The 70,573-nt window shown below is 45.6% G+C and overlaps 6 protein-coding genes across 6 annotated transcripts in view; 3 read left to right on the top strand and 3 right to left on the bottom strand.

The window, feature by feature from the left end:
- Positions 1 to 6,061, top strand: part of LOC131209224 (E3 ubiquitin-protein ligase TRIM9) — a 62,632-nt gene extending 56,571 nt beyond the window's left edge. Inside the window, exons 7-9 of the mRNA XM_058202235.1 lie at positions 94 to 232; positions 5,360 to 5,593; positions 5,698 to 6,061. Of these exons, the coding sequence (XP_058058218.1) occupies positions 94 to 232; positions 5,360 to 5,593; positions 5,698 to 5,987 (663 nt within the window). The 3' untranslated portion in view covers positions 5,988 to 6,061. The remainder of the gene's footprint in view (positions 1 to 93; positions 233 to 5,359; positions 5,594 to 5,697) is intronic.
- Positions 6,062 to 34,923: 28,862 nt separating this feature from the next.
- On the bottom strand, positions 34,924 to 40,727 carry LOC131212917 (ER degradation-enhancing alpha-mannosidase-like protein 3). Its single transcript, XM_058207004.1, has 12 exons — positions 40,262 to 40,727; positions 40,034 to 40,180; positions 39,235 to 39,387; positions 39,011 to 39,164; positions 38,387 to 38,950; positions 38,226 to 38,315; positions 37,896 to 38,148; positions 37,565 to 37,830; positions 37,257 to 37,491; positions 37,082 to 37,177; positions 36,809 to 36,981; positions 34,924 to 36,744 (listed from the first exon to the last, which is right to left on the bottom strand). Exons 1-12 carry the CDS (start codon positions 40,411 to 40,413, stop codon positions 36,640 to 36,642), a joined length of 2,388 nt encoding a protein of 795 aa, XP_058062987.1. The 5' UTR covers positions 40,414 to 40,727; the 3' UTR covers positions 34,924 to 36,639.
- Positions 40,728 to 41,099: 372 nt separating this feature from the next.
- Positions 41,100 to 44,341, top strand: LOC131207724 (DNA repair and recombination protein RAD54-like). Its single transcript, XM_058200349.1, has 4 exons — positions 41,100 to 41,120; positions 41,783 to 42,291; positions 42,349 to 42,844; positions 42,916 to 44,341. Exons 1-4 carry the CDS (start codon positions 41,100 to 41,102, stop codon positions 44,269 to 44,271), a joined length of 2,382 nt encoding a protein of 793 aa, XP_058056332.1. The 3' UTR covers positions 44,272 to 44,341.
- LOC131210711 (nuclear pore complex protein Nup50) lies at positions 44,284 to 46,690 on the bottom strand. Its single transcript, XM_058203993.1, has one exon. The coding sequence runs from the start codon at positions 46,659 to 46,661 to the stop codon at positions 44,382 to 44,384; it is 2,280 nt and encodes a 759-aa protein (XP_058059976.1). The 5' UTR covers positions 46,662 to 46,690; the 3' UTR covers positions 44,284 to 44,381.
- A 479-nt stretch (positions 46,691 to 47,169) lies between these two features.
- LOC131210258 (protein ABHD13) lies at positions 47,170 to 53,343 on the top strand. Its single transcript, XM_058203478.1, has 3 exons — positions 47,170 to 47,581; positions 47,652 to 48,414; positions 52,829 to 53,343. The coding sequence occupies exons 1-3, from the start codon at positions 47,422 to 47,424 to the stop codon at positions 52,938 to 52,940; spliced, it is 1,035 nt and encodes a 344-aa protein (XP_058059461.1). The 5' UTR covers positions 47,170 to 47,421; the 3' UTR covers positions 52,941 to 53,343.
- A 13,139-nt stretch (positions 53,344 to 66,482) lies between these two features.
- Positions 66,483 to 69,128, bottom strand: LOC131207723 (dynein axonemal heavy chain 1). The gene has a single exon (XM_058200348.1). It carries the CDS (start codon positions 69,126 to 69,128, stop codon positions 66,483 to 66,485), a length of 2,646 nt encoding a protein of 881 aa, XP_058056331.1.
- Between the last annotated feature and the right edge of the window lie 1,445 nt (positions 69,129 to 70,573).

The raw sequence follows: 70,573 nt of genomic DNA, 5'->3' as shown, positions 1-70,573 counted from the left end.
TACATCATGATATTGTTAGAATTTTATACCAGACTCGCTTACATTTCTATTGAAGAACAGTGTGGTAATATTTCCATTTCTTCCATCATACAGGAAGTCTATTGCGGCAAGGAGACAATATGTACCGTCGATGGACTCCACTTCAATTCCATGTACAATGCACGCGTTAAAGCCTTCAACAACACCGGCGAGGGTGAATATTCAGAGCTTATCGGATTACAGACAGCAGAAGGTAAGTCTGTCATGCAAAGGACACTTTCAGTTGTGTTGTTTCACGTTGCGACGACGCTGGGTCGGTGTAAAGTGTCGGAAACGCAAGAAAAGGAATAGCAACGCACCGGCCTTCGGTCGTAAGTGGATGAGTCTTGTTTTTGCCACGATGAAGTGGGATCTACGCAGACACAGGGGGATGCCGGCGAACCGAGGCCTTTATTATGCACTTTTCTCAAGAGGAAAAACAACGCTCCACGATGGCGCATGAATTGGTGAGCGCATTTCGCAAACACAGTTTAAGCACTCGTCTGGGGCCCGAGCATAAACTCGTTCGTTGCACGTGTCTCGCTGCATCGTTTGGATTTTTGCTTTTCACTGACGCTGGCCCGCCGGGAAATGGGATTGTGAAGTAGAAATATCAATCTTGAAATATCCTGCACGATGTAATGGTGCTGTTTGCTCATTAGCGTCCATTTTCGATGGTATTTTTACTTAACCAGGGTAACTTAGAATGCTCTTCAGTGTGTGAGTAAACAAGACCTCTTTTGTACGAAAAAAGGCTTTCCGTGATTTATATTTTCGAGACGTGCATTGCGGTGCCCTTCAACGTACATGGTTTATTCTTTTTCAATTTTTGAGGAAACCGACTCACATATATGCAAAGGCTACTAAATTAGGCTTATTGAAGGGATTTTGGGTGATAATTTCAGCTTAATTGAATGTGCGGTTCTCGAAGCAATGAAATGCAGTGTAACCATAGCTGGTTTCATCTAGTAACCGTTGGATGCAGCGAACGAGAAATTCAAAGCGTTTCGTGCAATGTTCAATTCAGTTGCATCGTAGGCCACGCTTTTGAATCTGTCTTTTAAGCAGGTTCAAGTTTTACTATTTGCTGGACGAGCGCTAACCGTGGACGGCCGAAGCATGGCGTACGTCACTCAGAAGCAGTTTTTTAGTCAACTTTTTCGGAACGAAGACCCCAAACTACTGAATCGGAAGCGTAGCGATGCGGTCCTTAAATCGTACAGCTCCTGCATGGACACCCGAGCATGGTCGCTAGATTCGCAAAAGCAAACCCAGTATATCTGTGATGTAGCTCACCGCGTCTTATCACAAGCTGGTAAAGTTCCACTGCACGTAAGAACGCTTCTGTAACTCTCCTGCTCCGCTGTTGTGTTCACCGACTGTCCTTTTAGACGTTTTCCGGTGCCGAGCTGACGAAGGACATACTCGTGCGGCTTGATGCGGAGAACTTGGCCGACTACATCCTCAGTCTGCGAAGTGAGATGAAACGAAAGAATGGCACAATTGAGTCACTCGAAGAAAGCCAAATAAGTCTTGCCAGCGAAAACGAAGCTTTGTCCAAAACCCTGGCGGAACTTCAGGAGGCACACACGCTGCTGAGTTCTGAAATTGAGCGCATGGGAAAGTGTCAGGAGGTGCACCGGGCAAATAATCAGTTCGACGAGGAAGAGCTAATCGAGATAAGTCGACAGATTTTCGAACTGAGTGATCGAAACGAAGACCTTGAGGAGGAGATTCGGGAACTAAGATTCCGACTTAATGCTCGCCAAGCGGCCGAATCGTCGCATGGTGACCAGCCAGAGCATGCAACCGTCGAGACCGAGAACAATTTCCTAAAATTCAAGTTTAAGGCATACGATCAATTGGAAAGCGAGCTTGTGATGGTCAGGGCAGAGTTCGACAACTTGACGCAACAGAAGCGTGATCTGGTGGAAGAGTTGCAACGGCTGCAACGATATCGACTTCGTTCAGCAGAGCTCCACAAGGAGTTAAAAAAGGAATTGAAGCGCCGTGAAATATGCGAAGATCAGATCGAAGCTCTGGTGGTAAGTTAAAGCTGTTTAGATATTCACGAAAAGTTCAGCTCTGTGAGCTGTATTCATGAGAACGTTTTTGAATCCGTAGAACATGTACGAGCAACAATCGGTTGAATTAAACCAGTTGAAAGATCAATTAAAGTCCTATTGCCGCGTGCCCGAGGAACGCTTATTTGATGATTCAAGTGATGGACAAAATGAAACTGAATCGTTCGTTCAAAGACGAAGCAAGACCGAGAATAAACAAGAACGTGGAAATGCATCTTCGGAACTAGGGTTCTGTGAAAACTGCGCTGAATATGATCGCCAAATTCAGGAACAGCAATATCAAATAACGATTTTACAGAGGCAACTTGACCATTCAGCAGAATCTGAGTCTCAGGTGGCACCGGTCGGGTCGAGCGAAAGACTGGTAGAACTCGAACAAACAAACTGGACCGAGCAAAGCCAAATGGAAGATCTGCAAAGAGACCTCGCCGAATGCCGGAGACGGTTGCAGGAAACCAGCGAAAATTACGCTACCCTCCGCGAGAACTCGTTGGCTGACTGTCAGGAGCTGGGACGTTTGAAACTACAACTCGAACAGCTTACATGGGAACCCCCGAGCGGAGCAAATGAAGGTACCGAATTGAGTGTATTAAATGAGAAATTGAACCGATTACGGGACGAAAATGAAGCTCTTCGCACGGAATTGTCGGAAGGCCGTGAACGTGCGCTTGATGCCGAGCGAAAACTCGCCAAGTCCCAGGACGACTCGGCGGAGTGTTGTGGCGATAAAGAAAGAAAAATCGAGGAATTAGAGCAAACGATCTCACGCTTGCAGGCGATACAAAAAGCTAACGAAGAAACATCTCCCGCCATTGACACGCTGAGGGCTGCAAATGCAGACCTGGAGGAAAAGATTAAAAATCTAGAGAAAAAGCTGGAAAAGAGTGAACAAACCATGAAGGAGTTCCAGCGGACAGTTGACGCTCAGATGTCCACCGAGCCTGGAGGCGATAGACAGAGTCTAGCAGCACTGGCGCTAGAAAAGAATGAAATTATTGAGAAGCTCGAACAAGAATTGGAGTCTTTAAAGGCCGCCCAAACCACAACCGATCACATGGCGTGTCGACAAGAGATTGAAGAGCTTCGCACGAAGTTGGATGCGTTCGAAAAAGTGGCTGTGGAGAGGCAAAGTGTCCGTATGAGTGACTCTACAGAGCGGATTGATACACTATCAGCGAAGGAAAGGCTTGGGTCAAACGAAAAGGATGGTGAATACTTGGGTGAGGCAGACGCCGATGAAACTGTGGACGACTGGGAAGGTGCAGCCGATGTAGGTGATGAGTATGCCAGAACTGAAATTGATGAGACGTCAGTTACACGAGAGAAGGACGAACACGGCCGCATGTTTAAAGGGAGCTTTGCAAAATCCAGCGCAGTGGAGGCATTCCCTTCGGACGGTAGAACCAAGGGTTGCAGGATCCATGCCATAGCTCTTAAGATTGTAGACAACGGCATGGAGGTCCTGTTGGTCGCCGAGTTGTACATTTTGCTGCAGGAGGTTTGCAGTGTCATCACGAGGAAGAACGTTGCTCTCGGCCGGAACGTGACCGTGCTGGCCAAGAGCATGTCCGAGTGTTGGCAGGTCATTACTGAAGCCCGGGTCATGATGGACAAGGAAACGGTCGCCGGAACAACCCATGTGGTGCCCGATGGTGGAAGTATCGATGTCAGGGTAACTTGCAAAGGTGGCAGAGCTAGTGGTCATCTAGTGCCTGGTCTTGTTGGCCGTCCAACGTTAGGACGTCAGTCCGCTCCACTGTATCTCGTGCCCGCTGTTGCTAGTGATGAGAGCAAACATTGGCCAACGAATTCCGACATTCCTAGGTAGGATGCTTTCAAAAGCGATTTGTTTCTAATGTTTCCAGTGGATGGATTTCTTCACACATCCTCATACAACTCATATTGTTGCTTGCAGGAGACGTTCTGTGAAGTGGAAGGATAACGCTAAGAGAACAAAGCGATAAGAAGTGACTAAATTGAGTGAAGTTTGCACAATTATTTAGAAAACGCGATCAATATTTGCTGAAAGAATTGTTAATTAAATTGAAACTCTTCATCCTGATGGGTAATCATTTAAGTGCTGCTGCTGCGTGTCGATAGATTATTTTACAAAATTCTTGCAAATTCCACATTCTAATGTTTTGCCCTGTAAATCCTGCCCCGTAAATCCAGTCCCGACAGGTCCTGTGGACCTGTTATATCACTTTGCATTCTAAGCCGCTCTGGGCCTTTGTATTGGCCAGGCAACGTTTTCCATTACAATTCAAGCCGGAAGCGTGAATTTGCCGCTCTCGTTAGTTTGTAACGTTCATCGCCAATCGCCTCGCCTCACCACAACCGCTGATGTGTTTACCGAATGAAGCGATGCGTAAAACGAACCGGAAAATTGCTCGCACCACTCCTTTGGCGCAAGCTTCGCCACCACCAATCGTTTCCGGCGCAGTGCGGAATTTTCCGCGATTCGCCAGCCTGGCAACATTATCAAACGAAGGGCACCGATCGACCGTCGATGGCGTTTGGCGGTTTTTTTGCCGGCTCCAGAGATATTTCGTGAAACCCTTTGCCGGTGCTTCTTATCGCAATTCGCACAGCTCGAGGCAACCTGCACCTGATGGCTGCCGAGGGCTGATGGAACATGCGGACGATGGGCGAGCGTCCAGAGTGGCCAATCCTCGAACCCGTCGTTCGGAAATACGGAAAGGCTCAGTCCTTCATTTCGATGTTCAGGAGGGTGATGATGGTTCGTACGAGTTTCAATGTTGCTGGGCATAACATATTCAGTTGAAATAGATTTGCGCCTTCGCAAATGTCAGAAGCGGGATTTTGAATCACCGTATCGAATCAGGTAATTTTGTTAATGGCAGCGATTGCAGAAATGCGCCGTTTGAAATACGCGAAATACAGCGTTTGTGGCGATACTAAGTAAATAAATTAAATGGGTGTTCTTTGTAAGCTTCTACAGAATTCGAAGTGATTGTATTAATAGATCATGTACCACTCTGAGCTCATTGCTGTAAATGGTAGCAGATAATGTCTAATTTTAGTCTTATCATTAATTTATAAAATGTAATGAATATTTTAAATGAAGAACACTTTTAATTATAAGAAAAGATTCCAATAAATTTAGCATCAACATTAAACATTGAATGAATGTCTCAGCATTGTTTAAGAAACGGTGATCCTCTATGAAACGATTGTATTTTTTTGTATGTTTTTTGATTGTATTTTTAATTATTTGACAAATTTCCTTCTCGCAGTTGCCTGGTTTGCGTTCGACTCCGTTCTCAGCGGTGGCCCTTGCTCCGGATTGAACTTCTCCAGCGACAACCAGACCGTGTCGGCCGACGGCTGGGAGCACCGGGTGGCCCTCGGATCAGTTGGGTTTTCGCGTGGCGTCCACTACTGGGAGTTTACCATCGATAAGTACACCGCCGACACGGATCCGGCCTTTGGCGTGGCTCGTCTAGATGTGGCCCGCGATAAGATGCTCGGTAAGAGCCGTTTGATGCGTGCTGGTTTCGTCTCCTTCCTGCGCTTCCCCTATCGTAACTCACCAAATCCGGGTTCGTTTCGCATATGCTTCCTCCGTCCACAGGAAAAGACGACAAAGGCTTTGCGATGTACATCGATCGGCAGCGGTCTTGGTTCCAGCACAACAGCGTCCATGAGCGTCGCGTCGAGGGCGGTATCTCGACGGGAAGTACGGTCGGAGTGCTGCTGGACCTGGAAAGGCACACCCTTCACTTCATAGTCAACGAGATGCCGCAGGGCTCGGTAGCGTTCCGCGATCTGTACGGGGTCTTCTATCCTGCCGTCAGCGTCAACCGTGGTGTCACTCTGACCCTGCACACTGGGCTCGATGCGCCCCACATGGACTACCACTAGGGGTCGGGCTCGGGATCGGTACGATCCCTTCGCCCAAAGGTGACCTCCTCCGGCAGCAGTGCTCAGTAGTAAGTGGCCGCTCTCTCTCGCTGCCGCGAGATCCTACGATAAGAAAAGGTGAAAATGTAAACAACAACTGGCTAAACATGAAATTAAATTGTTCATATCCGTGTGTTGTGACCTATGGAGGGCAACAACAACAGGGAACACGTTTGGCGCGTTCAATCGCCGGGTTTTGATCACTTGTCCGGAGTCTTTCCATTCCAAGGCACCGCTCCCGTTCCGGATTCGGTCCGGCGCTCAACATGCAGAAAATGTTAATAGAAATGTACGTACGCGCGCTCTTTACTGCAACTCCCAATCTAAGAAGATCTCCACGCTGTGCCGAGACCAGCACAGCAGCAGTCGTTTTGCATTTGCATTCGTTTTTGCGGTGCATCACAATGCCAAATGGTTCGGGTCAATAGGTGTCGACGGTTGTAGGTCCCGCCACGATTCGTCGCAGGCCTAGCAAAAGTCATGGCGTGAAGCGGAAAATTTGCATCGCGCGCATGACATGATTTCTTTTCCCAATTAATTCCAGGGCTGCGATCGTATGCAAATCGGTTTTTCGCATAGGCGGCTGATAAAAGTGTTTTCATGTTCGGTATGTCGGTCGGTTGCTACCAAGGCGTGTCGGATTTACCGTAAAAATCCGCGCTGCTGTTTGAAAATGTGTTTACGTTCGTTGTTTGCCAACGACGACGAAATGATAATGAATTTGCTAAGCATTATTGGAAATTAAACAACAATATTGAGTTTTCATAATACGAAGCTTTATTACGAAATAGGAATTGATTTGCGCACGAATTTTACATTTTACGTTCGAACAAAGATCCACATGTAAAAAAACCCGAATCTTGTGGCATAAAGAATCATCAATCGTCAAGTTGAAACGAATAATCATAAAATGGTGGTTTCAAAAAACAGTACGCTCTTTGATGTGGCAAACCTATGTGTTTGCTTGAACTGAATGAATGAATGAATAAACGATTATCTGAAACCAACACACTCATTCGGGAGCTCAGCCATACCGGAATTGATACCCTGAAGCGCACACTTCATATTGGCGAAAGCATTAAAAAAAATGGAGCAGAAGACAGACTCAAATCGCAATCGATTAATGAGGGCGTTGCCATTGGTAAGCCTTATGACCTGATGGGGAGCAACAAAAAATCGTACATGAAGCGGTACTACTAAATGGCCCGTAACCAGTCTTTCGAAATTCGCAGTAAAGAAGGGTATGGGCCTGGGCGCATATCATCTTATCGGTACAATCGATTCAAAGTAGTAAGCCCCACTCGCCATTCGAGAGCGTACAGTACAGTACGTAGAGCGACAGGACTTCAGACTCGGATTGCACCTATCGGTAGGATCGTAATGAAATAGCATCAACAATTGTGTCTATGCATGTATATTTTTTGAATAAGCAATGCCTAACTAATTATTTAAAAACAAACCTACGAAACTCTGATTCCTCTCCTTCCTTCGATTCCTTCCTTCGTGGAGAGGTCCACGAACGAGGTGTAGATAAATTGAATTCGTTTCATATGCGTAAGCATTTCGGTTTGGACGAATCATTGGCGTAGCGCAGTGTTTCAGTTTCTATTTATTTTTGTACAAAACGTATTAAAACTGCCGTGGCGAGTTGCAAAAGTTTTCTAGTTTGTGGAGCGCTACAATGTCGAAACACCAGTGCAACGCATTTATAGAAAATAATTGAATGTTCACTAAAGTAGAGAGCAGAACAACTTGTAAAATTAGACACACAAAAAAAGAATATGTAAAACATTTATATGCTTCACGATCACACTGAAGCGGATAAGCGAGAAGAAACGGAGAAACAAAACCGTGTAGCCCAATCGAGCTCGAAAACTAACTTGCTTTAACCAGCAATCCATTAGCTGAAAATCAAATGAAACATAGGGTATTAAACTCAAAAACACACAAAGATTAAGCTTACCTTAAGCGATTTGGTAACTGAATATGTCGTATTTATCGATACATAAGCCATCGGTTGAAGGTATCCAAAATATCGCAGTATCGTCGAAATCATGTACAAACTGTAAATTATACTATTGGTAATGTAGTATAGTAGCTCATTTTATCGAACTACTAATTTATCACACAGCTACAAACGAAGCACAACGATTGGTGTGTAGAAAAAGGAAATTAAAAGTAAATGGCCATGCGTGGCCAGTTCGAAAAATGAGTTATCGTACAAGAGAATAACTATCGCACAACACACAGTCTAGAGTAAAACCACCTTCAAGCATGGTGCAAATTTAAAAGATATATAAAACATTAAGGCACATTTTCTGACATTGCAACAAAACGGAAAAATACTCAATCTCACATATAATACTGCGTGGTGCGTTCGAACTAGCGTACGCGAATAAAACAATATTCATACGAGTCATCCGAGCAGAAAGAAGCAAATTTTCAAATTCTTAGTAATCGCCACACTAACCGTGAGCGGTGTATCATTCCCACGCTGGAACATTAAGAGCTTTTGAAACACAAATATGTAGCCGAACAAAACGCGAACCGGAGACAGATTTTAATAGAATGAAACCAAACGATGCTAAGCACAAACGGTAACAAAACCTGTAACAAGCTCGTTAGGTCTGGTTTATGGAATAGTACCGAGATTAACCTATAGCGAACCAAAAACGACAGGAACGTAGCACATCCCGTATTAAACGTTTACCGGTTTTTTGTCGGCTGAGTGTTGTTTTTTACCAAACATCTTTCGGCCAGCTGAAGCATGGTACTGGCAGATACTAGCAGTGCAATGAGGGATTTGCGGACACCACTCTCATGGCAGCACTAAGCAAAACTAACAATCAGTGGAAATAAAAACTATCAAAATATGGTTACTTGCCCAACTTGATTACACGCATCCGAATTGATTGTACCTTTTTCTAAAATGTTTTTCTTTATATTGTTTTAATTGAATATAGCAGTTTTATCTACAAAATAGTTGTTTCAACATTTAAAACGTTTCGAAACCTATAAATTCGTTTTTTACATAAGCTTCTTTCTAACATTTTGGCAAACAACTTCAAAGGGAAATAAATGTTCGCACAGCATTTTCGGTTGACCACAACCACTTGGTTCCACAAACACAGGCCGTCCATTCGGCTTCAAAGTATGCCTTTAAAACTCCAGAACCATCGGAAGCCTTTCGTTCCGCGCGTGGGTTTTATTATCGTCATCAGGCGGACTCGTTGCCGCTGGTTTCACTGCTGCACACCACGCCGTGGCATCTCCGAGTACATCCTATCCGCTGCGATCCTCCGGCCGGGCGGTACGCAACAGATGAGATAATGGGAAAATGTACTGGAGCGTAAAATTTCATTTCACTGCCCAAACGTCGCCTGCACGGAATTACTTTTCCATCCCGAAAGCCGCCGTCGGATCCGTTGTCTAATGATTATCTACTTTTTTCTTTACGGTCAACCATTTTCGATACACCGTGTGAGTAGGCGAGGATTTTCCGGACCCTGCAAAGTGCCAGGACCGGTGGCCGGCATTTTCTTCGCCGTGGCCGTAGCTTAAGCCGTGGCGTGTGATTGCAACACCCATACGTTTGAATATACACATTAATTCGAAGTTGTGTGCGAAGCGAAGTGTGTGCTCCGCGTGTGGTTACGTAAAGGGCACCGAAATTTGTAGAAACCCGGCCACTGGGCGGCCCTTTTCGTGGGTCAGTGCCTGAGTGCGCGATGTGACCAAATCCTCGCCCTTTTTCGCCGGAAGGACACGCGGGTGGCGGAGGATTTTGGTAATCACATTGACCTTAAGCCATCGGACCGTGAAAAGCAAACAAGTAAAAACATCAGCCGTGGTAATGTTGAGCCCTTTCATGTCGCTGCTGCTGTTCCTTCAGGACCTTCCTTCTGGCACATTGACTTCACCCGTCCCGTCGGTGGTCAAGGCATTTTTTTGCCCTTTACGTTCACACTATAAACTCTGGCCGTTACGTTATAGTTACACCACTCTAACCACGGTTAACGGTCACGTGGTGTACACAGGAGAAAAAAAGGAATTGTAGATAGAACATGACTTTCAACGGTTGTTACGCTCGTGGTTCCCTCCGGTGTCCAGCATCCGGTGGCGAATCCCATCGGCGAAGCGGCCAAATCCCAGCCCAGCACACATTAACGGAAAACATCAACATCGCAAAATGTGTGTAATCCAATTAGACGAGCAGGGGATTAAATGTACGGTTGGGATCATTTTTCCGTTTTCATGCCTTTTATATCTTGGATGGGTCCGATCCCCACGTCTTAGGCGCAGTTTCTGATTCTCCGGCATTTCTACCGCAAGTTTGTTGACCATGTTTAAAGAGTCTTCATTGGTGAGTATGTTTTTTCTCGTTTTCGGCATAAGTTTCGGGGAATGATCGGTGTTTATATTTGATTCCCGTTTTAATTGTTTTTAATATTGCAGACCTGTTTCCTATCACAGCATGGCTTTCAACCTGGAATCTCCTAGTTAAACGCGGAGCTATCCCACGGCACGAAAATTTCGTATTACTGTTCAAACAGCATTTTCGAGTAAAACAATAAAATATCTTTCAAATGTTGGCACTCACAAACCGCATGAGTTCGAAATCCAAATAAACGATATCCACATGATTGTCTGACCTTAAGTCTGAGGGAGACATTAAAGTGAGTTTATCTTGCACAATGTATGCTAAATTTTACGATTATTTTGTCATATTTCAATAAGGTTTTTCGTTACATTCTGCTGCCAATTTGACATAGAAATAGTAACCTATTTGATTAAAAGTAGTCTCTACCGGAGCACCACCATATGAGGTATTGGCCAGCAACTTTACCACTTTCGGTTTCTAATATCTACCGAGCATTCCATACGCATACCGTTAAGATGAAACGTTGGTCTAATCGAACTCTTATAACTTCTGTACGCCCACCAACGCATTGTTTCCAGGTAATCCCCAAGGAGCGCCAATAAAATCATCCTTTCCAGTGTGGTCTGCAACCACGTAGATGGGCCAAAAATCGGGGAGATTAAACCATTACGATAGGAAGAGGGACCATAACGTCCGACGCCATCAAACTGCGGTACCGGGAAACATTAAAACAACCGTTGCCTCAAACATAATGGTACGGTTGGCGATGTTGTGAATTTATTGTTGTGCTAGCCCACCGCCCCCATTGCGCCCGTTCGATGGTGTCCATCAACCGAGAGATCGTGGATATTCCAAACCCGGTACGGCAACTCAGCATAACCGTCCCCGCAATGACGCTTAATGGAGGGATTTTTGGGCCGTGAGATGTAATTATGATTAAATTATAAATCAAAAGCATCGCTCGACCGACGACGGGGGGGGCGGTGGGACAAGAGCCAAAGGATTCCTGACGGAGTTGGCAAGTGCTGCTGGCCGGCCATTTTTCGCAATAGCCTGGCACGTTGATTATACTGGTGTTTCGGGTGCAGTTCTCTGGAGGGTGCACCCCAGGGGCACGGTGTTTTGGGGCTTGCGATTGCGATTTCTATTTTTAATGGCCTCCCATCGGTAGCGGCCGAAGAACGGCGAGACAATTACGAGGGTGAAAATATGGGTAATTACATTTACGAATTGTCACATGTCGCCGGCAGATGATGTATGGTGCAGTGAAGGCACTTTCGACATTTATGGCCACACTAGGTAATAATTATCAGCAATCGCTATTTGATGATACCGCACGGAAATTTGTCTGCCGGCGTAACTTGGTTTACTCGGAAGACCGTCGGAAAAATAAAACATTTCCCTTTTTATGCGATGATGGAGTCAGAGTGCAGTTAACTACGGATATGAAAATGAAATTAAATGCGTTCGCCTGTTGCCCACGGGTTCTGAAGTAAGTTCCCGGATCGAATTTTCAGGTCATTTTGTCAATTGAAAACATTAAAGCCGGGCAGTAACTGTTGTCGTATTAGTGATAACGCAACTCAACGTTATCACTGTGAGTGAGACTATTGTTGTTCCTATATTTTCAAAACAATGGATCATAAACAATTACGTGTTTTAATTTGCGACTGTTTCTTGGTGGGAAAAAGTACCGTTCAAGAGAAGCAGTGGCTTGAAAAGTGATATAAGGACTCCTCTCCAGAAACAACAATAAAACGTTCGTTTGCTGATTTCAAACGTGGTCTGGCTGCAAACTGAGATGGTCGGGTAGATGAAAACTGAGATGAGAACACAAAGGTCGTCCAAATGAGGCGGTAACACAAAGAAAGCATAACAAAAATTCACAAAACCGTTTGAAATGTTCCGAAAGCTGACGTTGTGTGCTGAGAAAAAAAGTTACGTGAGTTAGCTTACTTTGTAACGACATCAAAAGAACGTGTTGTAACCGTGTTGTTGTAAAAGAACATAACGACCCGGAATTTTGGCGTCGATTACTTCGATCATCATCCATCGAAACGATCGTCTTATGAGCACTCGCGATCGGCTGGAAAGGTCATGGCCTCGGTGTGTTGGGATCTGGATGGGGTAATATTAATCGACTATGTTGAGAAATTATATAGCGTATTGCAAAAAAATAAATGTTTCGTTAAGACCGAACGCACCGTGTGAAAAGTCAATCAATGACCAAACTAAGTATATTGCACTTGGAATTGCTCCCAGATTCACTTTATCCTCCAGATTTGGCTTCCAGTTCCGGATTTGGCGTCCAAACAGACTTAAAAAAAACGGGCTCGGACTTTTCTTTTTGGACTTTTCAGTCCATATGGTAAAACAGTCGTCAATTTTTTTTCAAAATTCACCATTTAAATATTGAAGGAGTAAATACTGGACGGAGGATTGCACATAAAAAAACGATTGAACAATGGAAAAAGCGATTTTTTAACTACCAAATTTTACTTGATCAATGCACTTGCTACTTTAAGTTGCTGAATCGTTACAGAATATTGCCACAAGGTAAATAACAACCCCTGGAAGTCGATCCTGCAGTCCCGTGTCGCGATCATGTACTCCCCAGACCAAACTCTACTGTTACGAACGTTAATCGACTGGAGCTCCCGCAAATGAAGCTCCCGAAGTGGGTCCCATAAAAAGGGATTCGCTTATCCGTGGCAACAGTTGGCTCCCCGGAAGCGCGGACTGCACAATTTTAGTACCACCACCAACCGCACCGGGTGTGTTGAAAATTTCTAATTTTAGGCAATTTTCCACGTCCGCAACGCACCTGCGACAGTTCACCCGTTTGAAAATCCCACTTTACGTGCTCCAGGAGTCTGAGCGGCTCCGAAAGTTAGAAACCGGGCCAGCCACCCAGAGCCAGCATGTTTCAATTAAATTTTACATGCTTTTTCAAATGACTCCCAAGGTGTAGCTCTGCCCGCACTCTGTATTTCACGTGTTGCACGTGCGATTAGTGCGGGAGCGGGACAGTTTTTCCCGCCCAGACCCGACCAGCTCTTCCACGAGTGCTAATGATGTAACGCCCGGTGGCCGCGATGATCACGGAAAACATCTTTACCCATTCCGCTCGTGAAATGACAAGCTCGGCCCCGGCACATGTGAAGCCTTCGGAGAGGTAATGGCTGGAAAAGCGGTTTCGAATCAGCACTTGACACTAATGCTCGGGCAGCCCTACCCTTATGCCGATTTCACGGCTAACGCAGAACTTCTGCCACCACGCTCCGCCACACACAAAGTTTCGGGTTGAATTTTCGGTCTTCGCAATCATTTCCGTGCCATTGCGTTGATCTGGCTGCTCTACAGCCATCCTGGCGCTACCATCATACGGGATGGGTGAAAGTTGGAATCCTACGAGAGCGTCGGCTTCGAGTAGGTTCATATGACTCCTCGGTAGAGTTTCACTGCTTTAGGCTTGAAAAGTAGCCCTAACGGGGAATCGACACGCGCACGTAAACGATGTGTTGCTATGGCAACGCTGCCCGTGGGGTGCGTCTTTTGTCCTGCGAGTCATAGATTATTTCCGCTCGACTTAAGACGTCGACTGTGCTTTGAAAGTAATCACGCGACGAATGTAAGATAATCAACAGACGGATTCGCCTTACGTTGAGATCTTGTGAACGGTTTTGAATTTGAATATGTGCGTGTTTTTCAATGAGTAAAATTACTACCGAAGTTAACTGCAAAATCTTTAGTTAGTTCAATATTCTGAAATGAATAAGATCTGTTTACGGTGTATATCTCAGTCAGAGTTCTATAACAATTTCAATTCAATTTTTATGTTACACTTTTTTTGTGTCCGGTCACTTGTAGAAGTATTTGGGAACTACTTAGAAGCGCCTCGCTTGATAGTATTTAACAACTTTTTTATTACTGTCTAGTTTACTGTTGAAATAGTAAGCTGGTTGTCAACAGCTACTACGGAACGCAACATTAAATGCACTGGTCACTATGATTGCCATGTTTTAGTTTAATTTTTTATTCCTTTTACACAACAACAAGTAACTTGATCAGACGGTTTCGGTTTACTGAATCTGTTCATTAGCAAAGCAGTAACTTTTAACTTTGTGTCTGTTTCGGAGGCGCAATAAAAGTAAACCACATTGCTGGCGTGCCCGAAACATGTCTGTCTATTAAAAATTAAATAAAAAATAAGTAAGTAAAACTGGAAACTCCAAACCATCGTACCGTCGCGCTCTTCCACCGTTAATCCCCCTGGGAGGGGAAGTTTTACGAAGCGCATTATTTTATGGACGAAAAAAATATCGTACACTTTTGCTTGTCAACCGCCAGGGCGAATGTGAAGCTGTTGCAAATGGGCAAGTTTCGAAGTGAAGTGAAAATTAAATGCCCAACCGAATATGCAGCGTCATTTCAGTGGCGATGGTGGCTTACAGTGGTCCAGAGTGTTGGAGGAAAGTTTGAACAGCCAACAGTCAACTGCACTCGGCTCTCGGTTTGAACTGCTACGCACCGACCGGAAGTTGCCGCTGCATCTGGGAAGTGCTGCGAGTCGTAATGCGGACGGGACTGGAAAACTTCCGATACCGAAGTCTGACTCCGATGGACCTGGGGGGAACACTGCATACTATCCACCACCAAAGTGTCCACCTATACCGATCCAATATGGCCGACAGGTGCCAGGTTTGTGTAACCACCGGTAGCTCTCGCCCTCTCGATCCCGACAGAAAGGAGTTTTTATCTCGTATTTTTGCATCCGCTCTCGGAAGCCGCAGACCAAAATTTGTATTAAAACCGGACTGTAGATGTCACAGACAAGCCAAGCTGCGAGCCGAGCAAATGGCCAGCCCCGATAGTGGTTGCTGACATCGTCGGTATCATAAAAGTTAAGGATACCCTAGCGTCCCGTCCCGGGTATCCTGTGTGCGATTGACGAAGGTTGTTTTTTCTGTATTTTAAATCCCTCACTTCAGATTCTATGGCAAATTTTTATTCTTTAATCTCTCGTTTTTGCTTCTGCACGTCGACCACTTGCAAGGGAAGGATGTGTTTGCAGCTGTACCCAGTTACGACCAGGACCCACCGAGCGACATGGACCATGAATGCAATTTTTGATCCTTGCCTTGGTGAGCAAATCGTGTTTGAAGTTTGCCGATATGTTTCAATAACATATGACGATTATTTGTCTATCAAACGGCACAAAATCCTTGTATGAGTGTGATTGGGAAGCCAATATTCGTCGAATTGATGCATTCTGTCTTGATCAATCGAGTTTTTTGTTCAAAAGTATAGTTTAAAAACATGAATGTTTAAGTCAAATTGAATTTTCTATTCCAAACATATGTTTTGGCTATTGAATTGTTCGATAATTACAATGTCATTTTTATCGATTATTTTAATATGATTAAATTTAATAGTCGGATAGAATACCATTATCGAATAAGGAGATTTTCAAACAAGTTCTGTTAAATACAAAAAAAGAAGGAAAACGTAGAAAATTTAAAATTAAGAACATAAGGATGGAATACAAAGGCTGAACAAAATGCAACATATCAAAAGTTAGAATACAATACTCGATTAATAGTACAAACTGAATCGATGTAACCAAAAAGCAATTTGATACTATAAACAACAATTTCAGTGCAAGCATCTTCATCACATAAGAAAAATGATTGGCACATTAATCAAAATACAGTAACCGGAAAGGGATAAGGCTTTTCGGTAAACATGTTATTATTTAAAGCAAATCCTATATGGAGCACCCAAAACGCGCTGATGAACAAATATGCAAATGCTTCCCGTTGTACGCTATGGCAGTGCGTCTCTTCCGTAAGCAAAAGCCAAGGAAGCATGGTCAGGATAAATTGCCATTTACACTTACTAAATCATAAGTCTTATCGGACCTTATGGTGCACTACCGTTGTCAGCCCCTCAGTGCACGGTCGGATCCCGGACCCAGACAATTCCCGGTGGGAAATGTATGCAAGGAATGAACAGTAAATTGAACAAACAAACGTCTGCTTGCGCCGTTGTTGGCCGCGCCTTCGCCCCCATCCTAGCTGGGTAGGGTTCATCCACTATGCAATTGGATGGCACAACCCTTGGACTGTTCGCCACCCCTCGAGTGGCACAGCAATGTGCCGCCCATAAAACGATAGTGTTGGTGATGGTGAAGCATAAATCTTCAAGCCGGTCACCGGCACGAAGGTAAGATTCGCGTGAAACTTGGAAAATTTATCGTTTCCATTAATTTGTCACAGTGAGATATAATTTAGTGAAGTATTAATTAAGTCCCAGCGGTGGTTGTGCCTCGGAAAATGAGGCAGGAAAATGACCGGGATGAGCCGGAAAAACTTGGCCAGTTGGTCATTGCATGAAAAGGTCAGTGTGAATGATGCACTTTGATAGTACTGAGTTTGCGAGTATTTACGATAATCATAGGTAGAAGGTAACAGAAAATTGAGTTGAGTCTTATATTTATAAAAAATCAGCCTTGCGCATGTATTTGTAAATTCGAAAAGCATAAACAATTATCGACAAATAGGCATCATACTAATGACACAAAAATAACATTAATTTGTCTTATTAAATCAAAATAACACTTAATGTTGAATGCTTCTTTAGCGCAGCTTTGTATGCGAAATAAATACAATTGTCCACAAGAGAAAGCCCATATTTTAGTCAAAAATCAACTGAAACGACTAACGGCCCAGAATTTTCTTTTTCCTAGATTGATAACATGTGCGATGAAAGGAGAAAAAGGTGATCATTTGCACCACGCCAAACTGCCCTCCGGGACTTTGAGTTAGTGTCTGTTGATTTCCCTAAAGCATTTTTACGCATTACCACGGAGAGGTCAATTCTGCCACTTCGTCGTAAGTAATAATAACGCTCCGGACAGGCGTACAGATACAATCTCTTCCTTTCGCGAATTGCGTGAAACTTTGCTTTTATGAAGGTAATTTTTCATCATTTTCCATCGCGAAAGTATCTTTCGTCAGTTGGGCCCCGCTTTGTGGCATTAAGGTTATCTCTTTCGGTCCGTAATAGAATCACAGTAAAGTAAACATTCTACATGTCTAGTGCCACTTTTATGCTAAATATTTTACTTCCGATACAGCGGTGACGCAGTCGTTCGTTTTTGCATTCGTAATTAGTTTAAAGATGTTTTGTATTTTTAAGATCCTCACGCCAACAAACCAACAAACCAACAAACCAACACACGCAAAAGGGGACTTAAAGTGGACCGCGTGCTACTAAAAAGAGAAACAAAACTTCCCAAAGTGCCATAAAACCCGGTAAGCCAATCGGCGACCTAAATGGAGGAATAAATAAAAGTCGCTTTTGCTCCGCAATCACCGGCGAAGATAAGTTTAATGGTGCAAATAAATCATACACTTTGGTGAGCCGCGCTCGCTTCGCGCCCGTTTTACTAATCCGACATCGCGGTTTTGGGTTTTCGTGAAAATATTTGACCATATTTTGCGATTTGGATTCACGCGGCGAAACGCGTGGAAAGTTCCATTTTCCAAGATTCGCTTGGTACGTGGCACTGAGCGCCATTTTTTACGCTTCTATTTGTTTCCTTTTTCGGTAGGTGTGGTGCCCTATCTTGAAACGTGCATTTCGGCTTATCACGTCATTTTGCGGTGTTGTTGTGGCTTTATTTGGCGGTTCGAAAAGTCCTTCGCGTAGTTAGTCTTTGAGGTGTGCGTAATTTTTCAATTACAGACGTGGACTGTGAACCTGCCATAGTGAGGAAACAGTTTTTTGCTTTCATTGCTTAAGCTATACAGTTATACCTCTAAGATCCGGTTTTGAGATCTTGCTCGTACTAATTGAACATTGTTGTTTTGGCACTTGTTGCAATTTTATAGTAAAATAGAACCTTCAACGGCTACCTTTTGAAGCAAAAATTAGCCAGCTTGTATAAAATATAATATGCTAAATTGTTAAACCATTTCAATGTTTTATTTAAGTTTACAAAAACCTTTTCTCTTCTTACTCTCGATTACCAATAAATGCACTGGGAACCCTCGGAATGAAGTCAGGATTTAAATTTGGGGCACGGCTGCAAAAAAGCGTCAGACAGCGTGGTCGTTTTAAAGTATACATTTTTCATATTTTCAGCTCATTAAATTTGTTCACCTCACAACACCCGATGGTTTAGTCTACGTAGGAAAACTGTTTCACTTTTTTAAAGCCGTACACAGTCCGACCGTCGCCACGTGACCACCATTATCAACGGTAATGAGTTTTGCATTTTCAATTAAAGTTCCTTCGACGAGATCGAGGGTTTTCCCCGCACATGGCCTTCAATCTTGGGCGGACTCTGTTGAACAGTGAGGCAGGAACTTTTATCACAAAACCTTCACAAAAGTATCGTACGATAACGAGAGTCGCATCGCTGAAGTAAGATTAAAGAAAGGGCAGCCTTTATTGGTTAGCGAAAATTTTAAACCCCTCTTCGTAGACATTTGGTTGGTTTGATGTTGGAAAACTGTTTTCCACTCTTCAACGTCAACGTCGCCAAAGGCTAGGGCACCGAGGGCGTGCTTTCCAATGGTTTAACGAGCCACTTGAGCCACGCGACTCGTCTGCGGTCGTTGAAGTGGTCTGTCAAAATAGCTCAATAATCCGATCGAGACCGTAACTAAACATACGATTGATCAAGATATCGTTTTAAAGCCCCTTTGAATGTGCTTTTCCATTAGAATGATTCATTTAGGTTGCAAATTACAGTTTAGTTTAGCGCCGGTTTAGTCTTTGAAAAAGATTAGCTGAAACTTCAAACAGATAAAACAATAATGGAACCTTTTCCTCTTTCAAACGATGAATTCAATTTACAGAAGGATAAATGAGAAACAGACTACAAGACAGACATACGTAATCAGAAACTTCGATACCAGACTTTCATTTATATCTACTAATTTATTTGTCATCTCACGTGCAATTGTCAATCATTTTTGAACAACAGTAAAACAAACAGAAATTGCCGTCGGATTCAATCGTAAACGCCGACCACTTCAACCTTCAGGCAGTTAATCGATAAACCCTTCTTCAATGTCTATTTACTTCTGGTCCCTAGCGATATGATTTTGATGGATTCTAACAATTACTGCGTTAAGACATATTCGACGGAGTGGCAAAGTAATTTCTCAAAAATGTTTCATAACCTTTTGTTTAGAACACATCACTCATAAGGGTACGCATTTCCCTAGACATCTGGGTTAGTAGACGGTCGACGGTCGACGGGAAGACGGTCGTCCGGTATTCCGCTCATGCAGAGCGGCTTTCAACTCGCCAGTTGTTTGGCTACCCTTCTGCTTCGAAATTTAATCCTCCCAACATTGCGTGGCCTAAGGATGGCGGCGAAACATGGATATCCCTGGAAAACTGGCTGAATGCAGCAGACTTCCCGGGGCGGTCGGGAAAGATCCTGCTCGTTTGTTTAGATTTTATTTATTATGATTAGCTTATGAATATGAATTTTATGAACAGCATTTTTCAGATGCTTCTTAAATCCCTTCCCAAATTTGATTGCGAAAAAGGGGGGGATGGTCCTGCGCTTCTTCGGATGCTCCCGGGCCGCCATTTACGCGGCACGTTCGGTTTCCGGAAGAGATGTGTGGTCCTGCTCAATATTTCATCGACTTTTCCCCGTTTTCGACGAGAACGATTGCGGTTCGGGCTGCGTGTCCGTTTGGCTGCGTGGTGAATGATGGATTGGATTAAAATTTATGTACACTCGGAGATTAAGAGTCGTGCCGGGTATTCTCCGGTGCCCCGCCGGTGCCCCGCCGGTGCCCCGCCGGTGCCCGGTTTATCAATTTTCGGTTCCATCGTTTAAAAACCAGCCCGACAACCCCCGGGGAGGCAGGAGCTCCCTCGTCGAGAGGGAGATCAGATCATAAATTATCCAGAAATTAATTACTTCGCGCTATCGGGACATCGATTTATTCTTCCGTCGGCGAGTCGGCCAATGAGATTTGTTTCAGCCATTTCGGCTTCGGGCTTTAATGCTTGATTTCTGCCGGGTTTTTGTGAGGGCTTTTTTTCTGTGTTTGCGAAACGGAAGCATAGAGTGTGGAGCGCCCGGCAGAAATGGGAAGCTCGATGATAAATGGAAAGCGGCAAACAGTGACGAATGCGAGGATTAGCTAGATCAATTCTGGTACGGAAAATCTTTTGACAAGTGATAAATGAAAATCTGATGTGCGATCAATTCAAGATTAGTTCTTCTGACTATTAGTAGTATCTTTAAAAGTGCATAAGAATCAGATTACAACACGTTCAACTTGTTGCTACTGAGGATCTTAAAACACATTTTCATACCAAAGGGCTATTAAAGATTTTTCATTATTATATTTTTGAAGAATTGGTACTAAAAAAGGAATGTCGTTATTCTAATTACTAAAATAAATTGGATCGCTCTTATATTTAAGAAAATAAAACGGGTAATGAAAATGAACCCAATTTCCGGTAAATTTAATCGGTTTTACCCAGAATAAGGGACATTTGTGCAGATTGCTTCGTTGGTGCAGTTGGTATCGTTTGTCCTTAAACACTACCTGAAACCCTCTGCAAAACATATTTGGGTGAATTCGCGATCATTAATCATTCCTATGATAATCGAGTTTTGAGAATCTATTTATAGCGTCTGTCACAATCGGGAGGGATGGCCAGTGATTGTGTACAGTGTCTGTCCCTGTGGGACGCACAGTATATCCTAACGCCTTACGAGAATAATATTGTTATCCTTAAAAGGTGCAACAGGATCTCTAGACGTCCGTCGCTGGAAGACACTTTTTCAGTGTCTGTTTGTGAACCACACAAAAACACGTGGATGAACAGCATCACTTTAATCCATATAAATAATGATGTCGGACGCAGCCAGTGGCAGACGTTTTAAGCCGGAACGATTCCTCTGCTCAGTCGACTGGTATTCAGTCATGGTAGGTTGCAGATTGGGGCCACTAATTGCAGTCACTCGCTGCTGCTGCTAGTACCCAAACACGGTACCGTTGAAATGACAAATGGAGATTTAATTGTGCAACTATTAATCCTGACAGACGGCAACTTCCCCGGTCGGGTCCGGTTCGGGCTAGGGATTTACAATTGCAGTTTTGCTTTGCCGGAAATGGATAGAGCAGGCATCGCTGCCATCTGCAGACATTGCTATTATCGATTTCCAGGGCCCCGTTGCTGTATGTTGCCCTGGCAAGTTGAGATGCATCGTATGAGTACGGCGCAAAATGATTCCATTTTTATTTCTGCCCTCCGGATGCACCACCTGCATCAGGTGTCAATATTTGTGCCAATCTTTCTGGAATTGATTGCAGATTAATCTACTTTTCTGTTCCAACGGCGCTATTTGAAGCCCAATGGTAGCTTTCACGTTTCATGATTGGATGGTCCGAAAAAGTGGTTATTGCTTGATCCACCCAGGGTACTATTTTTATGGCGAGTTTGATTTGCTAGCTTCCTCGTGCAAGCTTTCCTATGATGTCATTCTAAAACAGCATATGACTGTAATGGCATCATAATTGATGCAATAAGTATAATGTATTGAACGATGTTTGAAATGACGATTTTATCGCATCGTAATTCTGAACAAAAAACCGCTATGCCGATTGAAGTGGAATCATTTCGTTAATTGGTGTACGAACGAAACATAATTCCCCTTCAAGAAGCAATCGATTTCGAGTTGAACCGTAAGTAGAAGGGTCATTAAAAATACATTATGCGATGAAAAAAAATAGTAGAGAATACTTTTGTGACAACAAACGTATACCATTGAGGAGCAATTTTAGCGACATTTGAATGAGTTGCACTTGAACAGATTCTTCAGACCGAACCAAAATGTCCACAATTGATTGATTCTGAATGACTCAACGGCTGATGGATTGAACTCGACCAACATACAATAATATACCACAAGAAACCAGCGACCCTACTACTACCGCGAGACCCTTATTCTGTGATGGAATTGTGTAGTAATTTAATTTGCTATTCCGACATGCTTTGGGAACAAACATCGTCTAAAGCATCTGTTCCGAATAGCTACACGTTTTGTCGACTAATGCGCCATACGTGTTGATTCATACATACGCTGCCATCTAATTTAGGCAGTACAGTTGCTCCCACACAGCGAATGGTTTATGCAATCGTTTGCATAATTTCGTTCTAGGCTTAGGAGCGGTGTATCATACCACCGCTTCATCAAACGTTTCGAAATTAATCTCCTGTTGTTGCAGCTATAACAAGGATATTAGCACGCACGGGCGGCTCAAAGAATTATTATTCATATGCATATGCATACACTAGGTACTAATATAGACCGATTATTGTTTTATATAGAAAAGTTCCTGTATAATAATTTATTAAAAGAAAAGGAAGCCTTCATTTATGATAACCGACGGTGCAACAACCAAACATAAAGCTGCTTTATCATTTCAATTTTTTCTTTCTCACAATTCAAAAAGACTTGTAAAATATTTCCGACAGCTTCACAATATTTCTGTGCTCAGCTTCGCGTGATGAAGGAAAATTCCACAATTCGAAAATATGTTTGCAAAACATCGATTAAATAAATATAATATATAACCAGGCAGGCATTCCCTGAGCAAGCTATTTGCAGGCTTTTCCAGTTAGTAGCATTTAAAACCTAGGCACATATTAAAACGGGGAAACCTATTGCCTCATTCGATGCGCTGGGACCAAATCGCTGCTGGCTTTGGCGTCTTCAGTTGGCATCTGACTTTTCACTTCATTCACGTTGGTTCCATCGGTGTTTCGTCCTTCGCAAGAATTTGAGAAGCCTTCGATGAAATCACACCGTCTCAAGAAACAGTCAAGAGCCGCTGCACCAGCAACTGCCCCGAGGCGACTTTTATGCTGGATCGGTCCAGTCCACCACTTCGTTCCGATTGTTCCCAAGCTCTAATGTTATTTCGTCTAGACACCCGGCAGTCTGGCGTTCACAACATGCCACCCCGAGTTCCGAGTGCCCAAGACTGCTACAAATTGAATAATTTATCGTCAAACAGATTACGCCATGCATTATAGAGATTGCCGACGCTGCTGCGGAAACCCGGCTCTCTGTGCAGCCCGTGACTTGTTGAGACTTTACCGTGCTTTCCTGGTGACGTAGCAGGGATCGGGTTGGGCTCCCGTATGATTTCATCTCGAAACCTGTGAACTAAGCAGTTTTGTAACACTTCTAATCGATGACGAAACCATCACCAGCCACGCCGTTTGAATTCTGGGCATTTTGTGGCACCGAAACAGAAGTAGCTTTGGGGGCAAAGTTTGATTAAAAAGCCATTGACGCTCGTTCAACAATTTGTACATCCTCTGCGTTCTTTCAATTAGTGGCCCATTGTGGAGAACATCAAATTTGCATTTTGATAACCAGCGGGCCACAAGCGGCTGTGGGAGTAAAAACAAGCATGGAAATACGAGAAAAAAGCGGATAGCCAAAAAGCACCCCGAAGCTTTGAAGACCACTCCCCGTTCGGTCCCTTTGCGGTTAACCCAAACAATTTGCAAAACACCAGTGCCATCACCATCATCAACGGCTCCATTGAACGGAGAGGACTTTTCCCAACGGGGATGATGCACACAACAACTACATTCAATCACACTCCACAAAGCTGCGAAACGATTTGATTTCGGTGCAAGAAACAATAGATCCCACCGTGCGCACGGTAAGTAGAGTGATGGATGCAAGCCATCCAGCCCCGGGGGACGGTCTGGTGAAAAATACTAAATGGAGTGCAGTCCCGGTCCGGGTGGTGGCGTCCCGCAAATGAGAGCTCATCGTCAGCATCGTTAGCATCAGCCGCTCTGGGTCGAGCCGCACTTTGAGGATAAACAATAGGAAAATCAAGTTTACTCCATAATCAATTTGCATATTCCATTAAAATTTGGCCAACCATTTGTCATGTTGAAGGATCGCCCGGGATCGGACCCGGGTGCCTGCCGGGGCTTTTCCGGAATGGCATTAAGTACAGCAAAGCGCTTGATCTCTCTGACTCACAATTTCGGGAATATTCCAGGGTGCGCAGGGTGTGGAGTGTAGTAAACATAATTGTACAATGGATTCTAATTTGCCATGATTATGATTTTATTTCAAAGTTCAAAACAATGGTTTCAATGATTTAAATTGAAATTACATTTAACATTCTAATTGTTGATTAGGAACCCAAAGTTCTAATTGCTGTAACAAAGTAGAAATAGAAACTAGGAACACATACAACCTCATAACTTTGAATAGGATTTCACTTGAACGCCAACCAACTAGAAATCTGTCTCTTTACATTATTTATCGTACTCTACTATATTGTAAACCTGTATTCGATGATATTAATTTAATTCATATTACAGTATCTATTCCTAGTATCTTTTAGCCCCCTCTTTGCGAATCAATGTGCTGAGTACCAATTATCGGATCAGAGTCGTTGGCTCACCAGAACCATAACTGCCAGAACAAAAAAAAAACTGTAATTGATTTTATGCAAACCATAGACAAACCACTGCACGGCACTATTGCTTCCCAAACGCCAAAACGGAAAGTGTTGGAACACCGGTCGTTGAGCGAAAGTTTTATTAAAATCAATTACATCAACACATAGCACATACCTACCTGTCCTAAGTGCCCGCCACTATGCCCCTGGATGGGCCGCCTGTTTCGACACCAGAAGTACCACCGTATCCGTACGTATTCGATCGGAAACTTTTCCGGTTGATTAACGGAAGGAAATGAATTAGTTACAGTTCCGCCTCGGGTACCACATACACTGGCTGCTATCGGCTGATCTGAGCCAAAGGGCCATCGTTGAAATGCTGAAAACTTTTTGAACTTTCGCAGGAGTGCGGAGCGCAAAACAAAAGCGCAGCGCATAAACCAAGAAGAAAAAAAACACCGGAATTCGAAAATTGAATTTCACCATTTGTTGTTTCGCAAAGTGTTCCGTACGTCGGCCGGGCCGAAGTCTCTGCGCCATGTTGTGCGGGCGGCCGGAGCACAAATTAAAACAATTGGACCGCGCTATTCCTGGGAAAATTTTCATAACTCCCAACTAAAGAGCATCGCCATTAAACGTTGACGTGGAGCGTGCGAGGCTGCGTCAGCTTCTACGGGACGGCCGGATGCTTCCTGGCTCCGAGCTTGGCTTCGGGCGTGTTTGGGCGTAAGCTACGACTCAAAAGGTTCTCGCTCGCTTCCGGTTGCATCGGAATATGACGGAGCCAGTTTCCGGTGGCTTTCAATTCAGCCCGGTGACGGTCGAGGAAAGTTTTCCCTGTCTCATAATTACTAATTTCAAACAGTACGTACAACGACATGGTGGCGCACAGATTTTAAAAAGAGAATTAATTTTTTTAATTAGCACAAACTCTAAAAGTACGTTATACCAAGAACATTATTGTGGAGCTTCAAAAGTAGGTCACAGCTGACTCGGAGCCACGGCAAAGGAAAAGCCTAACCCTCAAAAGATGCAGGCAATCCGACTACGTAATGAGAATTGTTCATGTGCAGGTGCAACTGCTAGGCTGTTTAATAAGTTCGTAGGCTGGATCAGAAAAACACATTTTTAGGGGATGAAATACACTTTATTATTCAGTATGGACTTCCAGAACATCGATAGACTTATTCCACGAGACTCCAATGTGTAAACTCCATTCCTGAAGTCAGAAACTGGAAGGGCTTCGAAATACGCTTCCATACGCTGTTATGACGTTATCATTTGCAGAAAAACGCTTTTCACGCATGATTTTTTTAGGGACTCCAACAATTCGAACTTTAATTTATGAATTTTTGCCATTTTCGAAATGCTCTTGCGACAGGGTGCATTGTTCCATTTTTAGTGAATGCGGCACCCATTTTTTAAACAGCTTTCTTAAACCCAAAACTTCAGTCAAAATATTGGTTATACTGCTCAATGAGATGTTTAGGCTTTGTACTAAATCTTTTTCAGTGATTCGACGATTTTCCTATGCGATATCCAGTATTTTTTTTACGATTTCAATTGTTGTGTTTGTTTTTTGACGTTTTTGACATGGATCGTCTTGAAGGCTAGTACGACCCCGTTTAAACTCAGAAACCCCCTTTTTAACCTTTTAATTAAAGATGAAGAGTCCTTTTATCCTTTCAACATTCGTTCATAAATCCCCTTTGCTTTTAAACCTTCCAAAAATAAAAATTCAATCACTCCACGATAATTATTTTTTCCCATTGTAAAAAATATTGTGACACGTCGATACTAAGTGGCTTGTAGAAAAAAAATGAAAAGACCGATTGAAATGAAACATCAGATAAGTACATGTGAAGAGTGTACCAATATAACAAAACATAATTTGCCTCACTAACTTATTGAACACACTAGTACAATCGATTTCAAAATAAATATGTATAAGTTTTAAGAAAACCTTGACGGGGAACACTAAAACCATACTAAATGAACAAACAACATCTAACTGTCGCCTCTGTGACAAAACGCTGTGAAACAGAACCGTGACAAGCTGTCGTCTCCAGTCGGCTCCTTCAATTAACACAAACTCAATCGGATAATTAAGGAATGCGGAAATCGGTTCCCTATTCTGCATGTGGACACGATCCCTTCATTTACTAGCTTCGGATACTGGTCACAAAGTGACAAAAAGAAAACAACAGGAACTGGAACAATTTTGAACCGTTTATCGCTGGGCAGGCTGGGTTCGGCATAGACAGCGGTTTGTTTAGATGCGCCAACGCGAGTCCTTTTTTGTGAACTTCCTGATTGCAGCCAGGGTGGTCCCGGGCTTCCGGCGAGACTTAGAAATCAATCAGCTGCTGTGCCGCAGCCTGGCTCGGATGTTGAACACATCCGTTTCCGCAATCAAATCGGGGGAATCGTACGCACGGCCGGCCGGAAACGGAAAATCAGCACCACACCCGGAAGAGGCGCCCGTTTGCGTAACTGTGAACTGAGTTTTTTCTTCGGCTGCCCTTCCGGTTTTGTTTATGCTGGCCACGATTTGTTTTACGTTGTTTTGCTCCTACAAAACGGTTCCAATGTTGCCAGCGATGGGGCTCTACGTCCGCGTGGACGGAAGCGACTTTCTCTCGGCGGCGATGTTGGTCTATCGATTGGGCTTTGTGGCTATGTGGCGTAGACAACCAACCGACCACGGGCTGCGCAGTCCTTTTTGTGTACTGCCAACTAAAGCTTGTTTGTTTGAGGTACTCCGGCCGGCTGGCCGTGCCGAACCGAACCGAGCTGCATGTTGGAGCCCAATCTCCTTCTGAGTTGGTTCGGGACGCATGAATTAATTGCCCTCACACACTGCGTGCGTGACGCAAGTCAGCAAACGTCCGATGTATTCTAATTCGAAACATTCATAATTAAATCTAAGCCGTGCGTCTGCGCCCTGGAAGGGCTTGGCCACTAACCCAATATTTTGGTGTAGTGCAAAATTTCGAAACGGATTCAATATTTGAAACAGCTTATGCACCTTATGTGGCTCGAATTGAAACCGAAAGGTTAATTGGAATATTGGTATCAAAGCTTCGAGCGAACTGTTCGATCTCTGGAGCAAGGATTACATCGAACCCTCTAGAGGGAACCGGTGGCCTCACCGATGGTTCGGGATGGTTTCATTTTGTGCCAGAAACCTCGAACAAATTGATTGATATTTTATTTGCGGCATCCTCTCGATATTGTTCTATGGCTCCGGAGGTGGTTCTAGTTCGGAAAGTGAAAAACGGATCGCTACGGCCATGGAGCCGACCGGAGCCGACCAAATTCAATTGTTTTCCGGAAGTTCATATCCATCCCGGTGGTGGCCTACGGCCAGCCGTACAGGAAACCAACCTCTGCGAAATGAGTTTCCCAAAATGTATGTTGCGGTTGATTGTAATTTCCTGCGGCCGCAATCAGCTGCGATGGTCTTCCTTAAGCATTATTATTATTCATTGCAAGAGCCACGGAATGAATTTAGATTATCGCCATTTGCCTTCTTCCGTGCGAAGCAACGAAATTATTCCTATTGCTCATCATTAATTCGGATTCCAGCGCAGCGCCAGGCGACCGCTGACTGTTGACCAGCTGTAAGTGTGCCGGAACTGTGCTGGAGAAGAAATTTTAATATTCTTCCTGTGCTCTGGGTCAGTGATTTGAGGCTGCCAAAGGACACCGGCGGCGAAAAGCTAGAAGGTAAGGTCGACTCGTATCTCGCCCAAGGGATCTGCAGAAAGAAGAAGTTAAATTAAAGATGGAACCAAATCTAACATCAAAGGAAAGTGCAGTGCCGTGAATGAATGCTTGAGGGTCGAACCGGCACTGGGGTATTTTTAATTTTGTCCGGGTTATTCGAGTAATAAAGGTCAGAACTTAAGCTAGAGCTAACGCTCAACGGATCGGGTTATTATGTTGGAGTAAACAATGTTACACGACTTCCTCTTGTGATATACATTTCAGTTTGGGGTGACTCCAAATAGTGGCCAAGAGCTGAAACTGATTGTAAAGTCGGCACGGTAAATACGTTCTTCAGAAGGCAGCTTTGCTAGAACTCTTTTGCCTTCATAAAAATCATTTTAAATTTAAAGTCTTTAAACCTTTTTCAAATACGGAAATTTTTCACATGCCTTTTCGCAGATCGAATCAGAAAGCCCATGCCTCTAGCCGAACTTTTGGTTGGTAAAACAACACTTGACAAAGTTATCCAATAGCATCCCTGCAGAGTTCGATTGCAACCTGAGATTCAGGTGCGCTGCATGAAAACACAGAAGAAAGCAGAACCCGGGGACCATTACACGATACACCAAACTAGAAAATCATTAACCGAATCGCCCGTTGCTCGGGTCCAGAGCGAAACTTCCTGTCCGCCGTTGGACGCAGTTTGACGAAAACTCTTGTACTTTCTTCGATGAAAAGGCCAAACTTTGCCGAACCCAGTGTGGCTGGTGAAATTCTTTCACTTCTTTCTTTGGCAAATTTCTGCAGATTCCCAAATAGACCGAAAGTGCCGGCACTGCCGGTGGACCTTGCCTTGCCCAATGTCCGACATTGTTCGGGCGAATTTTTGGGAAGCAAAACTTTTAAGTGCCATGTGCTCCAGTGTCGGTTCAGCAAAACGGAATTTCACACCACAACCCATCATCCTCCAGCTTCGAGGCTTCGAGTATCGCGGAAGATGGCCAGTCATTTTTATCCTCCGCTCGGGGCGAATCGTTCTCCAGATTACCAGTGAACTGTGAATCTATTTAAATTTCGTGTTTGACTTTCGCGACCAACGACACTTCGACATTTCGTCCAATGGCTTGGTTGCGCGAATTGTTTAGATAGTTTTCCTTCCGGCACCGTTTTGTTAGCGACTCGTGCGGCCAACCTTAACGCACTGCTGTTGGGAGACAGTTACAGTGAAATGGGTCTGTTTGAAAATGCGAAAATTTCTTTCTGGGAACGATTTTTCGCTCCATCAAATGCAGACTGTGCACTGGCGCTGCTAGCACTGCTAGCCGGGCACCGAGCGTCGATAATGGCGAAGCGAGAATTTACATATCGTTCGGCACGATTGTGTGCATAGTTGCGTGCTACCCTCCGGGATATAAAACCGTTTGCATTGGAGCGATGCAACAGCAGCAACTGTTACTACATCGATTACCGTTGGAATTCGATCCGGTTCGGTACAGATAGGGTTAACTTGTGCAATTGAATTCGGTCGATTGGATAGCCAGCAGCACAACAAGTGTCAGGATTTCCATAATGCTGCCAAATCCACTGTTAGCGTTTGCCGAGAGAGCTTGGTGGGATTCTATTTAATTTTACGACGGTAATTTCGTTGCTCTACTACAGATTGCTTAGAAAACGGCGAGCAGACATTAGTCCTGTACTGGTTGAGAACAAAAAAGGTTTCCATTTCCATTTCTATATCAATTTCAAAATTCTCCACAAAAAACCGATGGGTAACGTTTATTAAATCATTTTGTAATGACATTGCAACACCATTTATTAGTTACAATACTTTGAAGTAAAGGATGATAATTATACATGGACATGGAATTTGTCAACTTTCGATCTTTCAAACCATTGTTGAATCGCTATGCACAGTTTCGAGAAGTATTCAAAATTGCAGCAAATGGTCGAAGAGTTTCTGGCTGTTGTAAAGGCAATTCGGACTGGTATTAAAGTTCACTGCCATACTCGGTTGTGGTGCGGATTTTTATTAAAAAGGTTTTTTCAAGTTATATTTCAAGTTGCGGAGTAATTTCGAGCCGCATGATACTCGCGAACGAAAAAGTCATTCACTTTTACCTTACTCAGATATATTGGGGGATTTATTTCAAAATTCATCGCCGGTTTCGTAGTTTTTTTTCGAAACCGAGAGAACCGGAATATATTCCGATACATTCCAACCCTGCGGACATTCCGGTACCGGGACATAATAAATTATTCCTCGATGCATACGAAAGGGTGCAACATACATATCGCAAACATATTTCATGTCGTATCATCCCGTCTTGAGCACCTATACGCTCCCGGCGGTCAGGAAGCTCCCGGTGGAACATGGCAAGTACTGGCCAAAGTCGATGGTTTCATTGAATTCTTCTCCCTGCAGCCAAGGTCCCCGTTAGTTTGTCCTTGTGACTGGGATGGAAGAAGTGTTGTTATGAAGTTTTCCTTGCACCAAAAACACTTTCAGACCGCAACAGAGTTGGTCGGGAGATCGATTTCTCCCGCCCAAAAGTTGCCAAAGTTGCCGGTGTCTACAAGGCAGACTGAAGGTTGTATAATTTAGAGATTTTTTTTGATATTTTTGTTCGCTAAAATTATTGATACTTCGAAAAGAAATAATATTTTTTTTTAAATGCTATCGCTAGCGTTTCGATTCTAGTTTTTTCATAAGTTTTCAACATCAACGGTCTCGATGTCGACGATGACGAACGACTAAGCACCACCGTACCATTATCGTCGGCACAGTTCAAGGCACCAAGGGTTGAGGGTCTTGCTTGAATAATGCTGAAAATGTTTCAAAACAATCCGCCATGTAACACCCATCAGTATGTGAAAGAAAAAGATTTAATCATCACCCTTCTCTAAAGTGTACTGTCTCTAGTTTCTCCGTTGTGCTGCAGAATAATTTCACACAAAAGTTGGCACAAGCGGCATGGGAGGAGTGCATCGTTCAACACTGGCTCTGGGGTTAGTGGCAAGGAAGTCTGCTGCACCATATGCACCGGTATGTAGCGCTCGATACCTCGCTCCGTGCTCAGTGTACGGTCCATAAAACTTTGAAACGATGAATTTTCGTGTATCCCAAACCGAACCTAGAACATGCAAGTGATCTAACTCAGTTCCTTTCCCGCGCTACATTGTACTTTGCTCGTGTCTGCAAATGATAAGGCGACAAAGAAGTCATTGAAAATGTATGAAGCTTTCCATTCGCTATGTCTTTAGCGAATGATTGAAAAATGTAAATTTCAACCACTTTCAGTGGACCACGGGGATGCATATTGTAAAACTATTCACAGCCTGGAAGCTCACAATAAATTTACGTTAGAAGATTGGGTCCCATGTACCTCTGGGCACTCTGAGCCCCCCAGAAAGCAACACATTTGCTTACAATGTTTTTGTGGTTCAGGCTCGGGAAGCGGTTTCTAGTAAAAGAAGGACGTTGTTACAAATTTGCCACAAAACATTTCCCGTTTCGAAAGCGGCGAGTGTTTCTGGCGTTTTCATTTGCTGCCACCATTTTCACACTTTCGTTTGCACTTGATAATGAAGAGCATTTAAAACACCGACGTGCATTAATAATGTTAACAGCACTTCATCGGGCGGCAGTGCAAATCACCAGCAGCGGGTCTTCGCTATCAGCAGGTGAGCATTTGCAGCCCTCTCTCCGGGTGGCGACATATGTGCAGAATGGTCTCCGAGCAGCAGTAGCAGCAGCATAATGATGACATGAAAAGTTTGATAAACAATGTAAAACACATTCACCGGCACACGGTATGCCTGAAGGGCTGCGCCGCAGGACCATTGTCATGTCTGTCGAGTTCCTTGGGGGCACCATGTGGGTATTACTTCCCGGGGCGGTCCTTGTGCATGCAAATATTCGCCCTGCTAGTGGCGTGAATCCTCGCCCACAGGCTCATGCTCGGGCCGCGTGCGGAGTCACTTCGCCAGCTCGGTGGAGGCGCACGGTGCGTGGTTCAGAACATATTTACTCGCCAGCCAGATTCCAGTGAGGCGTACTTTATTAATAATTTTCTCCTTTCACGACGCTTTCAGCACCGCGTGTCGGAAACTCGATGAGCAGTTCGCACGTAGGAATGCCCAAGGGGACCAAGTTTCTAGTCGTGCCCAAACGGGAACGATCTTATCACAGCGCCCGTTCTGCTGGGCACGGACACCCGCCACGCGCGCCACGAGCGACGATGATGGAGTGTTGCCCATAGCTTATCCGATTAACTTGTCCTGCTTTGATCCTGCTGTACGCTACGCTCCAGAAGCCAGAAGGCCCACGTTTTCGGTCAGACAGTTGGTTTCAGTTTCAAGGTGCAAAACGGGACAGTTCGAAACACAAAAAAACAACCTCACCTCCGGCACGATGGCGCTCTTCAATTTGCATTCTACTATTTTTAATTACATTTTCTGTGGACCCGCTGATGGCCAGTGTAATGGAAGGAAGGATAATGGAATATTTTTCATTGACATGTACACGTGGAAATTTTGTTTTATGCCTCGGCAGACAAGCGAAGATGTGCAGGTTTTTGGTTGCTCTGCCCCGAAGTTGTTCACTTGGTGGGCAAATGCAAATGGGCCACATTCGTTACATCCACGTTGTCCAAAGTTATGCATAAAGGGTCCGGCAAAATATAAATATGCAAAAAATATAAAATATATTCGCACCTCGGTGGCGTCACGAAGCGCCGATGATGGTAGGGAAAAATGCATATAGCGTAAAATGTGAAACATTACTATCTTTTATTAAATGTTTCTCTTTAATTTGTTTGATCCTCAATTTCGCTGGCAACGTAAGTTTCAACTCGAACAAGCTGCAACAGAGTGCGAAATACTTCGTAACTTCCTGCATTTCATTCATTAGCGACTGTTTTAGGAATTAAAGAGAAAAGGCGGTAAAGCATTACAAGATATTAATACCAGATAAATTGGTAGCTGAGTAAAAGTAAAATGGTGTCAAGTGGTGCGTTGGTAGCTGAACAAATCACAATTATTCGATACAATTTTTAAATTTCAAAATGAGCTATTGTAAGAAATGAAAAATAACTCATCAATCTAGAAAAATAAATGCGCAACCACCAGAGTAAAAGACTTATTCAGCATTGTGTTAAAGATGTTCTTTAAGACGATATAAATAAATAATACCAAATGTATAAGGTGTTGTAAATATTTTACTACACTCGAAATAAGCAATGTTTCAGTTTAAAAAAACGGTATGCGATTCAATCAGATTGTTGTATGTTTTGCTTTCCTGATTTTTCCTTAAATTTCAGTAAACTTTCATCGCACGACGCACAACTCATCTACTCAACCTGGACAGCAAAACAAAACTTAATAATTCCAATTTACTCCAAAAACATTTGCCAAACATTCCTCAGAATTGGCCATTAACTAGTGCGGAAACGATCGCAGGGCAAGTGGCGAAACTTTTGCCGTTTTGTGGTTCCGAAGAACAAACGGAACCGAAATGATAACGGAAATGAAATGGTTGGACCGGGAGGACAACAACGCATCCTGTTCCCGGCAGCATAATTGCACTAACAATCTCGGCAGTGTCTTCCGGTAAAAGGAAATTTCTAATTAGTCATTACCTTCTTTCAGAACGCTCAAGTCGAAGTTAACTTCAAGTCACTTTGCATTGTCTTCGTTTAAATGTACTCCAAACAAATACGCACTGGGGACAAACTACGGATACAAGTTAACATTCTGACTGTTTAACTTAATTAAGAGCTAAGAAAAAACATTCGTAATCGATATCAACAAGTGTTAATTTTATTTACTAAAATTAAGGCGTTCAGAGTGTTCAATGTTCCTTCGTGCAACCTTTTTTGCAGCTCCCGGTGGAGAGCTCAAAAATTTAGGTCTCTTTGCAGCGGTTCCTCCCTAACTTCTTCACGGTTCTATCGACTGTTCTTCACGGTTCTATCGACTGTTCTTCACTGTTCACGACTTGGTTCACGACCCTTCTTAACTCGGTTCACGACTGTTCTCTTCAACGTTCCGTTTGCGACCCCTCTTGTTTCAACGTTCCACGCGGTCCTGTCCCCAACATGGCCGTCCTGGCGATCCCGTATGTGTGCGTGTTCTACTACGGTTCACTTCTAATCCGCCAGGGGCGCCTGTGCCAGCGGCTAGGACGTACAGTGCATCCAAAGTTTTACGCAACAACAAGATTTTAGATACTACATTTTACCGCAATCTCGCCTTTCCTTCTTTCGGATGTGCTTCTCTCTTTTCTAAATATTACGGCTCAGGATACAATTTTGTTATAAAATTTGCATTTATTTACAAAATGATAACAACAGGTTTTACGCAACAGGAAAAACCGAAACACAATTGTATTATCAAAGAAAAAAACGGTAGCTAAATTATTCTACAACTACCCACACATTACTTGCCGCCGTTGCGGCACCTTTGTTGGCAAGGAGGGTCGCCGGGCCGTTGTGAGAAACGTTTGACTTTCGCTGCAGCCGCACGCGGCCACTTGCCATATCACGCCATTTTCGCCGCACCAGATATTGCAACATTTGCTTATTGAATTTAATCTACTTAAACCTAAGATTCGCCTGGCGTTTATGCAATACTTAATTGCTAGAATGTTTCACTTGCTTCACTTTGCTAATGTTTACGTACAAAAGAATTATTTACAACGTTTTACTATACCATGCCGCTGTTGATCATAGTTTTTTTATGTTTGTTTCCTAATATTTTAATGCTTCTTATAGGATTTTTATGTATCGAAATCTTTTAGCTTTTTGAAATGCATGGCTTTGACCCGGTTTTTTGCGAAATATCTTTTGACGTTGCCTTTCTCGTTTTTATTGCAACGTATTGATTTGGGTAATTTTTAAACCAATAAACAACGAAAAGTTATTCTTCACTGCCCTGAGGCTGCTTTCACGAACACTGAACGAAACTTGTGGTTTAATCTTACGAGGTAATCAGTAAGGGAAGTAAGGGATTGCTTCCTTTCGATACTACTTGTTGTAATAGAACCGAAATAAGCATGATGAACTTTCCCATTCATTCCTTTCCAGCCATACCAGCTATTCCTATAATCCAGCAAACAATAGGAAGGAATGATTGTTCAGCATCGTTTAACGGACCAACCGAAACAGGCTAACAGATAGTTACCCCCTCGAAAGGGTGTAACGTCGGAAAGATGGCTCAGTACGGCAGTTGTTTGACATCGACTACGCACTAGTCGTCGGTAGTGTGGCAATGGAAGATGGTTGTTTATCATTTTTATCGACAACCGTGCTAAAGGACACAGCCAAACACACGTTTGTCAACTTGAGGCACACAGTAGTGTTCAAACCAAAAGCCACTCAAAATCCAGCACTTAGCTAAACCGATTGGTGATATGTGTATTGCAATGTTAGCCGAAAAAAGGGGTTCAATGATAGAGTTTTACACATACTGTAGCAAAATAGTCAATCACCTAACGCCTTTCGGAGCACAACGCGCGCTACCTATCCATTTCGCGTAACATAGTACAGGTCCTTTCGTAACACGCGAGTATCACTTTGCTAATCTGAAGAGGAAAGAACGATGCCTTCATGCGATTATGCGCTCAGACCCCTTGAGACTAACACCCCATTTTCGTATTCACTTCAACACAGTATCCTCTTGGGGGGAACTTTTGTGAAAAATAAACAATTTTTCTACACTTTTCTTACGATTCCTCTCCATCCGTCCGGTCAGACTTTGGAATGAAAGCCGCGCGCCGGCGAGGATCGTTGGACATTTTTGCATATTTGCTTTTTCCCTAAAATTCATTACTATCTAACATTCGTGGAACCCGTCGCTAGATTTATGGTTTGACTACAGGGCAGGTTGATGCTTGATGCGAGACCTTTGGCAAATTATTGGCGAGACCCCAATAAATGTGACTACGACACTAAATGCCATTCCCTGCCACGGAATCCACGTCAACTACCGTTCTGCGCGCCAGTTTTTCAATCCCTTCGCCATTCCGTTCGAGCTCGTACTATGGCGTTGCCGTTTTTGATTTGCTATTTGTGTCAGTCTTCGTTGTGTCTGCGCGCTCTCGGTCCAGCTTTTCCTTCAGGCCGGAGACGGACATTAGTGTAAGCTGAAAAAACGAAACCGCCAGGTTAATCTATGTTTTAATCATTTTCACTCATCATTTCACAAACCTCCGTGGTTGGCTGCTGCTTGATGGTTGTCATGAGCTGTTCCGCCTCTTTCGTGAAGAGAAACACAACCGGTATCTGAACGTCGTCCCGTCCGTCCCCGGACATGGCGAACATTTGCTGATTGTTAATCGACGTGTTTGGCATATTATCGAACACTATTGCCGCAACCGCGCCTTTGAGAGAAATAAGTTTACGCGACAAATTAGTTACACATAGGAAGAAAATAAGCACGCCCGAAGGACTGGTGGCTCAGGGCCAGAGAGTACGACCTACCCGCGGTTTGTGCTTTTCTTGCTTTGTCCACAAACGTGCATTCTCCTCGTTCGACGATGACGATTTTACCACGAATTTCATCGGCGTTTTTGAGGGCTATTGGAAGTCAGGAATCGCACATTCAATACGCTGCTTAAAGGACTTTGGTATGTTCGGGGCAGCTTTCAATACTCACCTGAGCACAGTTTTATGGGCTTCGCGTAAACGGCTTGCTGCACGACGGACATATCGTTCGTCAGCTCCATCCCGAAGTGGCTGGGCCCGGCCTCCAGAACATGCATTTCCTGATCGTCGTCCCTCCGGAAAGCCACTGCTTGCAGCTGAGTATTGGGAATGGCATTCGACTTCGATAGTTCCACCATTTCCTGCATAAAGACTAGTCCCCGTTCTGCGTCCTCTGGTGATTTGGCCTAGTAAAGAGCGTAATAAAACATTTGCCAACGGGAATCTTGCAAGTATTTGAAGCAGCGAATAATTCCTTACGTTATAGAAACTGTGCAGCAACTGCACCTTGCCCTCGCCTAGCGAAACCATCGTAATGCCCATGTCGTAAACTGTTCGTAGATGATCTGCATTGCTTGCCTGAAAGTCAGTCGCTCGGAGGCGCTTGGCACTCGATATGCGCGGACAGACTCCCGTAACAAGGTCACGTAGTGGACGCCGGACCGTTTCAGGAAATAACTTGTTCGGACTCGGGCACGATCGCATGTAGTCCAGCATGTGGACCTGATCTTCCTGGTCTCTCGTACCTGGAACGGGACGTGAGATATAAGTCAATTCGAACCAATTTCGCTCGTTTCTCAACCACACTTACCTAAAGTGTTATTGCCCAATACGCCCAGCGTCAGTGGTAGCAGATGGGCTTCGGTGGTGAAGATAAAGTCCTCAATGTTCAGAATGAGATCCGCCGGATCGGAGAACAGCAAAAACAGATACTTGAACGTTTCGGATAGAACGTATGAATCCATGCGGTCCTCGTGTTTACCGGTACGGACATCATTCACTGCTGCGTATCCGCACGGTACACGGGCGTGCTGCTGTAAGGCTTTCAGAGCTTTCTTCCCTGCCTGTAGAAGGACGTAGAGAATTCAAAATTTTAAACCGCACTTGTCTAGGAGGTAGTTCCAAGATGCTTCATACGTACATGCAAATAGTAATGGTCGCCTGTTGCGCGGTACAGAAAGTACGTTGACTCTATAAACTCTGGCCGCAGATGATGCTGTCCCCAGTGCACCTGAAAGCCAACCGTGTGAGGTGTATTATAGGAAAAATTGAAAAGCGTAATGACAAACCGCCAATTTTCACCTGAAAGTCGAACGTGAACGCCTCCGGAATGAAGGTATGCATTTGCATGACTTGGTACAGCATCTCGTGCGTTTGTACGGCGGGTTTTAGATCACCCGACAGCACTTGCAGACCGGGCCAGAAAGCCAACAGTGCATCCATAAAGTTGCGCGTCTTTGTGTGTGGTCGATGCATCTGTACGTCGAGCAGCATTGGGCCTTGGCTAATGTATTTCATAATCGCATTGTAGTGGCGGTTGAAGCGTGCCAAATAACGCTCATCCCCAAGAAGAATGTACGATTTGAGGCAGTACTCGTAGTACGAATCGATACCTGCTCCCACGCCGGACTCACGCCGTATCCAGTCTCCGGAATGCACGTTCAGAACCGTACCCATTAGTTCCGAGCTCCGGTGACGCATCTTCCACAGTGCGTCCATGGCAGCATGGGCTTTAAGCTCAAAGATGGGTTCTCCACTCAGTCGAGAAAGGGCGGCAAATTCGAGAAGAATTGTTCCCGCACATGCGGTGCATGTCTCGCGCGAGTGCCGCAATGCTTCCACCTTCATACCGTGCTTTAGGTTGACCTAAGGCAAATGAGAAAATTTTACCATTTGCTCGGCTGCCATCGAAAACATTTGCCTTACCCGTGCATGTGGAATGCCAGTAGATGTGTTAAAAGCGGGCAGTAATCGATAGCCAAGATCTTTGGCCATCTCTAGGAGCTCACCACGATACCAGCTCATCACATCTGCCTGCTTCTGGACGTACTCTGCCAAAATATGGCCAGAGAGCAAACCACTGTAAGAGAGATTAACAGAAAGATTCACCTTATAGCATCGATGACTGGCTGTTTGCTGTGTAGACATACCCGATCATTCGAATGTTGGTCTCGAACACTGACACGATAATGTCGTTGTCGAATTTCACATCTTTTATCACCAACTTAACAGCACTTTCGAACTCTTCCAAATCGCCAAGTACCACCAGGGTGTCGAGCGTGTCCACGAGCGTCATAGAGAAACTGTAGGTATAGAACAAATGGGTCAGACCGGTTGGACGTGGTGGATAGCAGCGAAAAGATTCACAACTTTGGGTTGAGTTTTTACAAAATAATACAAAATAATGCCCATAATCTCATCATCGCTTTGAATGAATATTAACATCATACAAATGAAAAAAAAACATTGAACAAATTATCAATATCTATTAATCCTCGGTCACGCAACATGGCAATGGAATAATAAGAATATTACGCAATATGAAGGAGCGACGACGATGGTGGGTTCGATTTTAATTTAATGGGTTTGCCAGCTAATCAAATTGCGGCAAGTGTTTTTTTGCGGTTCCCTGAAGGTTTAAATTTAACAATAAAAAGAATGTTTTTGAAAACATTGTGGCGCAGCTACGGTATACTTTGAGCAGCTGTTTACGTCGATTGCCCAACGGTAGAGCACACGATAAGAACACGTTGCCAACGATAACGATGACTGATTACGAAGGTGTGTGTGCTTGTTAAGCAAACACTCTTCGAGTGAAAGAAAGATGGAAGAAACAATCCACACAACATGACGAAGACGAAAACCAATCCGCCTTATCAACTGCCAACGCATCACACCGTTTTCTGCCGCTTTTGGCCGATCACGGGAGAGGGCCCCTCCGAAACTTACTTCCCAAGCGTATCGTCCAGATCACCGCGGGAGGGTGTCACACCTCGGTACCGGCCGGTGCAGCTCAGCGGCATCAATTCGTCCGCCGGATACGCGTTATCCATGTACGCCCGGTACGCATGGTAGAACATTTCCCTGGCCTCCTCCCTAAAAGCAGAAGCGATGGAAAGTAATTAGCAACACAACGCCAAGCAATTAGATGTTCCCGGTTGTGGCGCGTTGTCTTACTTTAGCTCGTTGCGTTCCTTGTTCGACATGTTGTGTGTGGGAACGGTCGGTGTCTCCTCGGTGCCCATTGTCACCGGAAGCATGACCATCACGGCCACCCACAGACAGACCACATTCGGTGTCCCTCGATTCACGGTCGATAATGTCCGCATTCTCAGACCGGAAGGGGACACTTTCCGGTTTTAGGCTTAACCCGACGGCCACTTCTTTCCCGTTCGCCTTCTGATCGCTCGATGGACGCGCTGGCAAATGATGCACACACACAGGTGCGCGCGCACTCTCACGCGCGATTGTTGCTGGTGCGTTGAGTACGCCACGCAAAACGGCGGCCCGAAACCCGTTGGCCGAGAATGTCCCGTTCGTTTCCCTTGTCTCGCGTCTCGTTTGCCGTTCGCCGTTGCTCTGCATTCATTCGGTCGACCTCATTCGCGGTTTTTGGAGGAACGAAAAGGGAATGGAAGTGGTATTTTCCTACCACCACACCAACGATCTCGACCCAGGCAGATGCAGCCTTGAAGCTGGAGGCTCCATAAAACGGATTTCTTCACGCTCTCTCGCAGGACGTGGCTTCTCTAATCACTACAGGTGGATGCGAGCACCACATCAGCACCCCACTCAACTGCTATTGCTCCATTTTTGACTGCACAGTCTACAATCGTTAGCGCATCCGTGGCGCGCCACGGTCACCCAATCCCCAACGAACCGTGCACACTATCAGGAAGCGAACCCCAGTGACCACATCGCTCGATGACCGTGAAACTTCACTTCACGCGCTTCACCCAGGCACGCACAGATCAGCGATCTCGAAAGTGATGCCCTTGTTTTTCGAGAGCTGCGGATGGTGTCCTCAGCCCCGCAGGTAACTCGAGGCAAACTAGCGAACTCGTGTCCGCGTTCGGTCGGCCAGGATTCCGCCTGCGATGCCGTGGTTAATCACTAGAACGGAGAGGCAGCCAGTGGAGTTCACTCGCCTAAAACGAAAGGCTTTCGTTGGATTTATTCCGTGTGTCCGTCGAGCGATTGACCGTTCTTTGGTGTTGTTCGATTATTTTTGCCAGTTTGACAGCACAGTTGACGGGTGAGCGAGATGGCCGTGAGAAAGAGAGAGGAGATCGAGTCAGATTTGACAACCACGTAGTTCGGACTGTTTGGCGCTAGAGAGCGCGACGGGAGTTGTTTTGTATTTATTCATAAACATTTTTTATTTGTCGCTGTGAATCTATTTCGCTCCAGTTTTAAACTAAACGAATAACAAGAGGCATTGCATTGTTAAAAACAATCACCATACTTTCGAAAAGACCTCCTGACAACGATTCATGGCCAACTGTGTTGCTCCATCGAAACGTCAGTGCTCCAGTCGCAATTTCAAAACAATTGGCGCCAACAACCAAAGTGTCCAACGAAACTGAAGCGAAAGGACGACGTTTGTTTGGAATGTTCCTCATCGATTTGCAGTGTTATGGTAATTGGCTGGGTTTGAAGATTGCTACCACGTACTGACAACGATTTTACTTTCCACAGCGTAAAAGCCTCGTGCCGAGCCGGTGCCTACCGTCGACAGCGGTTAATTCGCCTTTCAAAAGCCCCCTATCCGCACAGAAACGACAACGAGAATGTCGCAAACGGGGAGAAACGGCTACTGGCGGATCCCCGTCGGCGGGTCCGAAGCTAACCGTTTCCGAGCACGAAATGATGATCCTCAAGATTTTGAGCCAACCATTCAAGGTGCCGATCGCGAACTATGTGCCCGAGCATTCGACCCGTTGTCTGGGCATGAAACGGGCGGCGGCACGACGAGCCATGTACGATCCCTTCGCCTGTAACGCCCTCGTGCTGTACAGTCCGCCTGAGTTGACCGAACACGAGAAGCTTAAGATGGACACAAACAAACTACCAGTCCACGTGGTAGTCGATCCCCTGCTCGGTAACATTCTGCGTCCTCATCAGCGGGAAGGTGTCCGCTTCATGTACGACTGTGTGACCGGCGCGAAGGGCGAATTTAATGGGTGTATCATGGCTGATGAAATGGGGTTAGTAGAAATGCACCTATCTTGATCTTGAGTAACAAAGTTTCTCTTCATCCTAAGGCTTGGAAAGACTCTGCAATGTATTACGTTGCTCTGGACACTACTCCGGCAAAGCCCTGACTGTAAACCAACGATCGGGAAGGCGATTATCGTGTGCCCCAGTTCGTTGGTGAAGAATTGGTACAAAGAGTTCGGCAAGTGGCTCGGTTGCCGTGTGAATTGCCTGTCCATTGACGGTGGTTCGAAAGAGCAAACAACTAAAGAGTTGGAACAGTACATGGCAAACCAGAGCCAACGGCACGGTACGCCGGTGCTGATAATTAGCTACGAAACGTTTCGCCTTTACGCGCCCATACTGAACAATTCGGAAGTAGGAGCCGTCCTGTGTGACGAGGGGCATCGGCTGAAGAACTGCGAAAACCTTACCTACCAAGCGCTGATGGGACTCAAAACGAAGCGAAGGGTTCTGCTGTCCGGAACACCAATCCAGAACGATCTGACCGAGTATTACAGTTTGTTGCACTTTGTAAACCCCAACATGTTGGGTACAACTGCGGTAAGGCATGATGGCTCCAGAAGGTGACCCAAATGAGCTGCTTAGAATAAATGTTCCCCTTTTTTGTGCAGGAATTTCGTAAGCAGTATGAGTTGCCGATTCTTCGCGGCCAGGACGCCAATTCTACAGAAGCGGAGCGTGAAAAGGCGACGGAGCGTTTGCAGGAGTTGGCGGGACTCGTGAATCGGTGTATGATACGGCGTACCAGCGCATTGCTGACTAAGTATCTTCCAGTTAAGTTCGAGATGGTGGTTTGCGTACGGATGACCGCTGTGCAGGCTGACCTGTATAAAGCATTTTTACAGTCGGACACGGTCCGGCGAAGCTTGCAACAGCAGCGCTCGGAGCACAAAGCTAGTTTGACCGCACTCTCAAACATAACGACGCTGAAGAAGCTGTGCAACCACCCGGATCTGGTATACGATAAGATACAGGAGGGTGCCGATGGGTTCGAGAAAGCAGCCAGTATCATGCCTGCAAACTATAGCGCTCGCGAGTTGCGCCCAGAGCTCGGAGCGAAGCTTCTTTTGCTAGATTGTATGCTGGCCTCCATCAAAACCACCACCACCGATAAGATCGTGCTCGTGTCGAACTACACGCAAACGTTGGATTTGTTTGAGAAGCTGTGCCGCAAACGAGGATATGGCTACGTGCGACTTGATGGCACGATGACGATCAAGAAACGAGGAAAGGTAGTGGACCAATTCAACAGTGCCGATTCGTCCGATTTTATCTTTATGCTCAGCTCGAAGGCAGGCGGTTGCGGATTGAACCTGATCGGGGCAAACCGGTTGGTGATGTTCGATCCGGATTGGAACCCGGCCAACGATGAGCAAGCGATGGCCCGAGTGTGGCGCGATGGGCAGAAGAAACCGTGCTTCATCTATCGGCTCCTAGCCACTGGTTCGATCGAGGAAAAAATCTTCCAACGTCAGACGCACAAGAAAGCACTTTCGACGACGGTGGTCGACAATAATGAGGACGGTGAACGGCACTTTACGCAGGACGACCTGAAAGATCTGTTCAAGTTGGACGAGGTGACAATCTCGGACACGCACGATATCTTTCGTTGCAAACGCTGCACGAACGGTGTTCAGATGCGCTTGCCACCGGAAAGCAGCGACTGCATGTCGGATCTGGTGCACTGGTACCATTGCGCCAACAATAAGGGTATTCCGGATGACATACTTTCGAAGTCGTGGGACATTACCCGCTGTATTTCGTTCGTGTTTCACCATCGCTCCAATTCGGCCGTGGTGGAGCAAGAGCTAGCCGAACAAAGGCGCCAGCAGGCACTGGCCGCGAAACAGCAAAAAGAGGAAGAGGTGGACGACGAAGCGAAGGAAAATAGGAGAACCGATTCCTGTCCCGAGGACGACGACGATGAGCCGGAGGATGACGGGAAGGACGAAGATTTCGTTCTGTAGTTCGTTATCGGTTATTTTACGTTTATTTTTCGCAAAAATTCTTAAATATTTGCAGGTTACTGTATTAAAAAACTAATCGTTTCGTATCAATTTTATGCGCAATGAAAAGCTTATTTCGGCTTATGCTTGAGTAGCGTTTCATACAACTCGTCCGCCTCCGGGCCCGTCTTCACTCGTAGCAGCACCGATGTTGGTGGAGGCTTTGAATCCGGTGTCGGTAGACAAATCATCATAACGTTGTTTTTTCCCATTCGCTGCAGCGGAACGGATTCGTTGAGGATGATGTTCAGCAGAACATTGCCTAGGTTGGTGTCGGCGCGGACCAGCACCTGCACTTTACCATCCACCTGTTTGATGTGTACCGTTCCAACGCCCCGATCTGAGTATGCTCCAGCCGCTTTTACGAACAACTTGCAACGCTTCGAGTAAACACTGTCCTTCTCTTCAACCGGCGTAAACTCCACCTTCGGTGGTTCGTCGGTACCATCGCCACCGTCTCCTTCATCCGTCTCTTTGTTGCCTGTGTCGCCTGCCGGTTTGGCGACGCTTCCGAAGGAAAATCCACCCGCTGAAGGTTGGCTGCCGAAAGTGGAAGCACCGGCAAAGAAAGACGGTGAAAAGGTGGACACGGCAGCCGTCGAGGTCGGGCTCTTCGTGGTCGAGGACGATGATGTAATGCCTCCTCCTGGGCTACCGAAGCTGAATGGTTTAGAGCTTCCGAAAGAAAAGGTGGCGGCAGCCGGAACTGGAAGCTTGACCGGAGACTCTTTTGGTATGCTACCGAACGAGAACATTGGCTTGGCTACTTCCTTCTCCTTGTCTTTCGCTACCACTTCTGTGCTTTCCTTCTCTTTGGCCGGCGCCGGTCGTAGCGCCGTTTTGTCACTTTCTAATTTTGCAAAGTGTTTCTCGTAATCTTTGAAAACAACGTGCAGCTTACAGAACGCATTTGCCTCCACATGTTTAGTGACCCACGTGATGAACGATTTGTTTAGAGCGACGACGTTCTTCTCAAACTCCTTATTGGCATTCGCCGTGTTGTTGTCCTTGTTTGTTGCGGTGGTCGCCGAAGGCTTTGCGCCGAAAGTGGTTCCAGCAAAACCGGCAAACGGAGCTTTTGGTTCCGCTACCTTTGGTTCCGGCTCTTTTGCTGGAAGTGAACCGAACGAGAACGTTTGCTTTGGCACTTCAGCTGCCAGTGCCACCGCCGGTTCTTTGGATGGCGTGATACCAAAACCACCAAAAACCGGTTTTTTACTCGCCGCATCGGCGCTATCAGTTTTGAGAGCCGACGGTGATGACGATGACAACGAACCGAAGGTGAACCCGGATGATTTTTTCGCACCATCCGCACCATCACCGTCCTTCTTTTGCGACAGACTTCCTAGGGGGACATCCTTCTTCGAAGAATCTGCTCCATTGTCGGCTGCCGTCTTGGCGGCAGTATCAGCAAAGCTGAACATTTTTTTCACCGTTTCTTCGCTAGTCTCTTTGGCCGTTCCGAAACTGAACGACTTTTTGTCGACAACCACGGTTTCCTTCGACGCAGCAGGCATACCGAATGAATAGGTGGCTTTCTTGTCCGTAGCACCAGAACCGACATCCTTCGCCGAAGATGACCCGAAAGTGAACGTTTTAGCGGCAGTAGATTCCGCCGGTTTTGGTGCCGGTATTGAGCCAAATGAGAATGTAGCAGCTCCCGCTTCGGACGCCGTGTCCTTTTTAGCCGCAGATCCAAAAGTGAATGTGCTCTTCGCGTCGGCCGTTGTCGTTGCATCCGACTTTGGTGCTGTCGATCCAAAGGAAAACGTGCTCGTTGGTGCTCCGGCTTCGCCAGAGATTGATTTAGCGCCACCAAACATTGTTTTATTCCTATCCGCTGATCCGTTGTCCTTCGAGGCGGAGAATGTAAAACCGGTTGTTGGTTTATCACTGACCGCGGCGGGAGTGCTATCCAGCTTCAAGTTGCTTGGTGTGCCAAACGTGAACTTCTTACTCGAATCGGCCAAAGTAGATCCAGCGTTCGATCCAAACGAAAACATGGGCGTCGAGGACGATATCGTGCTGCCGCCAGCACTGGAACCGGCTGTGTTGCCATTGGGTTTCGCTGCACCCAAGCCGGCCAGAAAGGAGAACGATTTCGTGCCACCGGTGGCCGGTGTTTCTTCCGGTTGCAGTGCCGAGAAACCTTTAAAACCTCCAAACACGGATGGTGCGGATCCGGCTGCGGTGCTATCTGCAGCGCCATCGACGCGGCGCCGAGCTTTTTTGATGACGCGTTGTTTTATAACTTCTTCCGAGGCCTTCGCAAATTCACCAACTTCCTCGGGTTCCTCGTCTTCGTTCCAGTTCATATGGTTCAGCGAAGACTGTGCTACACGTTTGGCCATTATTGTTTCCTAAAGTGATTTTTCTATACACAAAACCTTCTGCTAACCTTGCGCGCCGAAAACGTGAAAATTGAGTGAAATGTTAGTGTGTAAGAGGATATGGCTCTTTCTGCCCATGCAATAAAGTATGGCTTTTTCTATGTCAGAAAATATGGCTCTGTTTGGGCATTCGTTTTTGGGTTTCAAGAACAAGTTTTTGTAAGTTTCTTTCCATTGAACGATAGTATTGAATAAGATTTAGTCGTTCAGTTACACGGAATCACATCAAACTATGAATAAACAACTTTAGAATTGGTGCAAAATCTGTTTTTGGAAGTAATTCAGCCGTGCTCTGCGAGCGAACTCCAATTTGCCGGTTGCTGTCAAAATCTGCAAACGAAAACAAACACCGATCTGTCAAAAGCGCGATGAACAAAAACATTTACATACTTTGCATAGTTACTTGTGGTGCGTTTGTTGTTCGTTTTGCGGCACGAAATTACTCATTTCTCTGAAACATGGACCATCGCCGGTCAAATTATTGGCTTTGGTAGTATAGCAAAGTGGGTAGTATGTGAACACTACCGAAGAATGGCCATTGGAACAGTTGGGCCACCGCAAATTCGTCGTAACCGTATGTCGCCACTTGAAAGAAGGGCCCACGTTTGTGTTACGAACATTTATTTGGTTTGTTGTGCCGTTCGCCAAATTCCGTGAGCAGTTTACGTTGGTCAAATATCGTTCTGAAAGTGAAAACGGTCTCACAACATACCCGTCCACAATGCCGTTTCGCGACTGGCGGATCAGGTTCTGGCGCGTGCTGGCAGGCATTGCCATGCGTATATGGGCAGCCGGTGGCGCGGCACTGTTAGCTGCCACAGTGATATACATAGTTTATGGAGGATTTTTCGCCTTTCTGCTGCTTTTGTTTGCCGTCTCAGGTAAGGCGCTAGCGCTCTTGGCACTATTGCACAGAAGGTGCTAACAAGTTTATCTGCGATTCCGTTTCAGGCATTCTTTATCACGCACAAGATAACCTGCTGTACCACCCTGAACTACCAGCCAATTCACGGATTTTCATTCCGGTTCCATCGATGCATGGCCTGCCGTATGAAACGCTGCACGTCAAGACGCGCGACGGCGTGTCTCTTCACGCGTTCTGGGTTCGACATCCGGGCGATAAGGGACGCTATGTTTCCACCATAGTGTACTTCCACGGAAATGCTGGCAACATGGGGCATCGGTTGCAGAATGCCAGTGGATTTTTCCACACCCTGCAGTGCAATGTGCTGATGGTCGAGTACCGCGGGTACGGCCTGTCGACGGGAGCGCCCCACGAGAAGGGATTCTTTGCTGATGCGCGCACGGTGCTGGACCATCTCTTTAGTCGGCACGATCTGGACCACAGCCAGGTGATTGTGTTTGGTCGCTCGTTGGGTGGAGCCGTAGCGATTGATCTGGCCGCTGATGCCGTGTATGGATCGAAGCTGATGGGTGTGATTGTGGAGAACACGTTCACCAGTATTCCCGATATGGCGGTAGAACTGATTCATCCCTGCGTTCGGTACCTGCCGCTGTTGTTGTACCGGAACCAGTTTCTTTCGGTCGACAAAATTCAGTTTGTGTCCGCACCGATCCTGTTCGTTTCCGGCCTGGCCGACACTCTAGTGCCTCCGAGGATGATGACGATGCTGCACACGCGGTGCGGCAGTACACGCAAACAGATGCTACAGATTGCCGGTGGTTCGCACAATGACACGTGGGCTGTGAGTGGGTAAGTGAAGCAATGAATCACATTCTTGTTACCTTATGAAACAGATACATGATTGGTTAATATGAATTTGAATCCATTAGGAATGACATGCTACTTAAGTATAATTTTCATAGTCGAAATCGGGCTATTACAATATGTATGGTAGTTAGTTTGAAACCATTTTTTGTGTCTGCAGGTTTTACTTCTCCGATATAATCGCAACCGGAAACCATTCTATCTCACATGGAGTCTTGAGCCGAGGTGTAGACTTCCGAGCGATTGTCCTATGCTTTTTACAACGATTGGCAAACTGGGTAAACTGTTTGCTAAGCCATGTTGCATCGTTTAGAATATTTGGACGGATGTTTAATTCATTCATACCTAGTTTTTGTTTCGTTGTTATATATTTTTGTTTAACGGATGTTATGTGTACCAATATAGGATGTTACCTACAGCATTAAGCAGACCACGGCAACCGTTATGTCATTTGAACTTAATTTGATTGACAGCGTCATGAGCAAAACATATAATATTATATGACTTTAGAGACCTTTTTCGGCTTGGTCCACTCTGAAATAGGTTTTAACAATAATTGTACAATTTTCAAAAGAATTCACAAAGAAGAATAAATGAATAAACAAATGCCATACTTCTATGCTCCCCCGAAGTATCGCTTGTTAAGAACTACGTCACCAAACAATGCAGAATAAAGCAATGGTGCCATTACGAGACAAGTTCGACATGCTTCTATTGAGTGTTTCCAACTTCCGCAGGCAATGTCGCAATGACGCCACGTGGTCGGTGTATTCCGTTACACTCCATCAACTAGACAGCGCTGTGAGATATTTATTTCAAATATTAATTACGTTTGCGTTTAAGTCGGTTTTATCCCATTTTATATTTTTGACAGATGGATCAGTGGTTGGTCCTTTGTTCTGGTTTGGTGCTTCCGTTTGTGTCCCATTCCCTCCTGTCCGGAGTTGTATTAATGGGCGGGTAACTTTTTGAGCCCGCACATGAAGCGGAGATGCTTTAATGCGCTTGTATGGTTGAAGGGGCAACCACCGCCGAACCACGCGAACCGGTGCGTCTCACCATTGTAGTCACCACTCCGTTGTGTGCTTGGGGGCTGTAGCGGAACACTTTGTGTTTCCGCTGCCAGTCTGCCCCAAATTGAGTCTGCTAAATGGAAGACAAAGTTTCATATGATACACTTTTGAGGCGAACCACACTTCCCCACACATACACCTTCGTGCTGCCAACATATTCGTGGATATCATTCAGCATATTTGGGTCGGTTGGATTAATCCCAATTTTGGCAACGAGTATATTTTGGCGAATAATTGTTACAATACGGTAGCTGTCGACCCTGGTTGCTGCTCATACTGAAGCGAGTTCGTTGTAAGCAACGAACACGCTTGACAAGCTAAGAGTATTTATAAAATATGCTAATATTTCTATTATTGATCACTCATTTGCAGATATGTTAATTGAAAAATAGGACAGAAAAATGAAACTGCCCCCAACATGATCAATGAAAGAGGAGATAAACATGACGGCCGCATTTGCAGCGCCAGAGAACTGTCTATCAAGTGTATCTGCATGCATATAGCACATTTTGCTACAATTTGAGGATTCCCATGCGGAGCGGGGTACTAATACCCTGTCAATGGCTTTCGGTTGCGGAGCCATATGTTTGAACTCATCATCGGCCGCCCCTCAGCCGTAGTATTGACTACTAATGGTACTTCCTGCCGTGTGCCCTTTCTCGTTAGCTCTTCAGTCGGCACCACCAGGGAAAGGAGAGAGAGAGATAGAGTATTGATAGGATTATTCTACATCATTTGATATCCTCTTTTACATAAATTGAAATGATTGTAGTGATTTCCCCTTTTTCCGGCCCACTGAATCCGGATGGATCGGTTGGAAAGGGTTTGGCGACGATGGGTTCTCTTTCGTGCCATTTGTCAGTGGCCCCGCCAACCAAGGGGATCTTTTCTTCCCTCTGTGCACGACCATTTCCGGTGCGCGTGTTAATGTGCGCCGGGGGCCTCCCCAAGGGGTGATTTTAACCGAGCTTGGTGGCGCGTTAATGGCAAACGGTGACGTTTGACGGCATTAATGCTGACGAAGGAAATTCCTGTCACAAAATGGAGCCCACCTTGCCTCCGCTTCACTTGCGCCACCTTGATGTAGGTAATTTGGTGCTCCTTTGTAAAGGTGACTTTTGCTTGTGGCAATTATTCGCGGTAAGCGAACCCTTCTCCGCTGGCCGTTACCGAGTTGTGTTGCGTATTCGTGTGGGGAGATGGTCCCCATAAGGGCTGGGCTGGGACGAGGACTTGCAGCACTTGAAAGGATTAATTTTACATTGTTCATTGCTTCCGGAGCCGCCGACAGACAGCGAATGGATTTGAACTCATTTTTCTTCATCATCCCCCTTATGGTCGGGGTTCTGAGTCCTGATGACAGGAATGATGATGCCCGTTTGGCAGGGGATTCAAGAGGGCAACGTGTGCGGCATATTATTTCAACCAAGTAAAAAAAAATTATAACCGTTTGCTGTTTTGCGCAAAAGGGTTGCTCGTTTGTTTCCGTTTCTTTAGTCGGATTTAAAGTGTAACGTTGAGTTTTGTTATTCTATGTCTAACTTACCCTCTTGTAAATTACTCAACAAATCATTGTTTTCTTCTTGGCCTCATATGCATTCATAGAATACCAGCAACATAAAGTGAAAATTGTATCGCCCGTTTAGATGTTTAGGTTATTAGCAAAATTAACTGAGAAACCAAATAAGCTGATCATAATGATTAAGTATTAGGTTTTATTCATGGTTACACCTGAAAGTTCACTTATTTCAGTTGTGCATCTTACATTATTCTAAACAAATTTTATGTTTCCACAGCGAACATGTCTATTCGAATGAAAAGATGAGGACGGGGCGTTTTAGATTGAAAAGAATTTTGGCTGATCTTGGCCAAAACATTTGCTTTTCAGTACACGCGCACTTGAGGGTTACGTTTTGTAGTGCTTCATAACCGAGTGGCGGTGCGGCACGGTCTGTGACGGCCAACTTCCCACTGGGACCCCATTTTACGGTCTCGAACCGTCGAACGACTTCCCGAAAGGATGCTGGCAGCCGCCTGCGGCTTACCGTTGGTGCGTGAATAAAATATCAAATATTCTATGGGCCGGGCTGCTGCGACCGGGTTCGCATCGATGAGGATTCGGCCGATGCTGCTTCAATATTCATGGCATATTGGCCGGCACAAGTGCACATTACAGTGCTTAATGTAGCGCGGCTGCGGTTGTACGTGTAAGCATTATCCCAGTTAATGTGCACATGCATCAGGTAATCGGATTAGAAAATCGTGAACGTGAACGAGAACTAGGCCGAGCGTGGAGCGGCCCCGCAAGTCTGCGATGCCTTTGGTTGCAGTTTGGCTGGGAGTGTGAGATTATTTCATCGCCTAGAAATTGGTTTGCCTCTCACGGCACGATGATCTACGGCGCTTGTGGATGCCGCCATGAGTGGACAATGCTTGCAAAGCTTTTCTGGAATCGTATGTAGATTGGAAAATCTGGCGGTGATTCGAAAACAATATTTCAATGGAGGCGCCTGGTGGTCGGTACCAAATGTGCCTGTTTCGAGCCTTAAATCAATCCAAAGACTAGTTTCGACGAAGCATCCAAAACCACTACCACTAGAGAACTAGTTCAATTAACTTATCACTCTCCCGTTCACGGAAGCAACAGTAGGATTTTATTTAATCAGTATATTTCGAGCAGATTGTGTCGATCGCAACGCGCATGCCGCAGCTCGCTCCAAGATGGTACTATTAATTTTATAATGAGATGATTTATGTTTAAAAATTAACTTCCCCAATCGACCTCGCGCCAACGGTCGGTGGTCGGTCGGATGCGGTGCGAGCGCTGCGTACGGCCGGAAAAATGATTTTCTGGCAGCGTGATTAGAGTCGAGTTTTTTGGGGCGCGGTTTGCGGGTGTCTCGGTCGCCTCGGTCGCCCAGATTGTGTGGAAGGTACGCGCACCGACATGCCCAACGATGGACGGATGATTAATCGTCAAACATTATTCTGTCCACCGGCCGCCGTCGCGTCGTCGTCGGCCGCTGCCCGCTGGGGGTAGCTTATTTTGGAGGTTGAAGTTTCTTGGTTGCTCGAGCTGGGGGAACTGTTTTCTATTTTTGTGTCTATTAAACACGCTTCGGTGGCTCCATTGACTCGCCTTCGTTACTCGCGGAACGGGAACTGTGGACAATTTTCCGTGAAGAAGACCACATTTAAATATGAATAATGTATCCTGATTGCATGCCGTCGGGTACCGCACCGTGTGCGTGTTTTTCTGTTTGTGCAGGGGTAACATTTTACGTGCAATTTACATTTTCTCGTGTTCGTGTCTCCTTTCTACCCAGCTACTACCAGGGGGTGGCCCAATTTCTTAAGGAATGCAAAGAAACCAAAGGACCACTGCAGACACCACCCGTCAGTCGCAGCCACGTGTGGCCACAGATAGAGGAAGTATGAGGTGCCGCGGTTTGACCCACGCGCACCGTTCAGCGGACGGTGTGTGGCCTTGGTGACAACGGTGTTAGCAGCGGAAGCACTCCTGCCAACAGCCATCACGTGATGGTACCTAGAATAGCAATTGAGCCGCATTAACCGATGACTTAACGCGATTGTTGAGCGGCACCGGAAAAATCGATGAGTGTGGTCGTGAAGCGGCACAAACAATAAAACAAGAGGCTCAGCGGTGCCGACGAAGTCGAAATCGGAGTTTACAATAGCAAATTTAGCGGCTTTATCCGCCACAGTGCGCCAGCAGCGAGCAACCACACAGCAATGGACCTAACAGCGACAGCAGCAGCAGCAGCAACCGTAACAATAAACAGTTAAAATTTAACTTGATGAAAATATTGAAATAATAAATTAGCGTAAAAGTACTACGGGCTAGGGCTCGATCATTTATTTATCTCCTCAATGATTTATGCTGTTATCAAATTATCAACACACCGGCTAGGTGCCTCTTCATGATGCCAGCGGCCGCGGTACACGGTGCTATAGACGGCCTATTCATGTCTTTGCTTTGAAAGCCTGAAGCCTCGCCTGAAGCATGGATCCTGCAGGAGCATTCCGCTCGGGTACGTAGAGGAAAATTACATAAAAAATTTATTAGCTTTCTTTTTGGCGTGGTTTCCCGTTGCCTCGTAGGAAAGATGGATTCATCTAAAGCACGGTACGGTGCATGGATGGTGCCTCCACCCGAGGTCGTCGTGGTGCGCCGGTATTTTGGCTTCAGCAGCTGCGATCGTCTCTGGGCTGACGATGTAAATTCGAGCATTCCGTCTCCCGGCGGGCCGGTGAGGGTGTCAATGATTGAATTTCGAACGGTAATGGTGCCTAAAAGAAGGTGCAAAGCGAAGCCACGCACAATCAAACGCAACCACGGGCTGGCATCGATCATTATTAAATATTGACGCGCGTGCTCGGCGTATAATGCTATTTATTGGGTTCGATTTTTCGCTCCTCCACTGGCGCGCGGGAGCAGAGCCACGGGAAGCGGACACGGGTCGAGAGCATTAAAGCGTTGTTGGACAGCGTAATCGGAATCACCTTCATCATCCGATACGCTGGCCGGGTGTTGTAGGTGAAATTGAATTTCGTATAATGTTGCTAGGAATTGGTTCATGTCTTTCCGGTTCGGGCGTGTTTCGGCTTTCGTTTCAAGTGTTGAACAGCGATCCGAGAGCCGTTTTGTGATTTTTTGTGTTAAATTAATATGCTGAACCCTTAATTAGGTTGCTTTATTTAGGTAATTCGGTGGCTTCATTCGTTAACTTGAGTCTTATGATGTTTTAAAATTGATACAATCTCATCTTTACAGGTGAACACAGCCTTACAGAGCTTTAGGCTATCTGATTGGTATTATAAAATATTGTATGCGCATATGTTATACAAAAGCGTTCAATAGGTGATCATACAGTTACACAAAATTCACTATGAAATCACTGCAATATTTTATAGACACGAGCAACACAGAGCCCAGGATTGCCTTCTCATTAGGTCTTGTATTGTGGTTGGTTTGAGACAAACTTATGCTTTTTTGGGCCCCATGTAACAAGTATGTACGGCCGATACCACCTGCCATCCTGCCATCCGTTCTGTTTAAAATACTTCGGCGGGTTCATCGCAACTTTGCGCCGCTCGTTTCCTTGGCTTGCCATTGTAAAAGTTTTAGCTCCCACACCGGTGTACACGTCGGTGGCAATGCTTCTGGCGAACACAATCTGAAACACTTAGAAACACCCCGAAGGGCGTGCGCCACTTCGGCGTAATTGTGCTACCCCAATTCAGCATAACGAAAAGCGCCAACTTTCGACGACCACCGCCGCCGCTCGGAAGGCGACATTTTTATCCTTTTTGACTTTACAGCAGCCCCGCCCCGCAGAAGTGTGCGCCGATCATTGTCATTGTTATCGTCGGTCGGTCGGTCGGTCGGTTGCTGGTAGCAGGTGGACTCCGAAAAAAGGAGGAAATATATTACAATTAATCCTTTTTGTGTAGCAAAAGCTCTCCTCCGGTTCGGTGTTTGCGTTTTGTGGGGCAGCTACTGGCGATTGGAAGCAACAGCGAGCGAAGCAGAACGTCACTGTAAAACTTCACCCTCTCCGGAGCGGCGCCTCGGTGTTGAAAGTGGAAAAAAACGTTGGGTTGGGTCGGTTTTCAGCACCGCACCCTCCCGCCGGCGGCCCGCTTTTCATTGGCCCGGCACTTTCTGCGACCAACCTGTGACCTATCGGTACGGCACGTTGGGACAATTGGGACAGAAAATTAACGGCCAAAAATGTTACGTTTGCACTTTCTGGGCACGTACGAATATGGTTTAAGCGTACTGCTAAGTTTATTTGTTTGTGATGTGTCTGAAATTGAAATTTGAAAAAAGGCAATTTAAATATGCCCTGCGTTTCAGGGAGCGGAAACGAGTCAGAGTTCGTTTAATAGAAACAGTGATTTGAGGGTATAGAGTGACATGCATTCAATCCGATTCTATTATAAATGCAAATCTGGAATCATGCAAACAAATATTTTCATCATCTTGTATCCTTGTTAGATACCTAATTTTTTATTACAAGTAAAATAACTGAACTATTCCTTCAACATCTTCATATGGGAGAGAACCTCTCTTAAGGGATTACAAATTTGTCATAGCGCAAAGCCCAATGCAAAGTCTTGGAATGTCAAGATGCTGGTTGGCCATAATATTAAAAAACAAAATAATTAATTGTTGAAACAAATTTTCAAATGAGACAAGCGAATGCACAAATTTAATTAAAAAGTCTATTTTTAGTAATCGATCAATCGGCAATCAATCACAAATTATCCAGCATGTTTACAGCATAGAAGTCAATGTATAAAAGTATGAACTCGACGTTAATTTTCTTATCGTTCCCTTTTTTTGTAAGCTACCTTTACCCATTAGTGGCCCTCTTTTTGACCACTATGTACGAGTTTTCTTCATCCCACACCGAACGATTCCTCCGTTGTTTCCACGATGCTTTAGCGTTTGGCACGATGATGGGTTTCCAAAAAAAAGAGGATGTAAAAACCCCACCGTTTGATAAGGAAAATGTCTGAAAAATGTGCATGAAAGACATAGTCTAATTTGAAATAATGCACACTCTCGGGCGGGGAACCGGGCGGTCGGTCGGTCCGGGCGCTGGAGGTGCTGGCGGGAAAATATATATTTTAAGCTTCTTGTTTCGATTTTTTCACTTTCCCCTCGCAGCCCCCGGGTGGCGCAACGCAGCGCAGCGCGGGAACTTTTCGCCCTTCGGAGCGCTTTTGTGAGATATTAATATTTTCCCCGGGGCCCATCACTTGTTCTCGGTGGCGCGCACTTTGGCGTGCATTGAAATGGGGAAGTTGCGCAATGGAGCGAATATTGAAAATGCAATCCGTTTCTGTCAGTTTGGAGGGGCACCCCGGCCGAATGGATGAAGAACGAAACTTCTTCGAGTTTTACGGGGCGCGTCCAACCTTGGCGCTCTAGCACTTTGTGTGCCAGATTCATTGACGGGCCCTTGACGGTGGGCATTGATCCGTGGTTTGTGCGCGGAACTGTGGTGCTCTTCGCCTTGAGGCCAGCTGCTGAGATTTGAGGTTTTGTTATTATTTTTGAGGTTGCACCGAACGCCAAGCGCAACGCAGTTGCAAGGTGGCTCACAGACCTTCGGTCGTCCTGATTGCGCGCTTCACTTTTACCGCCCTTGACTCGAACGGAAGGATTTCATTACGGAACTAAAAATACTCTGATCCCCACTACTCAATTCTGTGCACATTCCGTGTGGTGCAAACGATAATTATTATAAAAAAGTATCATGGCCCGGTAAACCTGCATAAACTAGGACTAGGCTCGAACACGTTTCAGGTCCATGTGCCGAACTGCACACACGCATATTCACAGAACACATCCGAATCCGAGCACACACAGGCCGAATGTGTAAATATTTTCCACAAAATGACACTGTAAGCATTCTAATTAGTGTGACCCCTCCGGGGGTCTGGGCTCCCGGGCCGGTCGCCCGGTCAGCACTTTACTTGCCCGGGTTTTAGCAACTTCTCCGGGCAGGGCAGGATTCAAAAGTTTTCCTTTCCTCTCGCAACCCTCCCGGAAGTAGCGCACGCTACCGGACGTACGATGCCACAAATGGGCATCGTTTTGGAGTCCACCAACCGGGCAAGGCTTGTGTGTCGGCTCTTCTCGGCTCAGATGGACAGCAGCAAAAAAAAAAGGGAAAGAAAGATAACAGTAGTTTCAGTATTTATGCACAACCGCAAGCGCTTTATCCTGCCTCGGCTTCTGCACCGGGCCACCGGAAGCCGATGGGTGGGTTGGGCGTGGGGCGCAAAAGTTGTACGAAAGTTGTACCAGTGCGCCAGTGCGGGGTTCGTTTTTTTTGCTGGCTGGCTGTGCCATTATTATTGTATTTTGCAAACTGTCCACCTAATTGGTTCAGCTGTGGGAATTTCGTTTGATGTTTCGGGTCGGATGCAAAGTTTTGAATTTGCCTCATACACACATGATTTATTGAAATTCAAACCGGCAACGGGGCCAGGGCGCATTAGTTGAACGAGAGTCCGGGTTCCGGGAACTGACACTGCGTTTTCTCGTTGCAGTAACTGTGTGGAGCTAATTAGTCAGACCCCATCGGACCTACGCTTTGGTACATTGTGTTATTTTGTGTTGTTTGAGTTGCGCACATTTCGAGAAAATAAATACTGTGGTTTATTTACTAATTCTTAATTATAATAAATAATAACATGAAAAGAGTCAAACATAATATTCATCAAACAATTTTCTGCCGTGCAGATCAGGCAGTGTCTTGTTGGATGGCGTGTACGTTGGATTTACTAGGTATAATATTTTATAGTTAGTTTACACAGTACTCATTTAGTTATTTTGTAACATTTTTTTTTTTTTTTACCTTGTGCCAATTAATCAATGTGTTTTATTTATGGATAATTCCTAAGTTAACCAAATTTAACGAAACCGACGCGTTTTCTTAGAACCATCCAGAATTATGCTCTAAAACCGGAAAATAATATGGCCGAGGTCCGGAAGCGATTATCGACTTTTAGTTCGTATCGTATCAATATTACCTTGTGCAGCTTTAGGTTTACCTTGAAAATGTCCAGCAACGGGAATATCATCGGGCCGTTCGATTGTAACCTCTTTTTGATTACTCTTTTGAATCTTGTTTAATTTTATCAACGGTCACCATTGTTTCTCAAAGTTTACCGATACTACTTCCATATGGAATTGCTTGCTTGAAGAATTTTCATAATTTATGGTGCTCAGATTGAGATGTGTATGGTGAAGAAGCAGCAATACTTTAAAAGTGATTCATTCAATATCTCAATTGACCGCATTTTATGTGCCAATATGCTTTGTCGATATTTGAAACATTAATATGATCCTGGTAGGATTGGGCTGGTAGTTTTTCGCCTTGTATCAGTCAAACTTTCTAAACCAGCGTGGTGCAAGAAATCATTCGCACGACCGACCATTTTGCCAAACCCCGCGAAAGTGCCGCTTTGTGTAAAAGTTATCGTAATTCAATAAACACTGGCCATATAGACCGTTAAACAAACTCAATTTTGGGCGCGAACGTTCGAGCGTCCATCGCAAGCAAGTGTGGCAGATATTACGGCTCGCGGGCCCACTTCACGCGAGTGCAAAATGGGCCGTGCGCCGTTGAGTTTCGCTTCTTGATTGGTGCGAATTGATTCGAATTTATGCTCGCCGCTTATGCTCCGCTCGTCGGGTCGGGGGTCGGTCGGGTGGTCGGTGACTCGGGTGCAGCAACTCCCGTCGTACGGCGAAATGAATTACACGCATCGCACGGGGCACGGAACCGAAACGGAATGCACTGATTAAATTCACTTCAGAGTTAACGTTTCACTTCGCGCGTTGCCCGGCAGCCTTCGGCGGTTTACCACAGGCCGGGGCCTGGGCTCTCGCAGCTCGTGCAGATATAATCATGTAACCAAGCGTGCATGTCATGGGAGGCCGCTCTCAGGTTTATCATAGATGCTGCAGCCTTGTGGCCAGATATGGCCCGTCGGACCGGGCACCCTTATCCACCCGGCCAGCCAGCGGGCGGTGGATATGCATGAATTGATCTGTCTAATTGAAACGTGCACTATGTGCGCGGGTTCAGTGCCGGCCTCCCTTGGTGCCGGTGACCTCTTCGTGTCTCTCTCTCTCTCTCTCTCTCTCTCGTCCTGTCCCGTTGGGCACCTGTGGACAAAGTAATGGATTCAATGTCAGAATTAAAAACCAATCAAAATTCATTCAACGACAGCAAACAGTCAATGTAACCGCAACGCCACACGGAACAAATATCGTCCTACAGGATGTCCTGTCGGGTGCACGCCGGTCACCGGTGATCCTGCCGGTAGGCCGCAGTCCCTGTTGAGGCCTCGACGGTGGCAATATTGTTCGCGTGGGGGAGGGCGGGTTTCGGAATTGTCGAACTGGAACGAGGATGAGCTGGGAAAGCAGTGGTCACCAACCGCCATCACCCGACCAACTGTCAGCTTTGTCAGGAGTGTTACTGTTAGCAAAAGCCTCACTGTTCTCTATGTTTGTGTCATTCATATCATAAAAAAGGCGAACGGTTTATTACAACATTATTTTGCAAATATTCCATCCCGGGAGTGTTTTTGGGGCCTCATCAATGATTCTGAGTTAGTCGCGAAACAAACGCTTGATTAATCGAACTCTTCGCTCGGTGCGTGTACGGGTCTGGGCACAATGTTGGTCAATTTTAATAAATACCTGACCAGCATACCTGTTGCGCTTCAAAGCAAACTCATGAAAAGCTCGTTTCAAAATTGCGGTACTTTCTCGGAATGCCGATGCCGGTGAAACCACCACCAAAGCGGGGCAAGTTGGGCAGGGAGACCTGCATGCTGCGGCAGAGTGATGCATTTTAATGAAAGCCCTTTTCAGGCCCAAACTGACATCGGCGTCCCGTTGACCACACAGTCACAAACAGTGACCACCAGGTGAATTCCATCGGTTTCTAGGGCCGATACGTTGGGTGATTTGTTTTTGATTTGTTCGGTTTCGTGGCTCGCAGCCATTTCGGGGCAGCCCATAATGGCCGGCCCACGGAAGCCCGAAATGGAGCCCGAACACATAAATAGTTTGTTGTGTTCATAGCATAATTAAACAAATGGCTTAGAGCAATCCAAATCAAACCGAACTGAAAGGGACAAATTAAAGCGAAGGCACACACATGCGCAATAGTCGATGGTGCCGAACGCCGAGAATTGGGTGCCTCTGGTATTTTGCTATTAGATCAAAGCGTTTCCAAAGCGGAAACGATTTTATATTACACATGTTTTGTTATTGAGAGCATGTTAAATTTTGTACTATTATTATGTTCTTCAATACGGTACGATTGATACGATTTTTTCATACTGACTTAGAGGCAGTATTTCACAGAGTTTCACATCAGTTATTGACCTCACAACTGGCCAAATTGAGTGTCTGTCCATTGCTTCTAAGTTGGTTCGCCTCTTACCTATCATACCGTGTCATTCGTTTTAAGGTTAATCAGACCTTGTCCTCTGTGTTCTCGAATATCTCAGGTGTTTGCCAAGGATCCGTGGACGTTGCCCGTTGCCCTGTGTTTTGGGATAATAGATAAGAAATAACAATACTACCCATTATTTTTATTTCAAAAGGAAGATCAAACAATTATAATAATTTTTCCAGGTTGGAAACTGAGAGAGTAACACAAGCAAAACATAGGCCTAGGACTTTAAAATTAAAACAAAAATATAAAAAGAAGAATGAAGGACAACTACAAACATCATCGTCTTTAGAGCACAAAAACAAAGCGAAGAAAGGCCTACAAATGATGATCCGGCCAAATGGAAATGGATGTCCTTAATTTTGTTACATTTTATCGCTATGGGTCTTCGCTTTGGTCTAATGTACAGGCTATTGATTTAGAAATCTAGTTTTATTTCCAAGCCGAAGCTGTGAAATGGAAGTAAAACCTTACACACTCGCAGGAGCGAACGTTCTGCGATGGGTCATGCGGAGTACATCACAGATTGTGGCTCGAAATTTCGACCCATCAGCCTACGCAACATGAGGCGAAAGCCAGGACTTGGCCAGTGACTCCACCGGCGGCGTACGAACAAAGGGCTAACAACCGAACGTACGCTACGTACTTGGGGTGTGGCAATTAGAAAATTGAATCTTAACAGCTCCAAAACTCTGCCGGCTGGAGTGCCGAGGTCTTACGAAAAAGTTAAATAAGAACTTAATTCCATTTCCATGCCACCCCATGGCCGCCGAAAACGTGTGCCGACGGGGTCCTCTCTGAACGTGGCCCGTTACCGGTACCCATTAATTGCCGTTCCTTGGCGTGGTCCCGACCGGCTGCTGGCTTGCTGACGAGCCAAAGAGTTATTTCTTGGCCGGTGTCCTTGCCATCCCCTGTGGTCACACTGGTTGTTGCTCGTGCTCCGGTGTCACTCTGCCAGCTGAAAGCTGATGCGAGATGGATGCAGAGGGTAAAGTTGCATCATCCGCACGCTGGCCAAGGCTGTCTTCCGATAGCGTTTAGCACGAGATAGGGCACGTGCTGTGGGACAAAAAACTTCTTCTTTGAAGAGTATTTAAAGTTTTTTCCTTCCCATTTCTTTCCTTTTCACTTGTGCAGCCACAGCAGTTACAGCCACGCAGGTCTTGCGGAGACATGCTGCCCCGCAGTCGGGGACCGGGGACTGGGTAGCTTCGTCCGGTTCCTGCTGCTCCCTCCCCGAAAAAGCCACACGCTTCTTGCTCCAATTTTCACAAGACACTAATTAGTGGGGATCGAGTTTGTAATAGAGACGAGTAATTGTATTACATGCAGCGAAACGATGGTGACACCACACGGACTCAAGTGCCCGAGGAAGCTTACAAACTTCCCAATAGGATTACCGGGAAATTTTTTGCCTTTCTTCTGAACCGTTGTTAATTTTTTACACATTTTTCCCGCAGGAGTTTGAGCTCATGGGGCGAGGATTTATTTTTCCCACTCGTTCGACGATCGATCGCCACTTGGGCGTCGACTAGGAAAATGAGCCCACCCGAGTTCTACTTTGAATCCTTGGGTTCGAGCCGCTGCGACTCCGGAGGAAAAAAGCGGCCGCCGGAGGAAAAAAAGGGCGGTGTGGTGGAAAGTGAAGGATTTTCCACCCATTTTAGCAGGTGGCGACGTTTCGGAACGAAAGCGCTCGACACCTTTCGGCGTCACACGCGTTGCCGGTGACAGTTGTGTAATTAATTTTGCTCCGATTTTATGGCTTTTAATTAATATGCCCGTCACATGTATTGATTAATTTATTGCCTGGTGCCTGGCAAGTGGCCCGGCTTTTCTTAAAGAATCTTCAACTGGACACATAGTGCTATGGGTTGGACCTAATGCTGGAGACAGTGACAAAGATTTTATTCTGTTTAATGTAAGATAAAGTTAAAATACGATCATGTTAGAAAGAACCGAAACTTGGATGGTATCGGACTTTTGTGATTTGTAATAATTTTGAAAAGAATACAGACAAGAATTGAACCGTAATGAAATCCATACAAAATTTACTTCTCCACAAAAGCTACAGCAGTTAAGCATGAATTCAAAATGGCTTGCAATCGAATTACTCAATGTCTATAAAAATGGAGAAAATTCCTGATGCAAAAAATTTGGCTAAATTCTTCAGAAGTAGCTATAAGTTAAATTAAGTTTAAGTTTTCTATAGATTTAACTGACTGGCTGAACTTAAACTTTATTTTACTTTACTTTTAACGTTTTCTCGCTGATTGGAGTGATCAGCGAGCTTAAGTTTAACTAGAATACGGCTCTCCATAAATTGGCACGTTTCGTTTTTGAAATAATATTGCTTCTCGGTTTGGTGTGATTCAATGCATGTGCCGCTTCATAAAATAGTCACCATCAATCCCGTACCGTGTCCCCGGTATTACCCCGGTCTAGTTTTTGATGTCGATTAAAGGCCTTGGTTTAAAGTTGAGCATGGAACCGGTTCACGTGCCATGGTCCAGCCCAGCGGCTGAATCACAGCGTTGCGACAAATGTTTCCTCTATTTATTAACATAATTAAACCTTTGAAGCTACGTAGCGTAGTGGAAGTACCTGCTCAACCCACGTCACCACCGCGTGGCGAGCATATTCTGGTGATGGCATAAGAACTGAACTCTGGAAGTGATTCTCCGCTTTCTTTAATGTTTGACCGTAAAACGGGTCGGTTCGGGCCGGCAATGGGGTTCTCCGTGCAGTCTACCGTCATCAGCGGCGGCGTTGAGCCGCGGGCATACTCGGCACTATTTCAACTCGATGGGGCCGGCAGGATTTCACGCTGGAAGTCTAGCTTCTTACGGTTGGAAAACCTTACACAGCCCTGTGTCCGTCCCAGGGCCAAATATATTTAATAAGCCCGGCCGTCGTCGGGTGCAGCAGCTGTTGCGATTGTATAATTGTATAATTATCGTTACGAAGTCGAGCAACATTCTTCGGTGTGCACGACTCACGAAAGCTCACGGCTAGCGCCCGGTTGAAAACCGTTGCCCTGAATGTGCCACCGTCTGCTGCTGGGAAATTCAACGGCTAGACGTCGCAGGCCACTGCTCCGAATGGTGGCGCGTCGGAATGTGGCAGAATTTTCCGCGCTTTGCCGCACTTTCCATTGGGTTCTCATTTGTTTGCCTAACAGTGACTTGCCGAGAAGCCGACTGTTTGCATTCGCCGGGCCACACCGAAGCACCGGAGCACCGGCCCCATGTTGTACTGCGATACGGATTGCAATAGTATTTCCAGTGTTTCTAATATTTAATAATCAAGGGCATTTGCATGCCACGGTCGTTACGTTCGGCCCATTCTGTGTGCAAATGTGGACGGTTGAAGCGAACGGATTGCGTCACTCGTGCCCGAAAGGTTAAAGGGAGACCTGGTTGGGTGGCGTACATTTTCGGTACTTTATCTGCAGTCCGTGTAATGTAATATTGTACGCGTTTTTGCCATTTCAAAACTCAATCAATCCAATCGGATTCAAATTCGTTGCTATCGCGCCCACGAAGAAGCATATAAACGAAGCGCACAAAACGTTATTGATTTAACAAAATATTTTTCTTATTTATTGACCAAGAAGTGCGTCGGAACAGAATGTTAACTTTTCCTCTCTGTAGTAAATGATTTATTTCAAAAGAGATTAGTGAAGATCGATTTTCGCAGTTTCTTTGTCACCAGGACATGGGAAACTATGGGGCAGGCATATATTTTGGGTTTCAAGAAGAATTTATGGATTTTTTAATAATAATTCAGCATTTAATATGTAATACACACGTTCAGGAATACCGAATTAGCTATTTTTGATATTTGAGGGTATTTTAACGCCTCAAGTTATGTAATCGGCATGACAATTGCTCGGATAAAATATAATATTTGAAATATAAATATTTGAAAATCAAAGGGGAATATATTACCTTTACGATGATGTGTAATAAAGGTACATTATCTGTTGAAAACCGTGCAAACGATCGCTTTGAAGCAGTCAATAAATGTGGGTTAAAAGAGTAATTTTCATCACACTTTGGCTTTGACGGATCAATTCTCGGAAACTATGCAAAGTAGAAGGTTTAAAATTCGGGTTTATTTTAAGGAAATATAACTGAAATCCTTAAAATTTTAAATTGTATATTGTCCGCCTTTTCCCTATAGTGCGGGCGGTTCAATGAGAGGCGCACTGAAGTTGTTTTCAAAACGAAAACAAAGTTAACGAACAATTTAATTCGACCTAAATCGGATACTTTACCCTTGATAAGGGATGCTTGAAAATGCTGTAATTGTATACAAATTTGATGAAACCACTTTAGAATCGACCTACTACACAGAGATGGCAAATGGGAACTCACAGAAACGGGGCTAAAGCCGGCCAGCGTGAACAAAGGTTCATTAGTATCAATTACGATTCTCGGCTTTTGGAGTCTCAAGTGTCATTCAAATCCCAAAGCTAGACCACAAAGTGACGCCCCGCATGTAAAATCAGGCCAACCTGCTTAGTTCGATGGCGCGCCCGGTCAACGGCAACGGCTCCAAAATTGGGTTTGAAATCCTTTCGATTTCAAAAACCTTAATTAGTGGCCGGGAAAGTCGCTGGGGAAGGGGCGGGTCTTAGCGGGAGGCGCGCGTCTCGGGAGAATGGTTTGAATGGGGGAAAAATCGGCCAGAAGCAAAAAAAAGCAACAACGGCCACAACCGCCATTACGGCGACGTGCGAACGTCGTGGAGGGTAAATGTTGGGTCGAAATGGGCGAAACCGTAAAGTAGCTGGAAAAATAAAACATAAAACCCGCCCGAAAGCGATGCATAAAAATATAATACAACATTCAACACCCGACCCCACTCGCCCGCCGAAAAACGAGGCGGAATAGTGAGGGCCACTTTTCCACCGTACGCCCGCTGTGCTTTCATTAAATATTTATGTTTAATTTTACATCCTCGAGCGATAATAACAACAATAAAAGCACATAAAGGCAAACTCGGACAAAATATAACTAGCCGCGTGCGGATTTCCGTCCGCCGACCTTCCCGCAACCCTTTGCCTTGTACACCCTTTGGGTGTACAGTGCCCTGCTCCTGTTTGCGTTACACTGTTTTTTTACTTCGTCTCCGGTCCCGTTCGAAGGACATCCTGCCGAGTGGAGCCCTGCACTCGGTCCGGCACAACCCTTCGGTCGTTCCCATTCACTTTTATCATCCTCCCACTTTTCGGTTTTCACAAACTTTCACCCCCAGGTCCGGCAGGCTAGTTCTCCCTGAAGGGCTTTCGCTCCCTCCCCGGTCGTCCACCCGCCCTCTGGCTTGATGAGCTTCCCTCGGCGAAAACGGCGTCGGTGTTGTAATATTTAGGTTTTTTTTGATGAGGTGTTCTTCTATTTCTCGCTCAAAGCCCTCGGCGCGCAGCGAGACGGAGTGAGGCAGAATGGCAAAGAAAGATCGTATTGGAAGGCCACATCCTGTTGGTCTGCGAACATTGTGGCGAACAGCTTGGCGGGTAAAAAATGGCCACTATTAGATCATACTGGTGGGCGCCCTCTTTCGGTTCTGTTTCTGTAGCAAAACAAGAAAAAAAAACGGAGCACCGTACGAATCTCTAGACCAGCGTCACAGAGTTTATGCTGGTCCGAAGCACTAACAACTGCAAAACAATAACGAGCCACACCGGCAACGTGTGGAATATTTAAAAACACAACTTTCCGGATTGGACCCGGAGCTCGTCCATTTCATCGTGGCCCGAGGCAGGACAAATGGTGGGAGTACCGGGAAAGGATCACTTGTTCAGAAGTTTTCGCAGTCGATTATGAAGTGTGGAATGGATTTGTTTATGAATGTCTAATTACAGGAATTGGAGTAGAAGAAATATTCGGTTTCAGGTCCTAGTTAAGGGAGTCAAATTTTCTGAAACTTCCGTGGTTCGCTCAACTTGTGTATGTTCCTAAATTTCAGTGCGCTTCTGACGACGCTCGTCCCGGATCGCCTTGTATGCTTGCTGTTGCTGCCGAACTCGTGCCTCTTCGGCTTCCTGCTGCTCCGTTTGCAGTTTAAGCTCCTCAGCCCTTTGCACGATGGCTCTAATCGTTTTTAAATGGGCCCGTATTCCGTGCTCCAAGAACACGTCGAATCCCATGTCCACCGAGAGTTTTACCTTAATGTCGGCTTCCTTTGCCAGCTGGCTGAAGTGGATCGGTTCCAGCAGCGGGCATTTGAGCAGCTCCATTACATCCAGATTGGGCCGGAAAGCCTCCACCGTGTGGATGAAGTGTTCCACCACGGCCAGTATCTGCGGCTGGTCACGGTAGAGCGGCAGTAGGAGCTTCAAGTTGTCGTGGGCGTGCTGGAGCCCACGCCGCACACTGTCCGGCTCGACACTGGCCAGCGGGTTCCCGATCCACGTCTCTTCCAGCTTGAGGTAGTCGGCCGCCACCGTCCACAGGTCCCGGTAGGCACGAAAGTTGTCCCGCAGCTCGAATAAATTATGTAGCCCAATCGGGGGAAGCTCGAAAAGCTCCTGCCGGCAATTCATCACGTGACCCTGCTCGATGAGCTCTTGGAGGGCTTTCCAAAGGCGCCGCACCTCGACAGCCATCTCGGACACCTTGGCCACATCGTACAGCGTGGTAAACTTGGCGATGTGCACGTTCATGTTCTCAACGCTGGCCGAGAAAGCGGCCTCGTCGGCAAACTGTTGCTTGCGGAACTTCTCTACCTCAGTCTCGTGGAAGTCTTTCACCGAGCCCATTTGATTCAGCACCGATCGCGGATACCCGAGGACGTTCCATTTTTGCTGAAAGTCCGCATCGGGTAGGTTGAACTGAAAGCCGTCCAGAATCTCGTACTCGTAGAGAAGACCTTTCACGCGGTCCTCCATGCGGGACAGGAGCTCCGGGATGTGCTTCATGAACTCGCGAATACCGTGGATGTGCTCGATCGACACCGGCTTCTCACACATTCGCTCGATGATGCCAACGTACTCGGCTATTATGTCGGCCGTCTTGAGGCGCAACTTTTCGGTTAACAAATTCAGAAGCGCATCTGTCAACTCGTGCCGCTTGCGGATAAGGGCTTCGCGAAGAGGCTTCACGGAAACCCAAAACGGTCCGATCGTAATACTGAGCGGCACCGTTTGCTCGAGGTTCTGGCGCATCCGTATCTGAATCTCAATGTCTTGCTTCAGTTCCGATGACGTTTTGTCGGCGGCCTTCGTTTGGTCGGTAAACTCTTGGACATTGGTAAAAAATAGATCCATGTACGCGTTGTACCGGGTGGCGTAGGCTCGCAGGGGAACGGCAGACTTGCGGTAGTAGCTAACTAACCGGTGCCGCTGCTCGATCATCATGGGGTCGATCAGACCAACGGAGGACAGGTAAAGGTTGTCGGCAAAAATAAGTGATTGCATTAACGATGGTTCGATCGTGTGCACGAAATGGCTCCCTTCGATGGCCACGTCCATGATGTCGGGTAGTAGTAGAAGAAATCGATCTAGATCAGTGGAGTAAAAGGCACACTTGGGGCCCATTTCCATCGTGAGACGAAAAACGGGTGATCGTTGCGGTTCGAAAGGACTGTCGATGAGATTGGTGTCCCAGGAGAAGGACTCGTCGAGAGACAGAATCGAACTGCACCCATTCACCAGGTGATGCACATAGGCGGCTATTGATTCAAGCAGAAGATCTCTGAGGGTATCCTGCATACGGTACTTCACCTGCTCCACCAGTCTTTGTATCTTCGAGACGAAGTAAATGTTCCACTTAGCAACCGCCACATCGAAGCTACCGGGACCGATACGTGACAGCACGCGGTGAAGGTGCATCGTAGTTCGCTCGATCCAATTATTCTGAAGGTACTTCATAGCTTTGGTCGTTTGGACTTGATTCTGCTCTTCGAACTCATCCAACGTGATCAACCCGTCGTGGTCCAGCGCAAACATTGACAGGTTTCTTACGGTGTCACACTCGAAGTTCACAAGGCGCAGCCCATAGAATACGTTTCTGTGACAGAGCAATGTTTTGCGTTTAAATCGATCGCGAAGATCGTTGAAACTTATTACTCGGCCTACATTTTCCACAATCAGTCGGCTACCGGGTTTAGTAACTCCGGAAGAGCGGGGCTTTTTGATTGCTAACGTTCTCTCGGCATTCAAGTATTGACCAACGGTGAGCCGGAGGTGGAAGTCTTCATAGATTTGCTTAAATATGCCGTAAATCTCACCCGTAGATTGCTTCAGTAGGCGCTGCGCTAGTGACGTAACGGGGGCAAAGTAGTCACCGGTTGCTATGTGGCTGCAGAGAAACTCGAATCGAATGCAGTTTTCGGCCTTTCGGCGACCATCGACAGCCGCTGCGATTCGATTGGCAAACTTGGTGGGATCTTCGAACGGAAAGTACAGCTGAAGCCGTGATATCCAGCACCCTGTGGGGCATTCTGGGTACTCGACCTTCCAACGATTGCTACTGTCATCGAGATCTACAACGAGTACCCTTGCCCATTGCTCATTGGCGACCGAGAATGCATAGCCCGCCAGTGGGAGCAGTGGACGTATTTTCGATTCACTGGCCCATTCGAATTCCCAGTCGTCAAACATTTCCAACGGTAGAAACGTGGAATTTTCATTCAGTGATGGTGTTTGGTTCGCGTTGGAACGGAAAACGGAAGAATCGAGTCCCTTTTGGTCGAAGAACTTTTGCAACACATCTGGGTTTTCGAGTTGTTTTGGGGCGTGCGGATCGACGTATTGATACTTAGCACACTTTGGAGCCTGCAAAACCGATTCAAATCAGTATTAAGAAAAACCCATTCCGCAGGTTCTAGTATGTTTGTTATTTATTCACCCGAATCACTGGAGATCGCTGCAAGCTTGATGAGACAATTGATGGATCATTGGACTTCTTTCTTCCTTCCTTGGATACGGACATTATTTGGCTTTGCAATTGCGACCAGACGAGCAAAACGATGGATTGTTTTTAACTCAACACACGAGCTGCCTCTATGGTTACTATGATGGTTTTAGAACTGTGAACTACAACATTTACTAGCAATTGTAATACTCTTTCTTAAACAACTCAAATTGATAATATGCATGTCTCTACTTATACTAATATTTTACATTAAAAATTTGCTTTAAATCCTAAATTACCCTAATTTCAAAATGCAAAGGCTCGCCATGCCATCAATGTGCTCCAAACACGTGGGCCGTCCTAGCAAACGTTCGTATAAATTTTAGGAATAACTAACAAAACCGGACGACATCGACCCACGAAATCCGAAAGCAGTAAGGAACGTTTGCTTGGGTTCCTCATTTTCGCCCACATCAAACGATGGGCTTACCCAACGGCCAAGGAAGAAATGTTTACTTTATATCTTTTGATTTGGTTTTTGCGGTTGTGTGTTTTCTTCCACATCCTGCACGACTTTTCTTCGTCTTGATGTAGACCAAAAACTGAACCATCTTCCGGCAGCGGCCTAGGATGTCGCAAATCAGTAAACCGAGCCCGGCCCCGATCACAGGATGTCCATTTGTGGTGGCCCACTTCACTTTTTTGCTGGTTGCTTCTCCGTAACAGCAGCGTGCGTGCGTTTGAGTTGATCTGTTGAGCCTTTTCGAAAAATACTACTATCGTCCGGAAGGACCGGATAAAGATAAACGGATCGAGCGGAGAACCTTCGCCGTTGTCGCCGGTGTGTTTGTTGTGGCAATTTTCTTTCCTTATTCCTTTGTTCTTCTACAGGGTGACCACGGACCGTGCATAGGGCTTGGGTCTGTGGGCCACACAGTCCACAGAAGCGACATACTTTCCGACCACAAAATGGTCAATTTTCTCTCTTTCTTAAAGCAGTTTTTCCTCAGATTTATCTTGCGTTTTGTGCCGCTTGCAGCCGCACTTTTTTCCCGGTGGTTTGTGGCTATGGCCAGTGGCGCATGGTCCGTTTAGTTGATTTCTTGACAATGGGATTCCTTTATCCGATTAGTGAAAATAAAAACCGAAGCCGGGCCAAGCCACGTCAGTAGCAGGGGGACCCGGGGCGATT

Source organism: Anopheles bellator, chromosome 2 (genome assembly GCF_943735745.2).
Source record: "Anopheles bellator chromosome 2, idAnoBellAS_SP24_06.2, whole genome shotgun sequence".
Taxonomy (NCBI): Eukaryota; Metazoa; Arthropoda; class Insecta; order Diptera; family Culicidae; genus Anopheles; species Anopheles bellator.
This window is presented reverse-complemented; position numbering and strand designations above follow the sequence as displayed.

What these genes read in the sequence shown, in the direction of transcription:
- LOC131210258 (XM_058203478.1), top strand. Translation starts at nt 47,422, where the DNA reads ATGCCGTTTCGCGACTGGCGGATCAGGTTCTGGCGCGTGCTGGCAGGC. An exon ending in GCTTTTGTTTGCCGTCTCAG is followed by an intron (nt 47,582 to 47,651) that starts GTAAGGCGCTAG and finishes ATTCCGTTTCAG; the next exon opens with GCATTCTTTATCACGCACAA. An exon ending in GACACGTGGGCTGTGAGTGG is followed by an intron (nt 48,415 to 52,828) that starts GTAAGTGAAGCA and finishes CTTTCTACCCAG; the next exon opens with CTACTACCAGGGGGTGGCCC.
- LOC131207724 (XM_058200349.1), top strand. Translation starts at nt 41,100, where the DNA reads ATGGTGTCCTCAGCCCCGCAG. An exon ending in TGGTGTCCTCAGCCCCGCAG is followed by an intron (nt 41,121 to 41,782) that starts GTAACTCGAGGC and finishes TACTTTCCACAG; the next exon opens with CGTAAAAGCCTCGTGCCGAG. An exon ending in ACATGTTGGGTACAACTGCG is followed by an intron (nt 42,845 to 42,915) that starts GTAAGGCATGAT and finishes TTTTTTGTGCAG; the next exon opens with GAATTTCGTAAGCAGTATGA.
- LOC131207723 (XM_058200348.1), bottom strand. Translation starts at nt 69,128, where the DNA reads ATGTTTGACGACTGGGAATTCGAATGGGCCAGTGAATCGAAAATACGT.
- LOC131210711 (XM_058203993.1), bottom strand. Translation starts at nt 46,661, where the DNA reads ATGGCCAAACGTGTAGCACAGTCTTCGCTGAACCATATGAACTGGAAC.
- LOC131212917 (XM_058207004.1), bottom strand. Translation starts at nt 40,413, where the DNA reads ATGCGGACATTATCGACCGTGAATCGAGGGACACCGAATGTGGTCTGT. An exon ending in ACCAACATTCGAATGATCGG is followed by an intron (nt 39,165 to 39,234) that starts GTATGTCTACAC and finishes TCTCTCTTACAG; the next exon opens with TGGTTTGCTCTCTGGCCATA. An exon ending in AAGAAAAGCACAAACCGCGG is followed by an intron (nt 36,982 to 37,081) that starts GTAGGTCGTACT and finishes TTTCTCTCAAAG; the next exon opens with GCGCGGTTGCGGCAATAGTG.